The following is a 72,089-nucleotide window of genomic DNA, read 5'->3' as shown; positions in this document are numbered from 1 at the left end:
GGCATTAAAAACCTCAGCTACAAAACTGAGGAATGAAGCATATAAGAGTCAAGAAGTTCAGAGCTAAGGCTTGAAGTTCAATCTTAACTCTGCCCCTACGAGCTTATGTCTTTAAAGTATGAGCTTCTAGTCAAAAGCTGTTATAACTTGGGGCACTGCTTTTTTTAAAAACACCCATATGTTTGACTGATTGTAGCTACTTTGTAGTGTTCTTAGGACTGGCCCCATGGTTTAGATTCTTTTAATTGCAATCTAAATCACAGGAAATGAGGGCTTTCATCACCCTCTGGGACTTACTCAGCAGTAGGCGGCATTTATGTCTTGGAAGTAAGGCTATTAATTTGCTCCCAGTAATATACTGCTCCTATTTATGATATTCCTGTAAGCTGTTTTGAGTAGACCTTGGGGATTTTCTTCATGGAATAAAAGATGCACTCTTAACATGAGTTGCCTCATTTTTGAGACAAAATATTAGAGAAGGCAGTTTATAGCTTTCATGTGAGTTACCAGGTTGAGTTAAAGACAAGTCCCTGCCCAAAAACTAACATGACCTGCTAATGTGAAAATTACAACCTGCCTTGTCTTCACTAGGCTTTTATCTTGAGTTAAGAACTCACTTCTTCTCTCTCCCCCACCTCCCCCCTAACCCCTCGCAGTGAAGACAAGGTTTAAAAGTTTGGAGGGCTGGCTAGTTTATCTAAAGCTCTGGTTTATCTGAGCCACTTTTATCTGGAAATCCTACAAATCTGGCTTCATTGTCATATATAAAGTGTTTCCTGGTTTCAACCTGGTCAACAGACTCTGGGAAGAGTGTGGTTGATGGTGTATTTATGCAAAATGCTGTGTACACAAGTCCAAGATTCCATAATAACTAGGCTTGGCAGAATTAGAGTTTTATCTTTTCACAATTTTGACAGATAATATTGAACAAGCATTCTTAGACTTGTGTTGATTTAAATTTTCAGTTTGGGGAAATTATGCAGGGTTTAGGGGCTTGGGGTGGGTGTCAGACAATTTAGTGACAGACATTGAGATTCAAAAAGTTAAAGCTTTATAACTGTTAAAACACATCATCAACATCACATGTCAGAGTATTAAAACAGGCCAAACTAGGTTTTTCAAGTAGTATTTTTCTCTCTTTGCCTATGTGTAAAGTTAGATCACTACTGATGGAAGTATTTTTTTGTCAGTTTGTGTGTTTACAGAGAAATCCACTTTACTAATAAAAAACTAACCCTTCCAAGCCTAATTAATATGAACCAGATCCTGAAGCCTTTCCTCAGGAAAAATGAGTAAGTACTATAGAATTTTAAGGACCATATTTCTACCCCTCTGCTAACATGTATTGGTATGGCACAGCCAGCCAGGGATTTTGGAGTAGAAGGGAGGGAGCCGTGCATCTATGTCATGTTACTTCCTTCCCACTGATTCTGCAGAAGAACATCTGTATGGACTTCAGGGCCATCGGGTGGGAGGGTGGAGCAGCTGCTCTTTGTGACTTGGTCCCCTTCAGACAGTCATCAAATACGTAAAAGGTGTTATAAAGTGGGCAGTTATTCATGTCCACCAAGGATAGGACATGAAGAGTTGGCTTAATCTGCAGCAAGGGATATTAGGAAAAGCTTTCTAACCACGAGGATAGTTAAGCTCTGGAACAGGTTACCCAGGGAGGCTGTGGAAACTTAAAGAACAAGTTAGACAAACACCTGCCAGGGATGGTCTAGGTATACGTGGTCCTCGCTGAGAGCAAGGAGATGGCCTAGATGACCTCTTGAGTTCCCTTTTAGCCCTACATTTCTATGACCCTCTGAGTATCCAAATGAGCAGGAATGCTACTGTAATCTGCTTGGTCTTTCTTATAAAACCTTTCAGTGACTGATCCTGTAAAGCCACAGATGAAACTAGCCAAAGGCAGCCCCAGTGTTGCCAGTTTGTGATATCTGGAGTTTTTCTTCAAGCCCCATTTGTTATCAAGACAGCATGTATCTCAGCTTTTTTTTTAATGATTTAAAGTAACGTTCTAGCCCTCTTGGTGTGGAGAAAAGATGGAAAACATGAAATGCATGCAGTCTAAAGGCTCAGAAACCTATGGGGCCTGGCTCATGATTTCTGAACACTTTATATAAATAATATTGGTTACCTTCTACTCTATACAGGTTCTTGTACCACCCTCATCACTGTAGTATGAGTGCATTAAATGACATGACTCTCATCTGTCACATGAGGTTTAAGAACATTTAGATCCCCCCGAGATATGAACTCACATGGCTAAACTCACAGTCTGGAGGGCTGACCGTTGCCTTCTACTACATATCCAAGGAACTGTACTTTTCAGAACAGTGTTAATGCAGATCCTGCTGGGAACTCTTACTCTGGAGAAGTGCACTGGGTCAGTGACTTAATTAGTGACCCACTAATCAGTAAAAACTGGGATTGGGATTTGTTTTAACTGATAACTGAGATGCTATCTTTTAAACAAAATCTAAATGCTATTGATTCAGGTGGATTTAATTTATTATGGCACAACAGAACCCCTGCTGCTCTCGAAGAAGCCTGATGCAGCAGATGACAGAAAATCATTTAGCTAAAGAGAAAAATGTTTAATATTAGCCTGAGGGCTCAGGCATTTACTTTAATACGTGGTTTTTAAAGCCAGAGGTGATTGATAAAAGGGAAATGAAGCAATATTAGGACACAAATGAATCTGCGGTGAACAGGGGATGGGGTGGGGAATAGAGTTCACAAGGTGGTGCTGTCTCAGGCTTCCCCTGAAGGTCTTCACCCTTTTCTGGGGAGAAAATAGGAAAGTCAGTTGATTCTGAATGGTCTGTAATCAAACCAGACTTTTTTTTTTAAAGTTGCTTCAAGAGAATGGCTTTCTCCTCCTTGCTGGGCCTGCTGTAGCTCAGCAAGTCTCAAAGATCTAGAAAATCAATGCAAGGCAGTGTCTGTGAAAGGTCATAAATGGAAAAAAAGTGCAGTCTAATAATATTTTAAAGTACCATGGAAAGAGTATTTCATAAAATATTAAAAAATCAATTGAACTTTCAGGAAACTTCATGTTGATCTCAATAGTGAGGATACTGAGAGCAGCGAAAAGGTATTGATGGGGCTCTGTGTTCAGATTTGTACAGCAGTTGTCATCAGATCGAGCAGTTTTTGCTGCCCTGTAATGAACGGAGAAGAACATTGTCTTAGAAAAATGGGGTCTCCAGCTTTCTATCTGGTAAAAATTTATCTCTACTTTACAGTGCCAGGCACACAATAACCAAAATGCTGCAGTCTGCCTAAGAAGACTTCCTGCTGCCTTTCCTTGCCTTCAGTTTGAACGAATAGAAAACTGCACACTTTTAAATCCAGTTGCCTTCATAAAACTCTCTCTTGCTGCTCAAGAATAATACATTGGTTTACTTCTCAAATGTGAGCTCTGATTGCTGAAAAGCTGACTAGGGGATCAGAAATCACTTTAATTCCAAATTAAAAATCTTAAGGGCTGTTACATATATAGTATTTGTGGGCTATGTATCATGACAGTGTTCATAAACCATCCTAATTCCTTCTGTTTAGATTTTTTCTGTACTTATTTGCAATCAGTAGATGAGACACGGCAGAATAATTGTTTATCTTTGGAACTGATGAGTCTCATTTTTATTGCTGTCTTACTGATTCTTTCTGGATCCTTAGGACAGAAAAGCCCCTTGTTTCTGTCTTAATCTAGTCTGACTTTTATTCAAAGCATCAGCCTCCTCCTCAAAGATCTAATGTCACTTTCTTGTTCCAGCGGGGCTGACTCTTGCACATGGAATTCCTGTTGATTTCAGAGGGCGTTCCGTCTTTAAAGAGCTTATAGAATTCTGATTTGTCTCCCATGAAGACAAGCATGGGTAGTGAATTTATGCAAGGGAAGTCATACACTCAGGAGAGCTGTGAATATGTGAAAATAGATTATCACAAAGCATCTTTAATTAAGACTCTTAACATGAAGTTCATTCTGTCTTAATAGTATACAAATTCCTCAGTGAAAATAGACCTGCCATATTTGCCAGACTTCAAATTGATTGGTCAGAAACCCTCATGCTTCTGGGCATATGCCAACCACTATCTGCCTGGTTATGGAAGATGTCTTTCTAGTGGCAGGTTTTTATGCAATTCTTTCTTGACCTTCCTTAGAGGTACCTGGTACTGGTCACTGACAGAACATCTACTAGAAACCTTTTGTGTTTTTATATCCATTTTCATCTGCAAACAGGATATGAGAAGAAACAGCTGAAGTCCCTGAATTGTGGTTTATGTAAACTATTCTATTGTACTTCCTGAGGCCTGCCACTCTGTCTGACTCCTAATTATGCATACTACAGTTACCTCCCCCCCTAGGCGTAACCATGGAGTAAGCTTTTCCCTGCACTCCTTGTAGAATATCAGGTGTAATGGGGCACGATCCAAAGCCCACTGAAGTCAATGGTAATACTTCCATTGACTTCACTGGGCTTGGGATCATGCCCACTCTCTTCCCATAGTCAGTCACTGACCCTAGAAACTTAGTCTTCATAAAACCCTCATGATAGTCAGCTTCTACTTCTCTAGAACAACCAGTCTTTCCTCTAATACTCTATGGGCAAAATGTGGAGGCCCTTCCTTCAGTTTTTACTCAGTCCATATGTTAGAGATTCTCAAGTTGTTAATGAGGAAATTTTCAGAAACTATCCAGAACCCCTTCCAGGAAATGAAATAGAAGATACAAGCTCAATGGAGTTTGTCTGGATTAGGCCTGAGTGAAAACTGATAAATCTGAATACCCTGTAAAGCATTTTCCATCCTGATTTTACAGAGATAATTTTTACTTTTTTTTTTCTTGAATTAAAAGCTTTCTTTTTTTAAGAACTTGATTGATTTTTTCCTTGTTTTAAAATCCAAGGGATTGAGTCTGAACTCACCAGGGATTGGTGGGGGGAAAGGAGGGGGGGAAGGTTAATTTCTCCTTGTTTTAAGACCCAATGGGTTTGGGTCTTGGGTTCCCCAGGGAAGGTTTTGGTGGAACAGAAGTGTGCCAAACACTATATTTTTGGCTGGTGGCAGCATTACCAGATCTAAGCTAGGAGTTAAGCTTAGAAGGGTCCATGCAGGTCCCCACTTTTTGGACGCTAAAGTTCAAAGCGGGGGGAAAAACCTTGACAGGTGCCACAGGACTCTTTATCACTTTTTACAGATCCAGACTAACACGGCTCCCCCTCTGATACTTGACTGTCAGATGCTTGTATATACTCCAGCCTGCCAACCACACCCTGGCTCTCACTAGCATTCGTTATTACTACAGGGTGACCCCAACACGCTCCCAATCGCAGACTTCCCCTAGAAATGTTTGTCCTGCACTGTCCAGCCCTCTCCTAGACAGCCCAGAAATATTAAGTTTGTTATTTCTTTAAGGGAATAATTCACACCAGCTTCAATGAAGTTACCAAGACACTTTAAGTTAAACACACGGATTAGACCAAACAATAAAACAAGTTTATTGACTACAAAGATTTTAAATGAGTACAAGTAATGAGGCATAAAAGTCAAAATGGTTACAAGAAGAATAAAGATAACACTGTCTAGTGCCTACTTGCATGAAATTAGATTCAAAGCAAAGTTTCTCACCACATGGTTCCAACTGCATTACTGACCAAACTCTTTGGGTCAGGATCCCTTCGCCCAAAGTCCAACATCTATTTTCTTTTGTCCTTTTAGATGCGGTGACAGAGAGAATGGTGTCTTGGAGTGTGTGAGCCTCTATTTTATATTTTCAATCACTCTCTTGAAAAACATTTCCAGCTGAGAACCCGGAGGCAAAGAGTCTGTGTGGAAAGATGTTCCCTGCTGGGTTTTTTCACCTGTGAGCTTCCTTTTTTTTTCTTTCCTCCCCTTCCTGCTTGAAGACTGTTTACGGCTTATATGCAAATTAAGACAAGCATACATCCTTTGTTCAAGATCTGCCTGTTCAATGACTTCTATCTGGGGGCAGGTCTATGGGGCTTTTGCACATGGGCTAATAACATTATACAGGGAAATTCCATAACTTTACACAATGCTGCTACATAAATTTCACCATGATAACCAAGCTATGAGTTTTCAAATGATACCTAACAAAGCATATCTGGACAGAAGATTATTACAATAATGTGTGGGTGTGAACATGGCCGGGGGGGGGGCAGACGTATTCTGTCACAGTTTCCTTTTCATTTTGTACTGCTTTCTCTGACTAATAAACTAATATAGAACCACAAGCATAGTCAAATGACTGGCTATATCTTTTTTTACATTAACCATTTTGACTCTAAAAGCATTTTTTTTCCAGCCAGAACTATTTATTGGATTCTACCTGAATTTGCAAAAAGTTTTTGTGCCCCCCCAAATGTACTTTCTGCTGAATTTACTCTTTTCCCAACGCTAGTCTCCTGTATATCCCGTAAGGGAACTGACAGCAGGACTCCATCGTTTTGTGTTGAGAAAGTAACTTTCTGCATCTTGGCAGGAGTGATGAACAGCCCCTGAAGTTGTTATGCCATCTTTTTATGGCACACATTTCTCTTACATCACGGTACTCCAATATCCTAAAAGCTTAATCTCCTCCTTATAGACTGCTGCTTCCACACTTAACAGTGTAATCTCCCTGTTCACTTTTGAAAGGTGTTTGATAAACTCCACAAAGAGAACTAAGGTGTTTTATGAGTACCACAGACCTTATAGATGGGATTTTTAAAAGCTGCTCCCACTGCAGTCAATGGGAGTTTTACCATATACTTCAGTGGAAGCAGATACACGCGTGCCAAAAATAGTACCCAATAGCTTTACAAGAAAGCAGGGGATTAATCTGCATGTGTGGAAGAATGGTCTTGTGGTTTAAGACACTCTCTAGGAATGAGGACATATGTAAAAGCTAGGAACTGAATCAAGAAACTTTTTGTCTGACATCAGTCAAGTCATCTCATCTTGTGAACTGTAAAATGGGGATATTAATACAATCTAAAAAGGCAAGAGGTATGAAAAAGAAAGCGAGATCTTCAGGGCAGGGGCTGTCTCTTCCACTACGCTTAACAAGTGCCTGGCTCTGATCCTTGGTTGGCTCTTCTTGGCGTTACTATATGCCATTAATAAATAATGCTGTAAAATTTCTTGGTGTTTTGCTTTTGAAGTGTTCTTTGGGTAGGTGTTGCTGAAAAGCCTGTTTTTCAGAAAGCAGTCCTACCTATGAAGGCATTTTACAGAAACGTCACACTCAAGCCAGTTGTGCTTTTGGCATTTAAACTTCTCCCTTATCTCCATCATGCAGCACACTCTGCCGCAAGCTCATGTTTATCTCTTTGGTTCAAACTCGTGAGCCAATTCAGTTTTGTGATGACGTGCTGGAACATTAGGAGGTTCAAACAGTCCCTTGTTAAGACTGACATCATTGTATTGAGGCTGCAGGCAATTTTCTTGCCTCTGATGGAGCTCACTCTTCCCAGGATAAGACTAATCTTGCCTGCCATGTAATTTATCCCTAAAGCTTGTACACATCACTTCTGAAGAGCAATATGGAATCTTCGGAATGGATCAGACTGTTCCAAACAGCATGTGTTTTCATTTTTCTGGGAGGATAATGCTATCATAAGGTCTTTGTCACCCACCCACCCACCATCTCTAAACACAAGTGGAATTCTGTACTATACTAATAATGTACAGAGTGTATTTTTTGTAAGTACAGTAACTCGTCACTTAACGTTGGTAGCCTGCTGGGTTAATGTTGTTTTGTTGTTATGTTGCTGATCAAGTAAGTTGTGCAATGCTCCCTTATAACATTGTTTGGCAGCCACCTGCTTTGTTCACTGCTTGCAAGGAAGAGCAGCCCATTGCAGCTAGCTGGTGGGGGCTTGGAACTAGGGTGGACCGGCAGCCCCTCATCAGCTCCCTCCTCTCCTAAGTTCCCTGTGCAGCAGCTGCCCAGCAGGCTAGCAATTGCCAGCAGTTCAGCTGTTCCTCCCCACACTGCCATGTGCTGCTCCTGCCCTCTGCCTTGGAGCTGCTCCCGGGAACCTCCTGCTTGCTGTGCAGGAGAGGGAGGGAAGAAGGAGTCTAATGTTAGAGTGACCCCCTCCCCTCTACTCCTGCTCCCGGCTTGCCCCATCTCCATAGAGCAGTGGGGAGACACAACAGGGCTCAGGATGGAGCGAACTGGCTGCAGCTGCTGTCTCAACTTCCTAATCTTTTTAAAGGCAATGTAATTAGAGTGTGGTGTCAGCATACTTAAAGGGGCAATGCACATCTCTCTCTCTCTCTCCCACACAGGATGTGTGTCTCTGTCTCTGTCTTCCATGCTGTCTCCCCTCCCTCCATTTGTGCTGCCTTGTAGAGTATGTGGCTACATTAACAACAATGTGTTAACCCTTAAGGTCTCAGCTGAGTACTAGTTTGTCATTTAGCAGTAAGGCATTCCCTGGGAAATATCCAACCCTCTTCCATCCTCTGATTTCACCAATTCAACCAAGTTTCACAATCGTCATTGCTGAGTCCAGTATTAAATTGTTTGTTTTAAAACTTATACTGTGTGTGTGTGTGTGTGTGTGTGTGTATGTGTATGTATATATATGTATATATATGTGTATGTATATATATGTATATATATGTGTATGTATATATATGTATATATATATATAGTTTTTTACCTGGTGAAAAAGATTTCCCAGGAACCTAATCCCCCCATTTACATTAATTCTTATGGGGAAATTGGATTCACTTAACATCATTTCACTTAAAGTTGCATTTTTCAGGAACATAACTACAACGTTAAGAGAGGAGCTACTGTAACAATAAACACTTCCAGAAAATCCATTTAAAATAAATATTTGCCAGGTATTGCCGCCATCTTCTTTTGTTCTGGTTCTGAGAAAGCAAGTTTGTTTAAATGATATAATCAATAAATGGAAGCTCCAGTCCCTCTTCTTTTTCTTTGCAGTCTTATGTGCCTCTAGGAGGTAGGATTTATCATGGGCTAAGGGGGCAACTTTAGTCAGTTTTTTGTTAAAACATTGGCAGCACATCACCACAGTTCTTCTTTCTTTGGGGACAATGGGGTCTGTCAAATGTAAACAGACAGCACAATGGGAGGAAATTGATATTTTTTAAAAAAAATCAATTGTTCAGGTGATTGGGACCAGGGCTAAAAATGTTGACCATAAAAAAGTTAGAGGCACAGGTGCTGGTGTTCAGGGTACAATCCAGACCAGTAAGGGGTTGTCACCATTTGCCCTGCAGCCGTGGGTGCCTCACAATGCTTTGCTGTAGTAGCTCCTAGCCTGGGATGCTTACAGCCAGCCAACAAGCACGCTGGTCACACTCTGAGGTCTTGTCTACACTGGCAAGTTTCTGCGCAGTAAAGCAGCTTTTTGTGGTGTAACTCCTGAGGTGTACACACTGCCAAGCCACTATGTGCACAGAAACTGCACAGCTGTAATGCTGTAAAAAATCCCCCCTGATGAGAAGCGTACAGCTTTCTGTGCCGGGGCTACAGTGCTGCAGTGCCGATGTAGACACTCTGATCGATTAAAGCACTACAGTTGGCCTCCAGGAGGTGTTCCACAATGCCTGTTCTTGCCTCTCTGGTCATCGGGTTGAACTCTACTGCCCTGCCCTCAGATGACCAACCAGGAGCCCCACCCCTTAAATTCCTTGTGAATTTTGAAAGTCCTCTTCCTGTTTGCTCAGTGATGTGTGCAGTGGCCCCAGGACATCTTTCCAGGTGGCTATGCCTGCTCCATGCACCAGGCAATCCCCCACTTGGAGCAATGCAAAGCTGCTGGACCTCATCGTCATTTGGGGAGAGGAGGCTGTCCAGTCTCAGCTGCACTCCAGCTGTAGGAATTATGATATCTATGGACAGATTTCATGATACATGACAGAAAGGGGTCATGACCGGGACACACTGCAGTGCAGAGTAAAAGTGAAGGAGCTGCGGAACACCTACTACAAGGCGCGGGAGGCAAACTGCTGCTCCTGTGCTGCGCCCATGAGCTGCCAGTTCTACAAATTGCTAGACACAATACTCAGTGGTCACTTCCACTGTGAAGGCCACTGTGGATACTTTGGTGGCTCATGTACCAGTCAAGAGTGGATTGAGCCATGAGGATGAAATCTTAGACAAAGGCAGAGGATGACTTGGAGGTCAGAGATGCATGCAGTCAGGAGCTCTTCTTTACCCAGAAGGAGGCTAGCTAGTCACAGTGGTCAGAGCTTGGTAAAGCGCAAACAGGAGAGGAGGCTCCTGGTAAGTGGCTTTGATTTTGGGAATTGCTGACGCGAGTTGTTGTGGCCAGGAAGGTTGCAGAAAGCAGGCTTGTGTTTGTATGATGCACGTACCACCACACGCCTAGTCTGAGTGGCGGAACAGGGTGTTGATTGACTCCTTCACTTCACAGGAATCTGCCTCAGAGATCTCCATGAAAATCTCATGGAAACACTGGACAATCTGCTGTTGCAGGATCTTTGGCAGAGCTGCTTTGTTTCTTGTCCCATTAGGGTAACTTTCCTGCACCACTCTGCCATCCTGGGATGGCGGGAAGACCATTGCTGCACATAGGTGAGCTGCATAAGGGCCGGGGTGGAAGGTGCAGTCTTGGAGAAGACCATCCCTTGATTTCCTGCTCACCCTCAGCAGTAAGATATCTTCCATAATGAACACACCTGTGGAAAATGTGGGGACAGGAATGATTATAAGCCCCACTCCCCAGTGCTGGCTCTCCCCAAGAGTCACGGGCCCAGTGTACAGTACAGTTCTGGAACATTGATTTCCCCTGCCCCTGTGGTTACTCACCATTTTGGGGTTCTTGTGGCTCATGTGTGCTTGCCTGGGGTCAGCCAGTTAGTAACAGGTATGTGAATAGTGGCTGTGTTTTAAATCACTGAATCAGTGGTCTCTGTGTTGCAAACAATACTGCTTCTGTAAAATGTTGCATTTTGGCTTCACAGATATGAGCTTGGGAGCCCAGCCTCCCTCTTTGTTATTGCCGGCTGAAAGGCTGTGCAGAATTAGAAAGTGGCCATGAAAAGCTAAAGAGGGCTTTCTGCGTGATGTCATGATGCACTCTGAAAAACAAGAATTGAAGGAGTGGCGGGACAGCGAGAAGAGGGACCAAAAGGAGAACACCGCATGCCGAACGAAGTCATGGAGTGGGTCTTAAACATTAGGGAGTGCCAAGAGTACATGCTCCAGGTGCTGCTAGCACTGCAAACCAAGCAGCTCCATGCCCAACCTCACCTGCAGCCACCGCTGCAAAACTCTTTCTCACATGGCCCCCAGACACCGCCAACACACCCTTATCAACCTCCTAGCTCCAGTCTGTACCCACTGTATTCCACTCCTGCCCTGTCAAAGTCCAGCCCTGTGGACTCCCAGTATCCACTGTACTTAACACCCATCCCTCTGCAGTTTAGCCTTGCTGAAGAACAGTACTCATGGCACTGTACTCCAAAGGATAAGGTTGCATATGATACCTGGACGTACACAAATCTTTAACCATCCCAGGACCCCACCTTCTCCTGGGGCCCTCCCTTCACCCCATCCCAAACAGTGCTGATGTGTTTTTTTACATGTCTCTCTCCTCTGGTTGTTGTTTTTTAATAAAAGAATTATTTTGGTTTGAAAGCAATTTTTATTCTATTAATTGAAAACAAACAGCCCTGCAAAACAACAGGCAATTTTCTTAAACCTTTACAGTGCATCATCTGCACCAATCACAATCACATCCTAGCATTACAAGCACTGCACTCCCAAGCATGGCAACAAATATCAGCTTCAAATTGCTGCCTCAAGGTATCCCTGATTCTTATGACTATGTGCTGCATCCCTCTAATAGCCCTGGTCTCTGGCTGTTCAAATTCAGCCTCCAGGTGCTGAACCTCAGTGGTCCAGCCCGGAGTGAAGCTTTAGCCCTTCCCTTCACAAATATTATGGAGTGTAGAGAACATGGCTATAAGCATAGGAGTATTGTCATTGGCCAGGTCCAGCCTCCCATATAGGCAGCACCAGCGGGCCCTTAAACAGCCAAAAGCACACTCAACAGCCATTCTGCATTTGCTGAGCCTGTTGCTGAACTGCTCCTTGCTGCTGTCAAGGTTCCTCATGTATGGCTACATAAGCCACGGCATTAAGGAGTAGGCAGAGTCTCCCAAGATCACAAAAGGCATTTTGACTTCCCCTGCGGTGATCTTTTGGTCCAGGAAGAAAGTCCCTGCTTGTAGCTTCCTGAACAGGCCAGTGTTCTGAAAGATGCATGCGTCATGCCCCTTTCCCTATCAGCCTCTGGTAATGTTTGTGAAATGCCCACGGTGATCCACAAGTGCCTGGAGAACCATAGAGAAATACCCCTTCTGATTAATGTACTTGGTAGCTGGATAGTCTGGTGCCAGAACTGGAATATTCCTGCCATCTATCATCCTTCCACAGTTGGGGGAAGCCCATTTGTGCAAAGCCATCCACAATCTCATGGACGTTGCCCAAAGTCACAGTCTTTCAGAGCAGGATGTAATTAATGGTCCTGCACACTTCCGTCAACACAAGTCCAACAGTCAATTTTCCCACTCCGAACTGGTTGGCAACCAACTGGTAGCAGTCTGGAGTAGCCAGCTTCCACAGTGCAATTGCCACACACTTCTCCAATGACAGAGCAGCTCTCATTCTGACGTCCTTGTGCCACAGGGCTGGGGTGAGCTCATCACACAAACCCATGAATGTAGCTTTCCTCATCTGAAAGTTCTGCAGCCCCTGCTCGTTATCCCAGATTTGCATGACGATGTGATCCCACCACTCAGTGCTGGTTTCCTGAGCCCAAAAGCGGTGTTCCTCTGTGGTCAACACCTCCGTGAATGCAACAAGCAATCTCGTGTCATAGTTACTATGTGTGGCGAGATCAATTTTAAACTCCTTTTGCCTTTGTAGTTTAAGGAATAACTCCACTGCCACTCATAACGTGTTAGTGAGAGTGAGCAGCATATTGTTCAACAGTGTGGGAACCATACCTGCAGACGAAAGAGGCAGAGCATGCAGTACACAAACTGTTGAAAGATGGCACCAACTGGGATGCAAAGCAGTGCATCATGGGGCAGGACCCAGGATGCCCCATGATGCCGTCCACGCTCCCACACCTCTTAGCAGCAGAAGAGGAAGAGATGCTTTGTGGGATAGCTGCCCAGAGTGCACCACTCCGAATACAGATGCAGTGTGAACACGCTATTATGTAGGCAGCTGAGTGTGAACACACAACAGCGATTTTCCTTCAGTGCTTTCTGAGTGGTGCTGTAACTCTGCCAGTGTACACATACTCTGAGTGTCAGTTTGCTAAATAGCCCTGGTTCAGCAACTCTGACCCAGCAGCCTGTCACCAGCCTGTCTCTGGCTTCCATCAACCTTGGTTACAAGCAGCAAGTGACCCTAGCGCACTCTAGGGTCCTCAAACCATGCACTCTGCAATGTCCAGTCTTCTCCTGGACACTTCAAAGAAATGATAAGGTCCATTTGTTCCTCTAAAGACAAAAGCACATCCCAACTTATTAACTGAGTTAAATACACCCTTCCCTGCAAAGACTGCACGGAGTTGGTTTTCATTAATAGTAAAACAGATTTATTAACAAAATATGCATAAGATTAAGTGATGCCAAGTAAAAAGGAGTTCAGTTAGAAAGGTTTCAAGCAAATAAACAAAAACATGCAACCTAAAAGTCTAAAATTTAATTTAGCAAGGCTTTGTTCAAGATGGTTTATCACAAATCTTCTTTCTCCCCATCCATGGCTTACTTTCTCACAGTCCAAGGCCTTCCACAGAAGTACAAGGGGCTGGTTTCCCTTATTGTCCTAGCTGAAAGATCTTTGTCTGAGCAAGTTTCTCACCTATATTCGGAGATAGAGACTTCAACCCCCTTTGGTTGAATGCCCCATCTTTTTCAGCTTGCAAGAGTCCTGTTCCCTTGTCTGTTTGATGATGGATGCTCAAAGATGTCTCTGCTTATATTTTCTAGAATTTAATGACTCTATTTCAAGAGTACAGAGTTCTTTACATAGAAGACAGGTAGATAGCTGCCTCCTCTCCTGTCTGGGAGGGAAACTGTTTCTCCCTGTTTGGCCACAGACTTTAAAACATATCATTAAGTATCCGTATTTCCTCGTATAGTGGTAATTTCACAATATTAATGTCCAGCCCCTCTTCTCTTAGCTTTCAGAAAAGACCTCACTCTATACACTTGTATAATATGAATATTGTATACAATCAGTTGATTCAATTGATTTACCACTTGAGGTTCAGACCCCCTGTCTTTATAGACCAGGAAACCTTTGAAATGGATTCTTCTGAGAGTTACCCCTGAAAGTTAAGTATATTCAAACTGTGGGGAAGGCAATATGAAGTCTGGTGGTGAAGGAAGCTCCATGCTCTTTCTTTCTCACTTGTGTTTGCTGAAATGCAAATTGTTGTGTTCCCTGCCATCTCTTCTCTCTGCTGTCTTGATGGTCCTGTTTACTGCTTTATATGTAAATTGAGGTAAACACACATTCCTTTGTTTAGGACAGACCCATTGAACAACTCCAACGTACCAGGTTTCCACACAGATTAGTCATAATTCCAAGCATATATTATTAACTCAATACATCATGTACATAAATCACACAAATATTATTCACCAGTGAGTTATTAGCTTACAAATGATACCTCACAAGGCAAATTTTATACAAAGATTATTACAGGTGTGTATAAGGTTGAATACAGGGGTGCCTAGAGTCACAGTACATGAATCTCCCATCTCCCAGCACTTTACCATCCTTGCTGGCAACTAGCCCCTCTGCTTCTTTATTCAATAATACTGAATTGCTCCATTTTAACAGCCTTATAAGCATGAAATCCATCCAGACAACACAATGCAGCTGGCATCATATGCAGGCTATCCAGAGGAGCTTTCTTAGTCATAGTTGTTTGTGATATAATGTTGTGTCTTTGTGTACTTCAGTCTGTTCCCTTTCTTTTGTGAATGGTAATACAAGCTACATTAACACCACAATGACACTGCAACTGAAGTTTTTCTGCTGTCATCTATGCTGATCATGTGGTACATTAAATATTTAGTATAATTTCTAGACAGTCATTGACTTTGCTGTGCTATCATCTCATCTTAGAACATTAGATTGTAAAGGCAGAGCCTACTCTACTTGCCCTAAAATAATTTTGATACTGAAACTTTATATAATCTAGTATCCTTATCACCCACTGGGCACTTAAGATGCTGAAGTTTATACTGCCAGCATAGAGCCAGATTCTTAGTTACTTCCATACTTAAGGGCCTGATTCTGGAAAGCATCTCTAGTCAGCACAGCACTTAACCATGTGCTTACTTTTAAGGATGGACTTGCTATAGTGCTTTGCTGAATCAGGACCTAGAGGAGTGGAGTTGTGCAGGTATATCTGAGGGCATAATTTTGGTCCATTATATCATACCATAATGACATCAAAGGGAACATTATTCATTGTGTTGCACAGAATGAATTTTGCTCTTGTTATCCTGGACTACTGTCTACTAGACTGTTGTACATATGATTTCTTGTTTTAGGTCAAACATTACTTGACTTTTTAGCACTGGTATCTCTTTAAAAGAAGTGGCAGTGAAACACTTGAAGTAGCAGAATCATGGGTTTTTTTATTTCATTTCTTCAGTGAATGGTATCATTGGGGATATACTGTTGTATCTAAACAATTTCTTCAAATAAGAATGTAAGATGTCTGGAAAGAATCTTGCAGTTAAGGCACTGGACTGGGACTTAAAACATCTGGGTTAAATTTCTTATTCTACCATAGACTTCCAGTATTACCTAGGGCAACCAACAGACTCTCCTCATCTATATAATGGGAAGAATAATACTTCCTTTCTCCCATCCTTTTCTGTCTTGTCTATTTTGGCCTCACTCCTGCAAAGAATTAAGGACATGCTTAATTTTACACATCGAGTGATCCAATTAAATGTAATAGGCAACTCATGGTGAATACTTATCACATGCATATGTCTTTGTAAGCTTGTAATTTTAGACAGTAAGCTCTTTGAGTAAGACTCTCTCTTACTATATATACACAGTACCTAGCATAATAGAGCCCTGATCTTGGCTGGCTCAGTTCCATTCTACTGTGATACAAATCAGTGGTACCGTCACTCTTTATAGAACATGGTGTATGCTCTGATGAGTTCTTTGATGGCTGCTGAGTCTGATGCATGACTGACAGTCCCATCCACAGGTAGGACACATCCACACACTACCAGTGCTCTAAATCCAGCAGCAGATTCTTTCCTCTTCTCATGCCAGTCATCACAAAGCTTGATCCTGTCCTCCTTGCTCCATCTACAAGCTGACTTTACCAATGAGAGTGGCATTCTACACTCCTTTTCCAATCATCCACAGAGTTTCCAAAGGATACTAAAACATCTTTGCAATCATCCTGAAATCTGCACAGAGGTCTGCCTCTCTTTCTAGATCTTTCATGAGCTTCAGCATACATTATGCACTCCGGGATCCTGTAATCCGGCATTCGCTTGACATGTCCAAGCAACCTAAGTCTTTTCTTACTAATCAACATTCCCATGAATGACATACCAACATGATGTAACACTTCCACATTTGTTACTCCATCTTGCCATCTTATTTGAAGAATTTTACACAAGCATCTAATATGAAAACTGTTTAGTCTTTTGGTATGCTTGGCTGTCGCCCATGTTTCTGAGACATATAGAAGAGTGGATAAAACACGTCTCACACATAGGGATTTTCACTTTAGTTGACAATTTGTTACTGTTTCAGGGTCTGTCTTGCCAAAGACGGAAGTTCCTGGCTGCTTTGATGATTTTACTAGTAAGCTCAGCATCAAGATCTGCTTTGCTGGTAACAGTAGAGCCAAGGTAGCAAAATTGGTCAACAACATCTAGACAAATAGCATCTAAGATGATACAAATATTTTTAGGTATTATTGCTATTAATAAACAGAAGTGGGTGGGAAACAGGTTTCCTGACCCACAAGAGTTTTTGAGAGTCCTACACTTTTTTCCTGTTCCAAAACAGGAAAAAAGTCACAATCTCAAACATTTTGAAAAACTGATAATCCAAAAAAATTAGATCAGGTCAATCAAAGTGTTTTTTGTTTTGATAATTTTGAAATGTTTCATTTCAGTTTCAACCTTCTTAAAATGTTTTTATTATAAATTAACACATTTCAAAACAATCTTTTAATCAAGTTATTTTATTCAAAAAGATGTCAAATCTAGGCTTGGGGCAATTTCAATTTTTTTTTGCATTTTTTTTCTAAGTGGGAGATTTTTCAAAACAATTTTTTTCTCACAAACAGTTTTAGTTTCAACAAATCAACTTCTCACTGAAAAATGTTTAGTCAGAAAATGCCTGACTAGCTCTAATTGTCAATGAACTCTGTCACTGAACAACAGCAAAACTTTTTTCTATCACAATTGAAAGAAAAAAACATGTTTATTTACTAACATTTTAACAGTCACTCTCTAGATAGGGCTCTTTGCGTCATTACAACTGTAGGCCGAAGCACTGATATCATGAGGTTTTCCTTCGTTCAGGAGAAACCTATAAAATACTGATTGCTAGATTTTTCTTTCACAAGTATTCATATAAAAAGTCTTCATTATGCTGCTAAAATTGATTTCGTAAATAAAAATGTGTTTGCTTAGTGGATCTACTGCTTTCAAAGGAATTATGTATATTATATTTTGCTGCACTATCTGATATCCTGGAAGTTTAATCTTGTAACTGGAATAGTTCTCTCTCTCTCTCTCTCTCTCTCTGTGAGTGTGTGTGTGTAAATATACAGACCTCTAGTAAATTGTATTCTTTATACTATATTTAGCAATATTTTAAATACTGTATCACTTCACTGGATCTAGTTTGAGTGCAGTAAAGGAGTTTAACCACAATTCATAAAATCCACATACAAGACGGAATTATGAATTTTAATCAGTCAATCATTCTGAAGCTAGGACTGATGGTGGAACTGCATAAACTTTTTCCACTTTAAACTTTTAAATATCAGCCTTTCTAACCGCTTCAGTTATAAGTCACTTAAGTAAGGTCAACAAGTCAACAATACAACTAGTAGCTACTACTGACTGGATTTTTATATCTTAAGTTTCTGAATCCGATACCTGGTTACTAGCATTAGCCTTCAGTGGAACCTGCAGTGACCGAAAGCACTCTTGTATTCAGACTCTACCACTATTGTGATAATCTTTGTACATAATATGCCTTGTGAGGTATCATTTGAAAACTAACGACATTATGTGTAAACAACATTATGTTATGAATTCCCCCTGTATGATGATGATAGCACATATTTAAACCCACACAGTCCTGACTAGGCAAAAGTTGTTAAACAGGTCTATCCTAAACAAAGGAATGTGTGTGTACCTCAATTTAAATATAAATAGTAAATAGGGTCCTTGAGACAGCAAGAGGGGGAAATGGCAGGAGACAAGACAAATCTGCATATAGGGGAGAAGAAGGAACATGGAGCCACCTTCACGTCCAGACTCCATGTTGCCAACTTTACTGTTTGAATAAACTTTGCTTTGAGGGGCAATCTTCAGAGGAATCCACTTCAAAGGGTGACTGGACTATATTATCTGAAAAACCCAGGAGGGAGCTGGACAGTGTGGGACACACATTTTTAGGAAAATTCAGGACTGGGAGTGTGTTGGCATCACCCTGCAAGTAGTAAACAAGGCTGGTAGAAGCAAGAGTGTGACTGGAGTGTTGGTGACAGGCTGCTGGGGTCAGAGGTGCTGAGCCCGGGCTGCTGTTATACACAGACACTCAGGGTGTGACCTGCCTGCCGGTAGACTGTTTGTGAGCGGCCCAGGTTGGAAACTACAACCGTAAACTATTGGTTTATAGTGCAGGTGGTGACGTAACCCCTCGCTGGTTTGGATTGTACCCCGGAATGTGACACCTGCATAATTCTGTTCCTAGAAGTGATTTCTCTAAATCAAGCTTGTCCCACTGTTTGGTGTGGAATCTTTTTTGATTTTTGATATTTTTAAGGCAAAAATTCAAATTGAAGAACTTCAAGCAAAAATAGAAATTGTGATTTGGAAATGCTAATGTAGTACCTCAGGCTCCCATTTTTTTCTATAGGCTGGGCTCCCAGGACAGACTATATCTCCCATGATGCACCACAGCCTTCCCTCTTAGAGGGAGGAGGCAGTGCAGCCCAGGAGTCTCTGACCATGGTGCACCATATGTAGCCCAGCTGTTCAGTTTTTGTCAAATAATTTAATTTTTTAATGGAAAACACTTTTTTGTGACTATTTTAATGTAATGAAAATTTCAGTTTTTTGTAAGGGGGAGAAACAACTTTAAAGGAAAATTTTCAACACAAACACACACACACACACACACACACTCTGATAGGGAAATGTGGAGCTATGCTGCTAAACTGGGTTCTGACACTAACTTTGGTTGTAGTTGCCTCATCCTGCCTGGAAACATGTCTGTCTTTTAGCCTGAGATCCAAGATGCAGGGCCAAACTGAGATTATTGTAATGCAATCAATCGTGACAGTGTATGACGCTCTGCTGATTAAATCAGCACTGATGATTATTATTATACTGCCTTATGAGATAATGAATAAGCCACAGGAAACTGGTCTCCGAGTGTCTGCACATGGCTGTTCTTCGTTGTGCAGTGGAGTGAGAAGCCACCTTCACTGCAGTTTTCTACCAGGATCAGTCTTGTTGAGGAAACAAAACAAGATCACTCTTTATCACTGGATTAGCAACACCTTTGTAGGATATTTGAGGAGTGAAGATCATTCTGCTCTGATTTTCAGCATGCCCCATATTTCATGACATTATTTATCAATAAAAAGGTCAGTGCTTTCATGAGCATAGTCAACATTCTGATGAATGGGCTTGATATGTGAAATCCCTGAAGGCCATTCTTTGAGCTGTCAGATGAAACAATAGCAATCTCTAAAGGGAAAAAAGAGCCAATCCTGTTGAAGAAAATAAATAGAGGGAAAAATCCTTTCTCCAGTCTGAAGGATGCCAGGTAAACCAGGAACATTAATTAAAAACAAATCAATTTACCTTATGGCAATCATGAATGTTTCCCTGATATTGCTAATTATTATGGATGGTTTTGATTTATAATAAAAGATTTTTCCATATAATCCATCTCCTCTTTCCTGTTCCACATAATGATGTTAGAAGATAATAAACTGATCTGACTGCTGTTTTCTTAATAGGTGATTATGGAAAACTATATGGATTAGTGGGAGTCTTGCCTAGGTAAGGACTGTGGCTTTGGCCCCTTAGACTTCAGTAAATGGTGCAGGAGAAGTGGGCAGCTAATTCTAAAGGCTTGTATTTTGTTTAAACTTAAGTATTTTTGAGACCTGTCTTTGTCCTAAATGAAAAGATGAAGATTTAGCAAAACCCTGAAATCAAATAAACCAAAATAAAACCTCACTACTTGTGCAAAATGCTCTTTTGAAGATACTTCTTGCCTTAGCTCAGTAAGATAAGAAGCACTTCCCACCTAGCGTAAAACAAATGCATTTGGAAGTACACCTTTACCCCGATATAACGCGACCCGATATAACACAAATTCGGATATAACGCATTAAAGCAGTGCTCCGGGGGGCGGGGGGGAGGCTGTGTGCTCCGGCAGATCAAATCAAGTTTGATATAATGCTGTTTGACCTATAACACAGTAAGATTTTTTGGCTCCCGAGGACAGTGTTATATCAAGGTAGAGGTGTATAGGATCAAAATATTCCTCCTATGAAAAATTAATGGGAAAAGAGAAATCCTTGAGAACGTCCTCATGGAAACAAGACAGACAATGTGGGAGGAAAAGTATTATTTCCAATTTACAGACGGGAAATGGAGGCTCAAAGATTTTTATTAGAGACTAGTGATTTTGGAGACCTCAATATTTAGTCGCCCAGACGGAGACTCTTTAAAGGATCCTAATAATTCAAAGGATGGGTGCTCACCACTTTATGAGAATCAGGCCCCTTTTGAGGTGACTTGAGTTTAGCACCTGAAAATTGAGGCATCCAGACTCACTAATCAATTTTGAAAAATCTTGGCTTTAAATGTCTTGCCCAAGGTCACACAGGAAGCATTGATAGAGCTGAAATTGAACCCAATCCAGTGCCATAATCACAAACCATCTTTCCCATCTCATCCCAAAAAATGTGAATTGGTGGCACTGGGCTGCTTATTGACTTTGCTAGGAAAATAATTCAGGTTTCTGGTCCGGATTTAAAATTCAGTTTTGTTTCAGATAACACTGTTAGCAGACGATATGATATACTGCATGCAACTTGAAGTATTAATTGTATTGATACTTCAGTAACATGTTTACAGTAATACCTTTACAGTTGTTCAAGAACAGTCCAATGAGAGGACGGATGACCCAGTCTTTAGGACACTAGCCTAGGACATTGAAGACCTGGGTTCAAGTGTCTGTTTTGCCACAGGCTTTCTGGGTGACCTTGGATAAGTCACTTAGCCTCTCTGTTCCCCATCTGCTTTTAAAATATGGGGCTGACAGTTCTTCTTGACTCCAGAGGGGTGTTTTGGGTGTTTTAAATATATTCAAGATTGTGAGGTGCTGCTTAGATATTGCAGTAATGGAGTTCATATAAATACCTAATATAGATAGAAGATTGGATACATTTCAGTGTAGCACTAGTCAGGCAATGGTTATTGGTAGTAACAGAGCAGAAAAGACGGGGAATCCTTGTCATTCTTCTTCTATAGATAGCAGGGTGCCCCCCAAATTTTTTTCACATGGTATGCACAACTGAACCACTCTTGCTTTTTAACTTTGGCCTGGCCTACCCCTCTGTTGTCATAGACAAATTTCAGTGAGTGGTGGTGCGACGTGGCCTGTTCAAATGGAGAGGGCGCTGTGGCAAGCTGTCCTGTTGCCCCCTCGGGTTGCCTGGCCCCAACAATGTATATATTGTGCACACTGCTGTGGGCACCATTGATAGACAGCATCTAAACAGTTTCAGCTAGTGTTACTGACATTGTGTTGGCAAGGTCATGTCACTTTAAATGAGCAAAACAGAAAGAAAAGAGAAAATGTACTTCCCTCCCCGCTTAAATGAATACAAGAAGTTCTGTAATGCATAGGCACATCTGGCATTGATTTCACATTCACTGTTGTGTACTGTCAATTTGAAGTTTACGTTACTGTGCTCTCCATGGAGAGCAATGACAATAGAATAGGAGCCCCAAGTGCCTAGACACTGCAAAACAATCAAACCACAGGAAACACCAGTTATGCTTTCCCTTTTTTCTTTTTCATTTACAGACCTGTGTGCTAATTCACGGATATGAAACTGTCAGCTCAGCTGGTGTTGCAGCAGCGACACGAGATCTCTTACACAGACAAAGCTTCCCCAAAAGAACAAAAAACAAACTTGGGTTTTTAACTGGCACTAGGAAATTCACAGCCTGCTGGAACCTGAACCTAGCTGTAGCTATTAAAAATGCATAGGGCTAACATATACTCTTCGGGCATAGCCCCACACTGGGCAGGGAGAAGGAGTGTGGCCTGCACAGTCCAAGCCTCCTTGACTTGCCTGTTGCATGTGAGGGAGTTGATTGATGCTGTAGAGTTGACAGTAATTATGCTGGTGCAACTTCATTGAAATCAATGGGGCTGAGTGGAAATAGGCAGGAATAGAAAGCTTTGTGGGAATAAGGGGACTTGGGAAATGGAGAAGGGAGCATAAATTGTGGGGGATTTTTAGGGGTGGAGGGCTAAGAAAGAGGCTTATTTGGGAATGGATAGCAAAGGGACAGGAATGTTGATGATGAATGGGAGCAGGGAGACTGAGAAGACTAGACTTGAGGCACCTGGTGGAGATGCTGTGTGGGGTGTAGTAGGAACTGGGCTCTGTAGGTACAGCTGGAAGAAGATAGGGATAGGGATAACAGACTGAAATGGAGGAAGCAGAGCCTGAAAGCAGAGCAAAGAAACTGGAGTGGCAGAGGGAAGAGACTGAACAAGGAAAAAGGCTGGAGGGGAGAAAGGCACAACAGGAGAGTAGGGGGAAAGTAGGCGAGACTGGGAGAACCTGGAGTAAAGAAGGAGAGAACACAGTGAAATGGGAAAGAGGAGGATTGAGGGTGAGGTTCAAAAATGGCTTTCAAATGAAACCTAAAACTTGAGACAACCTTAGAAAATGGACTTAATGTTCCAATTAACCAAGCTGCATGGGGGCAGGCAGCATCATTTAAATTAGCCTGGTAAAAGCAATCGGTCTCAGTCACCTGGCTGGTTCCATGTTCACAAGTGACTCCCCAGGTGTCTCCTCCTGGGCTGTTCAAAATCCAGTCAGCCACAATATTGCGTTAGCCCAAAGGGCTCCAGGTAAGATAACAATAAGGAAGTTTTTAAAATGTGCAAATGAAGGGTTTTTTTTCTGTTAAAAACAAAATAGTCGGAAATTGAAAACCACTTCATAGATGGAGGATAGGGAGGGAAAGGGAGAAAATGGATTTAGCTAAGCCCCTTAACTGTGAAGGAACTAGATCACATGAGTTCTGGGACTGATTCTCCACGGCCAACTACTCTGTGTAGTGATTTACATTGAGGCAAAGGGAGTGTAAAATACTAGTAATCCCATTTCCTGCTGGTGTCAATCCCTGTCGCTTGATTGACTTTACCCTTTACCACAGCAGGAGTTTCGACCTTACACTCATGTCGGACAACCACTTGGCACCGTTGTCAATGACTACATGACATACCCTGCAGTTGAGAATCAGGAGCGTTGTCCCGGGGCCTTCTAAAGGGAATTTCACTGTAGACTTCAGTGGGAAAAGATCAGGTCACTCATCCTCCCCTCTGTTTTGCTTTCCTTATGTTAGGGTTATATTCTGACTTCCTGGAGTCACGGCAGCAAGCTCTTAATGACTTCTAGAGCATGAAGTGAAATCTCCCTGTGTGGTGAGAGGAGATGGAGGCTGTTTTACCTCAGTCTGGTGTACTGGTCTACCAGACTTGAGCTAAGACAGAAGCCAGGCAGTCAGATGCCCCCTACCTCTCAATACACACAGGGACACCAACCCACCACTCTGAAAACAAAAGCATTGGTTCACTGACTTTAGGATTTTTTAACCTATTTCATCAATTTTTTAAAAATTTTCTCTCCTTCAAGTATTGTGTATGTAAGCAGAGTCAGGATAAGCTCTGCCCTGACATCTGGTGGAAAGAATTTCAGAGAGTGTATTTGCATAGGCACACCTACCCTATCCCAGACTGCCGAGCTGTGGGACTGCTTGGTGACAAATGACTCACCCTCAGTTGGGTGGTACTTGCTAGACAAGGGACATGGGTTCCAAAACCCAGTGAATGGAGAGAGCTTGGGGACAGGTATCTGTGCCTGGTGGTGCAGTCTCCTTGTGACGCCAGAAGCACCAGTTCCACCCCCTCCTCTCTCCACTGGAATGTCAGAGTTGATTTTTTTTATTCCCTCAAGAATCTAAATACAGGTTACTGAGCTGAACTCACTTTGGGCTAATGGTGCACTAGCACTGGGGCTCCCCCACTAAGAGCTGAGATCACTAAGAGTTGAAATCACTGAAGAGCTGAAATTACTGACCTGAGAGCACTGAGTACTGTGCTAACTAGTGGGGGAGCCTGAAGTTATACTGTGGAACAGAGCAGCTGGTGGAGTGGAGCAGTTGTGGGGACGGCTGGAGCGGATCACGGGACAGCTGGTGGCAGCGGAGCGGCTGGCAGAGCGGAGTAGCTGTGGGACAGGTGGAGCGGCCCACAGAGCGAGCGGAGCCGAGCAGTTTGCAGGGAGAACTGGAGCAGCTCATGGAGCAGAGCAGCTGGTGGAGTGGAGCAGTTTCTGAGGACGGCTGGAGGAGCAGCGTGGAGCGCCTGGTAAAGCGGAGCAGTTCGTGGAGAAGGCGGAAGCAGAACCCACGGAGAGGCAGGGCAGTTGGCCCCGGATCACGTAAGGTGCCCCTTTCTACCCAGGCTAGGGGGAGGGACCTCTACAGATAAACTCTCGAACTCTGGGTTGGCATTGACCAGAGACTTTTGGGTTGTTGGACTTTGGGGTGATTGGACTTAAAACCCTAAGGGGAAAAAGGACAGTGCCAAACGTACTTGGAGGTGGGTTTTTGTTTATGGTTTGTGTTATAACCCTGTTTGTGGTGTTTCTCCAATGGGATGCCGCATTGATTCCTTCCTTTATTAAAAAGATTTTGCTACACGCAGACTCCGTGCTTGCGAGAGGGGAAGTATTGCCTCCTAGAGGCGCCCCGGGGGGTGTGGTATGTGAGTGTCCCAGGTCACTGGGTGGGGGCTCGAGCCGGTTATGCATTGTGTTACTGAAATGGAACCCCTGGATACTGAACCCGGCCCTTGTTGCTGCCAACTCAGAGGGGCAGAAGGGTTACATGTAGCCTATGAGCAAATCTGGAGTTTTTGGGGGAAGAGACCTTCCTCGTCTCCCCCATCACCATCCCCTCCCCCCAAAAAGCGCTTTGCAACAGAAAATAAAACTAGTTTAAAACAAAGGCTTGAAAGCCTTTTTTAAAAAAGTTTGTCATGCACTTATTGAACATACCATTCTGCCACTCAGTGCTACAATTAGGGGTTTGTCTGCCTGTGAAAAATGTGTACACTCTATTCTAGGATAAAGGTGATTTTATTCCAGAATAAGTACTCTGCTTTAGAAACAGACTAATTATTCTGAAATAAAAATGGCTTGTGTGGTGTATTGAAAACTGTGTTAAAACTTTAAGCTGTTACTTTAAATTTTCAGAAGTTTTCCTGGTCCTGCTTGCAGGGGAGGGGTTCTGTAGAGAAGTGTGTGACCAGGATCTAGCAGCAGTCATTCTGCAAGAGCCAGCCTAGAACAAGGTGGGGTGAGTTGTACCTCATTGCCTTAGAGAGCAGCCTGTTTTCTCTCTCTCTGTTGTTGGTTCTCCTGTTTTAAGGTTCTGGATTTCAAGAAATAAAGTAATGTTAATTTGCAGCCTTCCAGAAAGACTATCTTATGTTTTCGTCTGTTTGTATGCTATTAGCCTAATTTGTGAGCACAGAGGGTAAGGAACTAGGTCTGAGTAAACAGACACAGTTATGCAGGGCCTCAAAGGGCGGAATCTGGCACAGAGTTGAAGAGGCAGCAATTGGACGGTCTCAAGGTGGAGAGCTATTGTGGAATAACTTATTCTGCAGTAACTATTCTGGTCAATTTCCCTGTGTAGGCAAGCCCTAAATAGTACCTTTTTCACAGTCAGAGAAACCAAAATAGTTAGCATTTACTACTAGGAAAATATAGGAGTATATTTGCAGAGTGGTGAATAGATGTACTTATAAAGCTCTTATTATTCAGTGGGAATCATGCATGTGCTTCTTTGAAAACTTCTCCCTGAGAGCTTGAATCCGTCCATTGATCCCTCTTTGCCACTGTAGTAAGGACCTGTATAACTCTGGCCCAACCTATGCATCAGAACTAATTTCTTATCTGATACCCCTGCCACTCTGCTCTGAGGCCACCAACATAAACTCACAGCAGTATCTGAAAACCAAGCTGGGTTCTGACTGGTTCATGTGTCACTAACACTAATATAGATTCTGCAGGCCTCATCCTGTCCCTAGCTGAACCTTGCAACCTCTTGTCTTCATGGGAGTTGTAAGTAGAGCTGAGTGAAACTTTTTGACCAAAACTCTTTAAGATCCACATTGCAGTGTCAGAAGAATATACTGCTGGCCATCTCCAGTCCTGAATGGAAAAAATAATGAAATAAAATGAAATGCTGCTTTTCAGCCCGAGAAAGAAAGTTAAGCCATTTACATTAACAATCACATTATAGCCACCTGTACTACAGCCTCTCTTTCAGCTTTTCAAGTAGGGGAAATTGCATATTGTTTAGTGCACGTACTTGTAAGTAATTTTCAGTGTTACAGTGAACGCACCTGTGAGTCAACTATTTTCTCACCCTGCTTATCTAACAGATGCATTATTGATTGAGAGCATGAATTCTTCTAGCACATCATTCAGCTTTGAGGGGACATGGTATTGCACTGTACATTGAAACATCCTGGCAAAATAAAGCACATTGAATAGCACAAGAGCTTGAAACTTTCTATGAATTTTTTTTGCCATTTCATTTGATAGTAGTTCATACCAGCAAATACACATCGGGACAATTTCTGCTCACTTCCACATTGGTTCACTCTAGGTTAAGTGGAATTGCTCCTGATTTATACTTGTCAAAATGATGACGAGATCAGAATTAAGCCCGTTGTTTCAGAGAGCATGCATCTCTGAGGAAGTGGATGGTTGGTCCTTGGGGACTGGTAATGAGAAACCAAACCTTCCTGCTTTAGTTCACTGGTTTGAATTACATAGATAATGACTAAAAGTCATTGCTGTTTGATAGCTGTTCAGTAGCTGCTATGAAATGAGCGGATGCTTTCAGTTCAGTTTCCTGCTCTGAATCAAGCTGAAGAGTCCAGACTGCTGGTGGAGCAACATTGCATTGTGAGTAGGCAGCAGCCACACTTGACATATTTGTTGAAAGATGGTGTTGGGGAGTCAGTTTCTAAAGCATCATCTGTGGAACTTCCAAAGAATTAATGCATTCTGTTCAGATTCCTACAGGGGCAGGTCCATTTGAGGGGAAAACAGCCTAGATACATGTCTGTAAAAATAGTAGGAGCTTTTTAAGTCAGTATTGTGACTGTGGAGTCCCTATTCTTTTGTCACTAACATGACATGTAAATTGGACTTTGTCACTCAGATTCTCATGGGAGTCAAGTGCATGGCCCCAAGCGAAGTGGGATTTGAATCAAGTAAGATGGGAGTGAGCTGCACAAAGACAGACAATAAACAAAATACCGAGACTCCCTGTAAATACGTAAATCCTCACAGTCCAGTAATAGTCAAAGCTGATGCTAGGCAGCTCTAATTTGCGTAGCACACAGTGTCTGTATGTCTGTGAAACCCAGCCAAGTGCAGGGCATCTCCTAAGCCTGCCAACCCCTCCATGCACAGAACGCTTGCTGAAGTCAATGAGAGTTCTGCACATGAGGGCCATGCAGGAATCGGCCCCATATGAATCAGGGTTGCAGTGTCGGGTTCTTACTGTTGCATTCTTCTTTATTTTTTTCATTTAATATTTTATGATTTAGAAGGGAAGAACAATAGGAGACTTGGGTATTTATTGATTCTGCAGCCAAAGGCTAAATAAATATGTATTTATTTAATTATTTAATTATTTATGTATTTAATAAATTAATGTTTGCATTATCTGATGACCTGCAACAAGATAGCAGTAGACCCCCCTTTGGGATGTGATTTAATCAAAAGTTGTAAATCAAATTTAGAAAACAATGATGGAACTCTTTGTATTTTAGCTAACCTATAGACGTTAAAATCAATTCATTCCTTTTTATTTTGGAAAGTTATTTATTTATTTATTTTGTGAATAGACAAGTGAGATTGCTTGGGTATGTCTGATTCTGTGTATGGTTACAGAGCTGACTTGCTAAGTTTAAAGGGAATATATAATACTGATTACAGGGTGCGAATCAATCCTGTGCGGAGACCCCAGGATCATGAAAATCCCAATGAAGATCTCTTAGGGGAGAGGGGCTTCAGTGGGATTTAAATGGTGCATTGGCCTTGAACTACTCTTCAGCCAGTTTAAATCAGAGCAGCTCCACTGGCTTCACCAACTTACATTAACTGAGGATCTGTCCCTTTTAATATTTCCACTCCTTTTTCCATGCACAATGACTTTCCACCTTTTCCTGAGCTTAAGCTGTTGGGTTTTTTGGACCACTTTAGCTGTTTATGTGTCACTGAAACACAATCTCCCTCATGCAATTTACCCTAGAAGTAGCTTGACAATATCCTTTTCCCCCGGCTGAGCCACTTGTTCCGGCTAGGTAGAAGACTGTGTGTGGTGATGTCACAAAAGGGAGAGGGCCTCCCTAGGCTTTCTCGTAAATCTTCACTGAGCATGCTGGGAAATAGTTTTTCAGCCACAAGATTTTTATTTCCTGTCCGCCCTACCGATCAGGCAATGCTCATGCTCCCCAATGAACACCCCCTATGTCCAGGCCAAGTTTAGGACTTCCAGTAACAGCTAATTTCCACTCTTGCTGTTTCCTGTTCAAATATGGGGATTATAATGTCTTTTCCCCTGCCCCACAATCTCACATAATTGGAGTTGGGTGAATAATATCCATTGAATTCTTCATTTCATTTTCCCTCAACTATTTAATAAAAGTATTAATGAATACATTTGCAAGCTTTTTGACCAGCTGTAAAAGATCAGTGAATGGAAAATAGTTATCAAATAACTTACTCAAATAATTACAAAATCTATTGAATTAATTATTATTTTCTTTGGCCAGCTGTATACCCAGCAGAAATTTTCACGCATGCACAAAACGCCTTTGGGTAGGTATCCAGCCTGAAAAATATTGCCCCCCAAAACCGACGGTTTGAGACGGTTATCAGCATGTGAAAACGAGGTATTATAATGGAAATTTCAGAAATGCAGTCAGCATGAAGACTTGCTGTGGTTCCTTATGTTCTTTGTCATAAACTATTGCATATTGTACAGCTGAATATATGGGGTCAAGTAAGCCCTTTGCTATGTCTGGTTGGTGTTGGGATATGCTTTTCCTGACTTCACCGCCTTCTCCTGGGAGAATATATTCTGAAAATGGGCATGGGTTCCACGTACTGTGGGACTGGGACCATCATATGGGAGGTCGGCTAGTTGAGAGGTGACACCTAAGGAATCTGTCTGCCTGGCTTTCCATTACTGGTTTCTTGGTGCAGTAGTTGTATTGCTAGATACTCCCCTCCCTACCCAGTAGTTCTCTTCTACTAGTAAATATTTGGGAAGAACATTCTTCTACTTCAGAGGCCAATATTAAAATACACTCTGCAAAAGGCATGCATTGGATATAGAAATAGGAATGTGTGATGAACCTCTTCCCCATTTTGTTATCTGGAGAAAAAATTGTACCCTTAAGGTTGAAGCTAGCATTAAAAGAAAGAAAAGTATAGACGTAAAATAATTCATACTGTGACATTTATGTACTATGGAAACTCATATCTAGCCAAAATTTATACACAAAACCAAACTCCAATGAAAATATCTGAAGTCATTACCTTAGAACATAATATACAATAAGAATCTGCATCAAGCAAGTATTAAAAACAAAACAAACCCAGACATGCTCAATATCAATTCTGTTACAGGAGAGAAGAAATACCAGAATACTATCAATATATTGCAATGTATGCCATACAGGATAAAAAATGTGTACGCAGCCAATATATTTATTAGTGCATATTATATAAATGTCAGCCATAAGGTCCTACAGTGGAGGACTTCTTTGAAATTAAACAAAATCACTTATTACTCATTGGGTAAAGATAATTTTTAATGGGTTAGAATACTCCAGCCTCTTTATTGGCTGGGGTCCTAAAAAAGCCTGAATTGCAGCCATGGGAAGATTTCCCCAGTTCAGACCCTGTGGAAGAATGTGGTGAGATTGCCTCCTGAGGACCTGCCAGGGGTCATGCTGGAGGTGGGAAGAGTGTGTTGGTTCCATGCTTCCAGCTACTGGAACAGCCCAGGACCATGAGGGCACAAAGGTGGCTTACAACCACCTTAGCTCTTCCTCCTGCGAGTTGTGTGCTGTGCCCCTTAGAGATGCAGCATAGATTCAATCCTTGTATTTCTGTTCTGTTTCCATTTCTAGGCCCCAATTCAGGAAAACAGTGAAATAGGTGCTTAATTTATCTCTATGCACTTTGTTTGATGCAGGATTAGGCAACCTACGGCACGGGTGCAAAAGGTGGCACACGAGCTGATTTTCAGTGGCACTCACACTGTCCAGGTCCTGGCCACCAGGCCGGGGGGTTCTGCATTTTAATTTAATTTTAAATGAAGCTTCTTAAACATTTTAAAAGCCTTATTTACTTTACATATGACAATAGTTTAGTTATATATTATAGACTTATAGAGAGAGACCTTCTAAAAACATTAAAATGTATGACTGGCACGCGAAACCTTAAATTAGAGTGAATAAATGAAGATTCGGCACACCACTTCTGAAAGGTTGCCGACCCCTGGTTTCATGTGTATTGAAGTTCCATTGACTTCAAGCTTAGCCTGATTGTGTCTGTATATTAATACGTTGTTTAGGCAGCAATCAAGTGTTCACTCCAGGCTTCAGTTTCTGAGGCTCACTGAACTCCTTTCCTCCCTCTTCATTTACAGGAGAACAAAGGTATTTTCCACCATCAAAGTTCATCAAAAATTATTCTGAAAGATCACCACTGAGCACTTTCTGGAACCTTGCTTTGTTTTAATGACTGCTTATTGCAGATTGATCAATAGCTTTGTAAAATACTGTTATGTGTCTCTGAAATAAATTATATTCAGGTTACTGACATTGCAGCACAATCTACCAGCTCACTAGCTGGCTGTGAGGTGCAGCGTGAGGGCAAGAGTCTTCTCCTATCTATGAGAGTATTTGGGAAAGATATTGTAGGACTAACTTATGTCAACAATATATGGTTGGCTTTGTAACATTGGAGCTAATATTTTAAGCTGGGTGAATAACAGACAAGTTTTGTTCAGTAGCAGTTATGAAAAATAAAAAAAATAGGTTTTGCTTTGGGTTGAATTAAAAATGAAAAGTTAGCCAAAAAATTGAAAAGTTGGAAAAAGTCATTTTGATTTTAAGCCTTTTTACATTTTTAACAAAATTAAAGATAAATTTGAAATGAAATTGTTTCATATAGAAGAATTGAAACATTTCATTTAAAAAGTCAAAACAAAACATTTAACTTTTTCAGATTTTTTTTTTGGCTCAAGACCACTTGGTTAAATCAACATGAATTCACAAAATATTTTGGTGATACTGAATATGCATTTTTTGCCAAAAATGTTTTGGTTGAAAATTTCCTCCAAACTCTGCTAATTTCAGATAGCCACTTGTGGTGCTCTTTTTGAAGATATTTCTGATATCCAGGCCTTCTGCTTCAAGAGCCACTGAACAGTTTTGGGAAAGGTGCTCAAGGCACACACTAGGTAGTCAGGTGCTAAAACAAGACAAATGAATCTTGACTCCACCAAATAAATGAGCGCTAATGAAATAGTAGGATGATAGCACTATAGTTATCTGCTTTGATATTTGGGGGCTATATTAAGTGCAATGAGAGATCTGTAACATTTAATAAATGCTCAGAAGACAGGTTTCCTGGAGACAAATTCTGTTGAATGCATGATTGCCTAGTTCAGTATACTCATCTGGAAGTGTCTAGTTCACACTGGGCAAACTCAGAGCTCCTATCATCTCATTACCATAACCATTCCCATGCCAGCAACTTGACCCCTATTATTACAGGATGAAATTCACCCTATAAACCTGAGTACTTGAGCTCTATGTTAATGAGGGGCAGAGGATGTGAGGAGACAAAATTGACTCTTAACTCGGAGCCAGGGTGTGGTGCTGCTGTTGAGCTATCACCCTGGCTATATCTCCAACCCATAGGCTGGCATAACACTCACAGCCCCACCTGTACTTACTGTGTAGGGCTGAAGGAACTGCCTATAGGTGAATCTTTGGCTACTTGCCTTCTCCACCCAACCCTGGGAGCCAGAGATTTTCACTGCTTTCCCTGGATAGGAATTGAGGGATTTTTGTTCTGTGGTCAGAAGGAAGAAGAGCAGATACTAAGATGTGCTAAGATACTACATTGATGATGGCTGTATCAGAACGTATAGAGCACAGAACAAGATCGGATTCAATACAGGGCAGAATGAAGAATCCTCATCAATGCTCCTCCATATCTACCTGGTCTGCAAATAATGGAATTCTGAGCCCTTCAATGAAACCGAGAGGTTAATGTTGTGAACACTGGAACTCAACTCCTGTTCCACATATCCATTGCAAATGGATGGCAAGTTTGAGGAGAGAAACTGTTCATTGGGGCTGACCAGATAATTGCATTTGAAACTGTTTTTGTAATGAAAAATAGAGTTTTCTACAGTGTCTGTTTTTGGTGGAAAAGTTTTCAGGTTTTTGGTTTTTCAATATAAAGCCAAATTTTTCAGTGGGGTTGGGGGGAATCCTTTTTTCTGACAAGCTCCACTATTCCTACCCTTTAATAGGTATGGCAGAAAAGTAATAATTCCCCCCAGCATCCCACTCTAAAGGCAAAATTTCTGATGCAGGATGAAATAGTGGGGAGGATCAGAATGGGACCTTACATTTCTTATCACATACACAGTTCTGATCTGTGAGATGCTGCTTTAATTTTAAATAAATCATGATTTTTATAACATATTGCATAACAAGACTTATTCATGAATCTGCGGGGAAAATTTTGTGCAAGCAAATGACAGACATAGATTTTTAAGCATTTTTAAAATAAAGTTCTACAGTTTATATTTAAAATTGTTCTTGGCACTGTAAAATATTTCTGAAGACCATGAAAAGGCTTATAATAAGGGAATCAAACAGATTGGCTGATATTTTTCCAATCTGAATTGGGCATCATTTTTCTATTGGAATCCTGTCATCTTATATGTACAAACAACAGGCGGTGAGAGATAACAAGTTCTTCCGTTAGAAATAATATCTTTCTTCTCTTCCCTATCATTTCATAGATATTCTCCAGCAGCTACTTAAGAATGCAAGATAAAGTAATGTAAGAATTAGCACACCAAAACAGATAAATGGTCCATCTAATCTGACAGGCTGTTTTTGACACTGGCTGATGCCAGATGTTTTTTCAGTGGAAGGTATAAAACCCTCATAATGCACCTGATTGTGCACTATTATACAAAGAGATGAAATCGCTGCCTGTCCCCAGCTGGTGATCATCTTATGTCTGAAATTATGAGGACTGTTGGCCCATTTAATTTTTATCTTAGTTAATGTAATTATAAGGCATATTCTTAGTCACAAATGTCTAATTGTTTTTGAAACCTACTAAGCTAATTTTGCCTCTTAGATCCCAGTATCTTCTTTCATGTTCTTCTGCCGTTCCATAATCATAGATTTGCTGCTTGTGTTCCAAAGGGCTGCAGCAGCTACCTGCTCTGGGCCCATTTTCTAAGAAGTGACTGATGTTTTGTGCTGTGCTGTGTATATGCAATATGGCCAGTCCTGAGTGCTCAAAAACCATGATTCAGGGCCCCCCAAAATATCACAAGATTGGCCTAAAAACCAGAATATTCTTTAAAATAGTTCTCCCTTTGCTTTCTGGTTTGAGCCTTTACGCGGGAGGGAAGGTGCTTATTTCATGTATCAAGTGTTCCTCTGCAATCATAAGGGCTAAGGACTTATTTTTTTTAAAAAAAAGGAAAGCTCAGATTCTGATGTAACATCTTGACTCTAGCAGCTGGAATTTTAAGAACCATACCAAATATCCTGAAGTGAGTGGAAGTTTTGAAAATGCCAGTGGTACATAAATGGTGGAACTAGGCACCTAAAGAGGCAGGTGCTTAAATACCTTTGAGAATCTGGGCCTTAGTCCCAAGTTCTGATCTCAGTTAACATCGGATGTAAAGTTTTATTTCAAAGTTACTTTGGGAGAGAATCTCAGGTAAATAAGCAGAGCTCTGACTGACTTTAATGGAGCTGATATTCAGCTGATATTCACTAGGTGAGGATCTGGCCCTTTGAGTCTACATGTGATGAGACAAGAGTGCCACATTGGTTCGGGTCCTGTGCTCTTCATTCAGGCAAAGGCCACTATGGCCATTGTAGAAGGGTGGGACCGGGGCTCAACCCGCCCTGAGGGCGGAGGGGAGCCACGCCGGCTCGCCACACTCTGTCGGCCTGGGCCTGCACTTCTACACGTGGTACCAGAAGTGGGGACTCACTGCCCAGGATGTGGGCAGAAGCCCTTGACCCCTGCGAGAAAGGGGAGGGGGGAGACCGCTCTCCCGCTGGAGATATGGACCTAACCAAGTTCCTCATGGCTTTGATGGAGACCCAAGAGTGACAGCACGCGGCCCAGCTGCAACAGCAGCAACAACAAGAGGCCGCCTGACTACAGCAGCAGAAACAGCTGATCGAGCAACTGGGGGTCCAGCAGCACCAGCTGATGCAGGACTTGGCGACTCGGACTCAAGAGTTTCAGTGGCAGTGTCTACAATGGTTAGAAGGCACGCTCCCCTGTGGCCCCGACCCCCAGTCGGGGGGGCCGGATGGGACCCCGCGACCCCCTCCGCCTGTCCGGCTGACCAAGATGGGGCCCCTTGACGACCCTGAAGCGTTCTTGGTGACCTTCGAGCAGGTGGCCCAGGTTGCCAGGTGGGCCCTGGATCAGTGGGCCACCATGCTGGCCCCGTACCTGACGGGAATGGCACAGACCTCATACCGAGGCCTCTCCACCAAAGACGCCACGGACTATCCCCGAGTAAAGGCGGCGATCCTGGACGCGTTAGACGTCACTCCAGAGACCTTCCGGCAGCAATTTCGGGGCCTGACCTACGGCATGGGTGCCCGGCCCCGGCTGATAGCTCAGGAGCTGAGGGACTTGTGCAAGTGGTGGCTCCAACCCGACTGGCGAGGCCCCGAGGAACTACTCGAGCAGATTGTTCTGGAGCAGTTTGTCCACATCCTCCCATCCCAGGGAAAGGCGTGGGTCCTCCGACACCGTCCCCCGATGGTGGCGGCCGCCGTCACCCTTATGGAAAACTTCCTGGCAGCCGAAACCTCGGCCGGGCCGATGCCGCGAAGTCACCCGGCCCGGTCCGACCGCCCCCACCCAGAAAAAGGAGGGAGCTGCCGCGACGAAGCCCGAACCGCACCCCTGGGGTCAGGAACCCCACCTGCAGCGGCCCGAGGGCCTGGCTCATCAAAACCCTGTGGGCCCTGGGGCCCGACCAGAACGCCTGCAGCGGAGCCCCCCTGCGAGCCAGAGGAATGAATCGGCCCAGCCCAGGCGGCCCGAGATCGGTCCCTGCTTTTCCTGCGGCAAACGTGGACACCTCCAACGGGACTGCCCGGCAATGGAGTGCGACTTCGGGCAGGTCTGCGCCAGAGAAAATCAGGCCTGACCGCTGCAGCTGCCCAAGGTCACCCTGCCCGTGATCGTCGGCGACTGCCAGACGCGGGCCCTGGTTGACTCGGGCTGCGGACAGACCTTAATCCACCAAAGCCTCAGCATCCCTGAAGACCCTCGACTCGGGACGATCCAATTGCAGTGCATCCATGGAGATGTGCGGCCGTATGCCAGCGCCCGAGTCCCCCTTTCAGTGGGTGGCGTCACACGGACTCTTGTGGTCGGCCTGGCCCTGCGACTCGCCTACCCTGTGATCTTGGGGCGGGACTGGCCTGAATTTGTGGACGTTCTGCTGTCCCACCCGCAGGAGAGCCCAGAGGTTACTCCTGCCTGCAAGGGAGACCGGGTCGCAGAAGGCACTACAGAAGGGACTGATGGGATGGAGCCTGACCACCAGGTCTATGTGGTAGACGAACCCCGACCGCTGGGAACAGAAAGGCCTGAGCTTAACACAGATTTCTGCCGGGATCAGAGGGAGGACCCCACCCTGAACCAGGCGTATGACCAGCTTGCAGTGGTCGACGGCGCCCCGATCGACCCTGGCCACGTGCAAAGCTGGCCCCACTTTGAATTACGGCGAGATCGTCTCTACCGGGTGGACCAGGATCCCTGTACGGGGGAGGTCCGGACGCAACTGTTAGTACCGCGTTGCCATCGACCCGCAGTAATGAGGCTAGCCCACAATGTCCCCGCGGCCAGGCATGTAGGCCAGGAGAAGACCCTTGCCCGGATTTTGTCCCGCTTTTTCTGGCCGGGGGTGCTGTCATAAACAGATAGCTAAGGGTTAATGACTCTTTCACCTGAAGCACCTGACCAGAGGACCAATCAGAAAACCGGATTTTTTCAACTCTGGGTGGAGGGAAGTTTGTGTCTGAGTCTTTTGTCTGTCTGCCTGCTTTCTCTGAGCTTTGGAGAAGTAGTTTCTACTTTCTAGTCTTCTGTTTCTAAGTGTAAGGACAAAGAGATCAGATAGTAAGTTATATGGTTTCTTTTCTTTGGTATTTGCATGAATATAAGTGCTGGAGTGCTTTGATTTGTATTCTTTTTGAATAAGGCTGGTTATTCAATATTCTTTTAAGCAATCGACCCTGTATTTTATCACCTTAATACAGAGAGACCATTTGTATGTATTTTTCCTTTCTTTTTTATATAAAGCTTTCTTTTAAGACCTGTTGAAGTTTTCTTTACTGGGAAATTTCAGGGAAATTGAGTCTGTACTCACCAGGGAATTGGTGGGAGGAAGAAATCGGGGAGATCTGTGTGTTGGATTTGCTAGCCTGATTTTGCATTCCCTCTGGGGGAATAGGAAAGTGCTTTTGGTTTCCAGGACTGGGAACGGAGAGGGGGAGTCACTCTGTTTGGATTCACAGAGCTTGTGTCTGTGTATCTCTCCAGGAGCACCTGGAGGGGGGAAGGGAAAAAGGATTATTTCCCTTTGTTGTGAGACTCAAGGGATTTGGGTCTTGGGGTCCCCAGGGAAGGTTTTTCAGGGGGACCAGAGTGCCCCAAAACACTCTAATTTTTTGGGTGGTGGCAGCAGGTACCAGGTCCAAGCTGGTAACTAAGCTTGGAGGTTTTCATGCTAACCCCCATATTTTGGACGCTAAGGTCCAAATCTGGGACTAAGGTTATGACAGGTGCACCAAGAGGTGCGGAGATACTGTGCCACCTGTCCAGAGTGCCAACTGGTTGCCCTCTCACGGACGGCCCCAGCCCCCTGATCCCCATGGCCATCATGGAGACTCCGTTTGAGCAGGTGGCCATGGACTTAGTGGGGCCCCTCCTGAGAAGCCGGGCTGGGTTCCTCTATATTCTGGTCATTGTGGACTATGCCACCCGCTTCCCCAAGGCCATTCCGCTCCAGAGCATCACTGCCAGAACCATCGCTGATGAGTTGATCAAGGTCTTTCCCCGGGTCGGCCTGCCCCAGGAGCTACTTACTGATCAGGGGACCAACTTCACCTCCCGGTTGCTGCGACAGGTCTGCACGCTCCTTGGGATCAAGCAACTGCGTACCTCGGTCTACCACCCGCAAACTGACGGCCTCGTGGAGCGGTTCAATAGTACGCTAAAGGACATGATGTGCAAATTCTCCCCTGAGGACCTGCGCTGGTGGGACCAGTTGATCCCACCCCTGCTCCTGGCAATCCGCGAAGTGCCCCAGGCCTCCACCAAATTCTCCCCCTTCGAGTTGTTATATGGCCGCTGCCCCAGGGGGCTCCTGGACCTCATGCGGGAGACCTGGGAACAAGCCCCTTCTCCGATGCAGGGACTTTTACAATATGTCTTCCAGCTTCAAGATCGCCTCAACCAAGCCGGGGCACTTGCTCGCGTGAACTTGAAAGCGGCCCAGGAGGCCCAAGCCCAGACCTATAACCGGGAGGCGCAGGTTCACGAGTTCCAACCCGGAGACCTGGTGCTGTTGCTCTTGCCCTCCACGGAGTCCAAGCTACTGGCCCGCTGGCAGGGCCCTATGAGGTGATTCGGAAAGTCGGGCTGGTCACCTATGAGGTCAACCAGCCCGATCGCCGTAAAAAGACCCAGAGGTACCACGTTAACCTCCTGAAACCTTGGCGGGAGCGAGAGGGGCTCCTGATCAACCCCTGCGCCCCCGAACCAGAGCTGGGGCCCTGGGCCAGCCCGCCCGAAGACCCCACGACGCCTCAGCTCGGGGAAACCCTAACCGAGGAGCAGTGGAAGCAAACAGGCTGTCTCCTGCAGGCGTTCTGTAAAACCTTCACCGCCCAGCCAGGCTGCACAACCCTCGAACATCATACCATCCAGACAGAGCTGGGGGTGGTGATCCGGGAGGCGACAAGGCCCCTACCCCATCGGATGTGACACATCATAGAGGAGGAAGTACGGGCGATGCTGGAATTGAGTGTCATCGAACTGTCACAGAGTGAGTGGCGTAGCCCCGTGGTCTTGGTCCCCAAACCAGATGGTACCCAGCGTTTCTGCATCGACTTTCGTCGTGTCAACTCCGTATCGAAATTTGATGCGTACCCGATGCCGCGGGTGGACGAGCTGCTGGACCGCTTGGGCGAGGCCCGCTTCCTCACCACCCTCGATCTCAGCAAGGGGTATTGGCAAATCCCGCTCGACCCCGCCTCCCGGGAAAAAACTGCGTTTGCCGCACCCTCGGGCCTCTATCACTTCACCTGGATGCCCTTCGGCTTCCATGGGGCCCCAGCAACGTTCCAGCAACTTATGGACCGCCTCCTTCGCCCGCGCCACGAGTACGCCGCCACATACCTCGACGATGTGGTTATTTACAGCGAGTGCTGGGACAACCACCTAGAATGGGTAGCCGCGGTCCTGTGGTCCCTGCGAGATGCTGAATTGACCGCTAACCCGAAGAAGTGCCGGATTGGTTGGCAGGAGACCACCTATCTCGGATACACTATCGGCGGGGGACAGGTGCAGCCGCTTGTGGGAAAGGTCCAAGCCCTAGCCACCTGCCCACCCCCGACCACCAAACGACAGGTACAGCGGTTCCTCGGGCTGGCAGGCTACTATCGGAGGTTCATCCCTAGCTTTGCGTCCATTGCAGCCCCGCTAACGGGCCTCCTCACTAAAGACAGCCCGTGATGGGTAGAGTGGACCCCTGCTTGCGACCGTGCCTTCCAGGCCCTCAAAGACTGCCTCTGCCGGGAACATGTCCTATACAGTCCGGACTTCTCCCGAGGGTTCGTCCTCCAGACAGATGCCTCCGAGGTAGGGTTAGGCGCGGTTCTGTTTCAGGAGGTGGAGGGCGAAGAACACCCAGTTGTCTACCTGAGCCGGAAATTGTTTCCACAGGAACGGCACTACGCCGTGATCAAGAACGAAGCCCTGGCCGTGAAGTGGGCTTGTGATGCCCTCCGGTGTTACCTCCTGAGGGGCACTTTTCTACTGGTCACAGACCACGCCGCGCTTCGCTGGCTGGCGCAGATGAAAAATAACAATATGCTGCTTACGCGGTGGTATCTAGCGCTGCAGCAATATGCTTTTACCGTCCGCCACTGGGCCGGTAAAGAGCATCTTAATGCTGACTTCTTGTCCCACCTTGTGGAAATGGAGGGGCCTGACCCCGATGGACAGGGGTCAGCTTTGAGGGTGTGTGTGTGTAGCGAGAAGGCCTCACTCCCCACCGCGCCTGAGAGGAACAGGCCAGAACAGGCGCGGCAATGGGCGGAGCCACCACCGCCTGTTCCCGCCCCCCAGAAGTCAAGGGGCGGGACAGGAAGTCCAGGGCCACTGCCACCTGTCCCTGCCCCACGGAAGTCAAGGGGCGGGACAGGAAGTATAAAAGCCCGGCCCCAGCGCTCAGTTGGGAGGAGGCTGCCGGAGAAGACAGACGCTGGTGCCCAAGCTCCTGCCGGGCCAAGCCTACCCTGTGCTCGGTACCCAGAGGAGCGCTGGCCTGACCTACTCTGGGCCCAGTACCCAAAGGAGATGCCTGAGCTTCCCGACGCCCGGCCTTTAGAGGAGCTGTCTGAGCTTCCCCATGCCTGGTACCCCGAGGAGGGGCCGAGACCTCCCGACGCCCAGTACCCGGAGGAGTGGACTGGACCCCCCGACGCCCGGTATCCGGAGGATCCCATGGTCTGGGACCCACTGGACGATGCCGGCGGATGGCAGGTACCCAGTGAGGGGGAGGTTGGAAGTGGCCCGGGGGCAGCCGACTCCAGTCAGGCTGCTGACTCACTGGAGCCAATGTCAGTGTGTTTCAGTCAGGATCTCCCACTGACCATCAGCGGTGTTAACCGCTACTAGGGCCCCAGGCTGGAAAGCAATGGAGTGGGAGGGCCTGCGTTCCCCCTGCCACCCTTCCACGGGTGGCAGACTCCCCCTCCCCTGGCCTGAGGAGGCCATTCATGGTGGTTGTTTGCTCAGCCCCTCCTGAAGGGCCTGAGCCCTGAGTCGCTTGCTGCCCCGCCCTGAGCCAGGGCCTGGGCTTTATGCACCTAAACTGTTTATTGCCCCGCCCTCCCCAGGGCCTGGACTTCTAGACTGTTGTTTGTTTGCTCAGCCCTGCAGCAGATAGCGTGAGCCACCCATTAACTGTGTTTGCTTGCTCAGCCCTGCAACAGAGGGCTTGAGCCACCTATTAACTGTGTTTGTTTGCTCAGCCCTGCAACAGAGCGTCTGAGCCCCCAAGTGACGGTCCGCCGCCGCACAGCCCTGAAGCAAGGATGGGCCCGGGCTGACAGAGTGTGGTGAGCCGGAGTGGCTCCCCCTGGCCCTCAGGGAGGGTTGAGCCCTGGTCCCACCCTTCTACAGCCATCAACAGTTATCTAACTGATATATAGTAGAGGAAGAACTCTTGTAGAAGGCTGTGTATAGGACCTCTCTGAAACCCATTAAGAATAGGTTTAGTCATGAAGAATGAAGGGTCAGAGCATTGTGGAAGATTTAGAGAACCAAGGGTCTATTGATTCTTACCACTGAGTTGCTCTAATGAAACTGATTTTTAATCCTATTATAAAGACATCTATTGATTTTTAAATAGTAGTTTCCAGTCATAATGAACCCATCAATATAGCGATATATTGACTTAAGCTCCAATAAATTGGTTTTCATTAAGAAGGCATTTGTCTCTACTTAAATCTGTGATATTTTCAGTAGATGTCAGCTTGGAACAATATTGTAAACTGCAAGGTATACAACTTAATTGAAAGCAATATATTTTCACTGAAGAATCCATACATAATGTAATTAAATGCAAGTTAGAGTACACAGTAAATTGTGCAATTCTAGTTGTTTTTGTTCCCATTTTTGAGTATATCTCTTGTCACATTCTCAAAATTCTGGGAAGTCATTGGCTGATCTGAATTATGGCTCCTCATTGTTTTACAAAGCACATCTAAGAGTCATGAAATCCAAAGGTTTTTCACTTGCAGTGGAAGATCAATGCTTCATTTCTCTGACATTAAAAAAGTTTACTTTTTTAGCTTTCCTCTGTAAGTAAAGTTTTTGAAACTTGCATGGCAGCAGTGCAGTATAATTTAGACACATGAAAGTATCATGGATGACTAATTCTAAACTGTGCACTTTTGTCATTAACAGATGAAAAATATCTACCAAAGGGAATTTTTCCTACATGCTACTGAACAGCATTATGTACCTGGCCCTCTGAGGTCCCCTGGAGGCCCTGCAGTCCTAATAGACCCCGCCCTAGGTTGAAGCAGCAAAGGTGGGTCCTCTAGGCCTGCCTAGAAAGGCTGCATGGAAGCAGCCAGTCAGAGCCCAGCCGGCCCAGATAAAAGAAGCTGCAAGGCTTTAGCAAGGCAGTTCCTGGCTGGCCAAGAGAGCTGAGGAAGGGTGCTTTGGGTGAAGCAGTTCAAGTAGCTGCATTTACTGGGCCTGGGAGAGAGAGGTCCTGACAACTTTAATAACCCACAGGTAACAGGTGAAAGGAAAGGGACCAAGTGGGAAGAAGCCCAGGGAAAACAGCAACTAACTAAAGGAAGCAGTATGTGATTGCTCTTTATAGGATTCCTGGGTTGTGACCTGGAGTAGTTGGTGGGCCTGGGTTCCCCCACTGGTGAAGTGGCCTAAGCCCGGAGCAGGGGACAAGGCTCCTTTAGAGGCCTGAGAGAAGGACTGGAGTGAAAGGGTCCAGAGATAGTGCTGAAGATCTGGGTGGGGAGAGGCAGTTTGGTGAACTCTTCACGGCCTGGAAGGGGTACATCTGTTCTGACTGTGCCACTGCAGACCTGCCAAGCAAGGCTGACAACCTACAGACAGTGTTTGGGGCAGGAAAAGGCCAGCATTACCAGGTGCAGCAGAATGAGGTGCTCAAGAGATGAATGTCCCCCATCATCATCACATTATATCTCTTTGGCAATCTCTGTCTAGTATGGATTGCTTATGCTTATCCTCGGACCAGTCTCAGGCCTCAAATAAGACTATCACTAGAGCTGATTGGAAATTGGGTTTTTCCCCCATGAAAAACTGACAAACATGAGATGTTTTTTTCTTTTTTGTTTTCTTTTTTGTTTTCTGCAAAAAGCTTCAATTTTTAATTGAAATACCAAAACCCAAATATCTTCAGCTGAAAACTGGCAAAATTTGAATATTCAGCGTTTTTTTTTTTTGTCTGGGGAAAAAAGTTCATTTTTAGGTTTTCAATTCTCTTATGAGCAGCAAAGAATCCTGTGGCACCTTATAGACTAACAGACGTTTTGGAGCATGAGCTTTCGTGGGTGAATACCCACTTCGTCAGATGCATGTAGTGGAAATTTCCAGGGGCAGGTATATATATGCAAGCAAGCTAGAGATAATGAGGTTAGTTCCATCAGGGAGGATGAGGCCCTGTTCTAGCAGTTGAGGTGTGAAAACCAAGAGAGGAGAAACTGGTTCTGTAGTTGGCAAGCCATTCACAGCCTTTGTTTAATCCTCAGCTGATGGTGTCAAATTTGCAGATGAACTGAAGCTCAGCAGTTTCTCTTTGAAGTCTGGTCCTGAAGTTTTTTTGCTGCAGGATGGCCACCTTAAGGTCTGCTATAGTGTGGCCAGGGAGGTTGAAGTGTTCTCCTACAGGTTTTTGTATATTGCATTCCTAATATCTGATTTGTGTCCATTTATCCTTTTCCGTAGAGACTGTCCAGTTTGGCCGATGTACATAGCAGGGGGGCATTGCTGGCATATGATGGCATATATTACATTGGTGGACGTGCAGGTGAATGAACCAGTGATGGTGTGGCTGATCTGGTTAGGTCCTGTGATGGTGTCACTGGTGTAGATATGTGAACAGAGTTGGCATCGAGGTTTGTTGCACGGATTGGTTCCCGAGCTAGAGTTACTATGGTGCGGTGTGCAGTTACTGGTGAGAATATGTTTCAGGTTGGCAAGTTGTCTGTGGGCGAGGACTGGCTTGCTACCCAAGGCCTGTGAATGTCTGGGGTCATTGTCCAGGATGGGTTGTAGATCCCTGATGATGCGTTGGAGGGGTTTTAGCTGGGGACTGTATGTGATGACCAGTGGAGCCCTGTTGGTTTCTTTCTTGGGTTTGTCTTGCAGTAGGAGGCTTCTGGGTACATGTCTGGCTCTGTTGATCTGTTTCCTTATTTCCTCGTATGGGTATTGTAGTTTTGAGAATGCTTGGTGGAGATTTTGTAGGTGTTGGTCTCTGAGAGATTAGAGCAGATGTGGTTGTACCTCAGTGCTTGACTGTAGACAGTGGATCGTGTGATGCCACAACACAACTGGCTGCTGAGCTCTGTGCCTTTATCCTCACACACAACTATTTCAAATTTGATGACAATATATATCTCCAGATCAGTGTCACCGCTGTGGGCCTGTAGGAGAACACTTCAACCTCCCTGGCCACACTATAGCAGACCTTAAGGTGGCCATCCTGCAACAAAAAAACTTCAGGACCAGACTTCAAAGAGAAACTGCTGAGCTTCAGTTCATCTGTAAATTTGACACCATCAGCTCAGGATTAAACAAAGACTGTGAATGGCTTGCCAACTACAGAACCAGTTTCTCCTCCCTTGGTTTTCACACCTCAACTGCTAGAACAGGGCCTCATCCTCCCTGATTGAACTAACCTCATTATCTCTAGCTTGCTTGCATATATATACCTGCCCCTGGAAATTTCCACTACATGCATCTGACGAAGTGGGCATTCACCCACGAAAGCTCATGCTCCAAAACATCTGTTAGTCTATAAGGTGCCACAGGATTCTTTGCTGCTTTTACAGATCCAGACTAACACGGCTACCCCTCTGATACTTGACACCAATTCTCTTATGAAAAATCAAAATTCTGTAAACCGTCTCTTTCGGTGAAAGTGTTTAGTCAAAACCCAATTTCCCATCAAAACCTTATTCAATGGAAAATGTTCAAGCAGTCATAACTATTACTGATGGGCTAATCAGTTTCTCCTTTCACTTAAAATAAAACTTGTATCCCTACTACTGTTGGATGCAGAGGCCCTCTAAAGGGAACTCCTTAATATGAAGTTTGTCTGCTTGTTTAGTTCCTCTCTCCCTGCCCCATGTTTTCCACTGTCTATATCAGATGTCACAATTTTTTCATTCTAGCCAGAGTGCACTAGCCCAATAGCTGGTTTTTGTATAATTATGCTTGAGGAGATACACTCATTCTAAACCCCAATTTGCAGTGACTTGTTACGTTTCAGCCCAATTGTTTTGGAAAGTTTTGTGGACATTCTGAGTCCAGAGGTGGATTTGTTTGGTGAGGATGGATAAAGTAAAATATGAAGGCAATTCCTTAGTGTGTTCTGAAGCAAAGAAATCAAACAAATTCAGGTAGATTTCTTTGAAGATATACTTGAAATATTTCCCCATCCCGTTGTCTGATTCCTAAATACAAGCAAGGAAATTAACTGTAAAACATTCCATTTTGCAGTGTTAAGGCTGGAATTTTAAATGCACATTCTTGTGTAATGAAATCATGGGCTTGATTCTCCATTGCTTTGCAGCTAGGGTAGTCACAGTATAGCTTTGCAAAGTGCAGACAGAGTAATGGTATCATCAAGTGGTTAAAGCAGGTAGAAACAGGAAGGAAAATTGTCATCCATGGAGGACAGGAAGTGCTGTTTCTCCCCCTCCCCCCAGTCAGGGAATCATGAAATAGCTGGGTTAGAAGGGACCTCAGGAAGTCATTTAGTCTAACCCCTTGCTCAAAGCACAGCTAATCCCCAGACAGATTTTTGCCCCAGATCCCTAAATGGCCCCTTCAAGGATTGAACTTACAACACTGAATTTAGTAGGCCAGTGCTCAAACCACTGAGCTATCCCTACCCCTCTCCTTCAGTGGAAAAGGATGAGCTGAGTGTTATCTCACAGCCTCTTATTTTTCATATTGATATTTTTACATCATCTTTGCATTGGATCTGATCCTCTGTAAATCAGTCTACCATCATTACACAACAATGGCTATTCTGGGTCAGACCAATGGTCCATTTAGCCCAGTATACTTTCTTCTGGCAGGGATCAGTGCCACATGCTTCAGATGGAATGAACAGAACAGGTCAATTTCAAGTGATCCATCCCCTGTTGTCCAGACACATCTTTAGTCAGTTGGAGGTTTAGGGATACCTGGAGCATGGGGTTTCATCCCTGACCATCTTGGCTAATAGCCAATGATGGTCAATAATCCTAATGGGGCTATTGATTTACAGCTGCAGAGGATATGTCCAACAAAATGGAGAATGAGACCTGTATTTTTTTTTCTCTCTACTATCATGCATGTCCACTAAGCAGACTTAGAACAATAGACTATAAGAGTTGGAAGGAACCTCAGGAGGTAATCTAGTCCAACCCCCTGCTCAGACCAGGACCAATCCCAACTAAATCCTCCCAGCCAGGGCTTTGTCAAGCCTGACCTTAAAAACCTCCAAGGAAGGAGATTCCACCACCTCCCTAGGTAACCCAAATTCAGTGCTTCACCACCCTCCTAGTGAGACAGGTTTTCCTAATATCCAACCTAAACTTCCCACACTGCAACTTGAGACCATTACTCCTTGTTCTGTCATCTGGTACCACTGAGAACAGTCTAGATCCATCCTCTTTGGAACCCCCTTTCAGGTAGTTGAAAGCAGCTATCAAATCCCCCCTCATTTTTCTCTTCTGCAGACTAAAATCCCAGTTCCCTCATAAGTCATGTGCTCCAACCCCCTAATCATTTTTGTTGCCCTCTGCTGGACTCTTTCCAATTTTTCCATGTCCTTCTTGTTGTGTGGGGCCCAAAACTGGACACAGTGCTCCAGATGAGGCCTCACCAATGCCGAATAGAGGGGAATGATCACGTCCCAATCTCGACCTTCACTGAGGTCAGATTTCAGTGGGAACATCCAGTACAGCAACTGAACTTGGTATAGAAGACTGAATGTTTTCTGGGACATGAGTTTAACTGAAAGTTAGTAGTGCTGACCTTCTTTCCTGTGATTCATTCTACATTGCAATGCCTTGTTCTCTTTTATGAAGATGTCAAAATGGAGTACATCCTGAGATTTCCCAAAGCAGCACTTTCAAATCTCTGACTCAAACTTCCTCATTTTTCATCTGAGATGAAATGGCTTAAATTCTCTTGTCCACTGTGAATAACATTTCCGAAACCTGTCAAATTTCATGTGAAGATCTGAGCTTCTAGTAACTGCAGATTTAAATTCAGAGAGATTGAACTCAGCCATGCCTCTGAAATTGAAGGAGATCTGCCTCAAGCAGACTTGTACTTGGTGGGGTTGGAAAAGAAAATAGCAAAATGTCGGGGGTAGTTCTGTCCTAGCTTCCATGGTTTCTGGGGATGGGCTAGATGCTTGAATGAATTTTTCCATCTCTATTTTTTTTTCTGCTCAGCATTTGGCAAATGCATTTTATTAGCCATCAGTAGGATGACTCAGGATTGTAAGCACTAAACAATGTAGTAAGTGTTGGCAGGAGCAGCCCTCTGGCCCTGCTCCTGCCGACACTTACTTGTGTGCTTATCTGCGAGCATGAGTGCAAAGGTTTCCAGGTTTGGGCCCTTGGACTGTGAGCTCTGGACAGGCCTGGCAGCCCATCTCTGCTCTGTATTCATCATTGTCTTTCAGATACAATACATGGCCTAACTCCTTTTTAGAACAATCTATACTAACCATTCGTCTTTCTGATCTTGGTAGTATATATGGGATATTAGATACTCTGGGTTACGGAACTACCTAATTGGCTAGTTCTTTTTTCCATGCTCTCTTGTTTCCCTGTACTCTTATATTTAACACTAGCTCAAATAATCTGGTAGCATTTATCATCTCTATTCCCTTGGAAATGTATTATACCTCACTTTTATCCCCTCTTAATCTCCTCTTTTACAGAAACCTAGTTTGTCTAACCTTTTATGAATAATTAAAATCCTTGAATCTGTCACTGATTTCTCTCTTTGTTGTAGCTTTTACTAATACCTATAGTGATTGCTTTAGTATTCTTCTCTCACAAAGTTTAGCAAAACTATACTATTTTCTCATTATGGCTACAATAGTGCCTGAAAGAGAAACATAAAAGTGAGATTGATTACAAAAATATCTGTTTATGTATCTCCGTAAATTGTTGTTTAGTCCTCAGTGGAAGATTCCCCTCCCACAACCTGGAACAATTAATGGAAGAAATCCTACCTCAGGCACCCCTGTATTAGAGCTACAGCTGGCCAAAATTTTGTAACAAAATTTTCCTGTTCTTTAGCTTTTGAAGCTATGAAATTGGAGCAACTTTTTTCAAATGTTATGGAAAATATTTTTGCTATATAGTCTATTTAAAAAAAATTAGGCAAAAATTCATATTTGTAACGTTTGAAAATCCTGCCATGGAAGAAGTCTCTTTTGGGAAGTCATGGGTTCTGTTCCTGCTTCTACCACTGACTGGCTTTAATTCTTTGCACTTACATCGTACTTTACCAACACAATGTTTATCTAATCTCCATTTTACATGTTGAGAAAGTGAGGGCAGGTGACAATACCCAAAGTTACACAGTACACTACAATCAGATTTAGAACCCAGGTCTTCTGGCTCCTTAGCCAAAGTCGAACCCACTTTGTGTTTGTTGGAATCAAAACTTCTACTATTTAAGCTAGAGTACAGTGCTGAGTAGAGGTAAATAGCAAGGATGGAAGCCCAGGTGCTATAGGCTGCAGCCTGTTGCTAGGAATTAATACAGGTGTACACATGGTAACCCTTGCATTGTGTAAGTGCAGCATTTCTTTTGAGACAACTGGTCAGTGATGAGCCCAGGTACAGTAAAACACTCCACGTGAGAGAAGAAATCAAATGACAAAATTTGGATCTGAACCGTGAACATCCCAAAATTTGGGCCTTGGCTTTGGTTTTATCCCATTATAAAGAGGGGCTTCTTGAAAATTAGGATTCTGATTTGGAAAATGTTGAAATTGTGTGGTCCAGTGGCACAGGACTGGGAGTCAGGACCTAGTGTCTGTCCAATCTGTCACTTATTTCCTGTTTGTCTGGAACAGACCCCGGTTGTCAGTGGGCAGGATTGAACCTGGGACCTCTGGAGTTTAGTGCATGAGCCTCTACAGCATGAGCTAAAAGCCATATACCTCTTAGCTAAGGCTGTAGAACAGACTCATTAATCTCTAAGTCGGCTTGGTGCCACCAGATGGGACAGAACATGACACCAAGGAGGTGTGTGGATTACACATGCGAATGTGCTCCATGCACCTGAAGATTTTTCCTAATGGCGACCATTGGTCCATGCCTGCATCATCGTCCTTTTGCTCCAAACAGTGTGTGAGGGGTATGGAGACTGACAGTCTCTTCTGTTTCTTTCTACTACCCATGGCCTGAGACAGAACCTCCACAGGGTCTACCACTTTTGCTGTTTACCTCTATCTTCACCTGTAAATATTTCTAAATAGTTTAGATGATTTTAGTTAACTTTTATAGTGCTTATAATTTCAGTTAGGACTTTAAGCACTTGTGGGGGTCTCATCCTACATGTTATTCCCCCTCCATCCCATAAAGGATAACAATTATGTTCAAGATCCTGGGCTTCAAGAACTTTTCTGCTCCTGGGCCTTCCCAGTCAGTGACAACCACTTCCAGTGACTCTACTGCTTGGGGGAGACTCATGGCCCCTCAAAGTGCTCCATTTGCTGATGCTTACCAAATCAAACCCATCAAGCACATCAGTACAGAGTGTGAAGATTCCTCATAAATCGAACAACGACGCCCTACTCCAATCCTGGCTCAGTAGAACCTCCTGTACATTGGCAGAGGCATCAAGAAGCATCCTCCAAGCACAGTGACCTGCTCCAGCACTGATAGATGTAGAGTTAAGGGCTCCTCCAAATAGGAGTTTGAGAAGGATTGGAAACACTTTCACAAATGTGAGATAAATCTCCCTCCAGGTCCTCATCCAAGGAGAGGACCTCCTCTCTGACACCCTGCAAATCAGATGAGACTCCATGCCACAGTATGGGGGGTGGGTGCAAGGGGGTGGGAGGTGAGGCGCTCACAAGGAGCATGGTATCAATCTTCCTTCTTTGAAGAGCAAGAGTGTTCTGAAATTGGCATTGCCTCGCAGGGCAAGAGAAACAGCAAAAGCCACTCTATCGACGGTACCATTGTGCCTTGATAAGGATTTGTCTATGCCCAAGACTCTTAGGACCACTCCACTGTCACAGAAAGAAAGTAGTCCTCCCACTCTCTTGTGCCTGGGAGTACATACACTACCCCTGAGGATATCATAATCCTCCTGGATCCAGAATCGTGCAATACTGTCAGATACAATCCTGACAAGAGAGATGCTCACATGACCAGTTCAGGAGTTTAAAGAAAGGAGATCACTCACTGAGACCCTGGAGCACCCCAGAGCATAACAAGAGACATGGTACTGACTGCGCCACTCATGGAACTAGAGTCCACCTTGTCTTCCTCTGGTGAATTCGACATTAATGGGAGAGCATCATCACTCCTGTTGAGACAAGGACCTATCCCAGATAGAGGAACTAGGGTCTCTTGGGCTCCATACTGATCACAAAGATTGTGCACCTTGGAACCAGTGATATCCTGCTCTGTGGAGACCACTTCAACTCCAATTTGACCCATCTGACTGGCTGTATTGGGCATGGGACACATACATGCAGTATCCCAAGTTTATTCAGTCCAATTGAGATTCTAAACTACCCACCCCTTTAAGGGAGGACCCTGAACCTCCTCAGGAGGTAATGGAGGAAGAGCCTGATCCAGAAGAACCACCAGCTCTGAGTCTATTGCCGTCCTCACCAGTCGAGTAGGTAGCACCAGCCTCATCTTCCCCACCTGATTACAGGCAATTTCAAGATCTGTTAAAGAGGATCACTGGTGGCTGCCTATATTGTTTGTTTCTACCAAGCCTGGCATATGTTATCAACAGACAAATGGGTTCTTGACATAATTCACACTGGCTACACCATGGATTTCCTTTCTCTTCCCCCTGCAAAGGCCCCTTACCCTCTATGAACAAGTCTCACAAGAGGATGCTCAGTCAAGAAATAGACTCCCTGCTTCATCAGGGAGTCATAGAGCAGGATCTCCTCAACATTGTGAAAAAGGGATTTTACTTAAGATATTTCCTCATCCCCCTCAAAAAGGAGGATAAAGAGGCATATAAGATCTCAGACTGATGTTCAGAATGGTCATCCTGGCATCAATAATTCCCTCAGTGAACTAAGAATGGTTCACAGGTCTTGATATGAAGGATGTGTATTGCTACATAGCTGTCCACTCTGCACACTTAAGAGTCCTGAGTTTCACAGTAGGTCTGAACCTCTATCAGTCAATAACAGGTTTGAATACATGGTAGGAAGCACTTGCAGGCCTTGCAGACTGCCTGCATATTCAAAGAGGTTTATGTGCATCAGGGACTCCCCTGATGTACATAAATCTCTTTGAATACAAACCTGACATGTTCAAGTGATGTCAGTCAACAACAGTGTTCTCCTCCATCAAACAGGAAAAGCAAGGGCTATCTCTCTCTGTGTGGACGCTATCAACCTTTGGAATTGGTATGTTCACCCCTTCATCACCCTTTGGCAGTGCACCTACCAGAGATATACAACATGCTAGCAGACAGCCTCAGTGGAACTGTTCCAGTGACCACAAGGGGGGGGAGCTGCATGATTCAGTGATACAGATCATTTTTCAACAGTGGCGTCCCCCATTTTTTCATCTCAAGAAAACAAAAAATGCCCAATCTACTGCTCCAGGAGGGCATAAAGTCTGGGCTCCAGGGAGATGCACTTCAAATTCCATGGATGGGATAGTTTAACTTATGCCTTTCCACCCATCCCACTCTTACCTCTGGTTCTGAGGGAGAGCAAGCAAGATAGATTATTGATGATCCTAATTACTCCAGATGGCTCTGACAATTCAGATTTTCTAACATTCTTCAGATGTCAGCATGCCCATGCATTTGGATCCGGCTCTTCCCAGACCTATTGACCCAGGACAAAGGCAAGGTCAGGAATCCCAGTCTGGTTTCCCTTCGTGTGGCCGCCTAGTTTTTGGGTGCATGTGAAACTGAGAAGATATGTTTGCAAGCAGTTCATCCTTAATACAGGAAAGAGTCTAAAAGGAAGTTCTACACAGCGAAACTGAAAAGGTTTTCAATCTGGTGCCAGCATCTCCAGATAACCCCAAAGAATTCTGGCATCCCTGACATCTTGGGCTATTGTCTTTTCTTAAAGACCTCAGATCTGTCCCTGAGGTCCATATGAGTGCATGCAGCGGCTATTAGCACTTGTCACCCTCTGAATGAGAACCACTTCATCTCCACCCAGCCTATCTTAGTATGTTTTTTAAAAGGTCTCATTAATACCTTTCCTCCCATTATGAAACCTGCCCCTTCATGAGATCTCAATCTAGTTCTCTGAGCATGAACTAGAGCCCCATTCTAACCCATAGTCTCATGCTCCTTAGTCCATCTGTCAGTGAAGGTTGCCTTTTTGTTGCTTTCACCTCAGAGTGGGAGAACGGGAGGCCCTGGTGGATGATCCACTGTACACAGTCTTTCATACAGATGATTCTTTCAGATAACATGCTAAATGTACCCTCAAAGTAATCTCTGATCTCCGACTGAATCAGACCGTATACTTACCAATATACTTACCAAAGGCGCATGTCACTAATGAAGACAGGAGACATTATTCTTTGCATGTCGTCAGGCTTTGGAATTCTACTTCCAAAGAATACCTAGACTCTTTGTACCTTTCTCGGAATGTATGAGAGGGGAAGCTACCTCTACCAATTCATGTGGATTTGGGGCTGCTATGTTACGAGTTATCAGCTACCCTCTCCTCCACAAGGTAGGATGACCCACTCTACTAGAGCCCAGGCAACTTCAGTTGCTTCTCATTGAAGTCTGTAAAGCAGCGATATGTTGATCAGTTCAGACCTTTGTGAGGCTTTACATACTGGTGCAAGCTTCTGCAGCAGGCACAGCTGTCAGCGCAGTTCTCCAGTCTTCAGCACTACAGAGGTCCTCTCACTCTCCTCCTCCATGAGTACTGCTTGTACAGTAATTGAAGTTCTTCAAGATGTGCAATCCCTGTCTATATTCCACTACACGACCTCTTTCCCCTTTGTTGTAGAGCCTTATTCTGGGGCAATTTGTGGTAAAAAAGGGAACCAGAGAGAGGTTCAGTCTGCATCACCCCTTATGAACTCAGTTTGGAGTGCCAGGAAGAGAAGGGCATGAACCGATGGGCACACAAATCTTCTGGTCTTAGGCACCTGGTGCACATATGTACTCGCCACAGTGGAATACAGATAGGGACCACACATCTCAAAGAATTCCAATTATGGTACAAGGTAAGTCACTTCTCTTTATATTGCTGACAAGTGGTGTTTATGTATACAAATATGCCAAGTACTTGGGAATTTTGAGGTCTGATCTTATCTCTAGTCCACACCAATCGAGTTTAGAAGGAGCAAAGTTTATACTGGCAGCTTGCAGAAGCAAAGAAAGCACAAATAACATTTAAAATGGGGGATGGGAGAGAAACTAGTTTCTCTGAACTGACTCCCTAGCTAATGCTTAATTCAGTAGACCTCAGTGGGCTCTAAGAGATGCTCAGAACCTTTGAAAAACAAGCCACTTATTGTTTAGGTGCCCAAATATGAATTTAGGACCCTAAATTTAGGCTCCAATTTTTGTACATCTCAGTCCTGGCTTTGAGGTAAAGATACCATCGTTTAAACCCCATAATTTACTCATAATGGGTTAGCAACAGCCTTGTGCTTAATATGGAGAAAAGATAGACTAGGGTCTGTGTTCCATCAGCTTCTTCTAAACACCATGTTTTCCCACCTGCTAAACTGATTGTCCTGCATTCTGAGACTTTGTGTTAATATAGGGAATTTTCAAAAGCACCGAGTTTACTTTTTATCGAGGTGAATTGCTCCCCCACTTGCTAACAATTGTGACTGAAAGAGCCCCAGGAGGTAGACTTAAGCAGGCAGTTGTAGGCAGCCAGAGCTCTGCATCCTGCTGCCACTTATTTTATTTTTAGTCACCTGCAATAAGCACTAAGTGTTATTGCAAGGTTCCTACCAAGGCAGTGCATTCAATAAGATTCTTTTCACCTTGCAGATAAGGTCTGACTGAAGAAGACCGAGATAATGTGCTCTAGAATATGACTGCATAGAGATGCATTTGCTGCTTCCATTGACAGGTACCATACCCAATAGCCATTACTGTACTGAAAACCATTCTGAATTTTGTACTATGCTGCATATAGCTTACCAAAGCTGAGAATATCACCCTGATGTAGAAATTTGTTCACTTGGGCAGATTCAGATGCTCTCCCAGACTTAGTCTATTTTAAACCTAAGGGAAGATCCTAATCCAACTGCAAGTGGTTGTCAGGGTAGATGCAAGAATTCAGTGAGTAGAATGGTTTGTGTCTATGCAGGAGCTCAGACTGGATGATCAAAGAGGAACCTTTTTAGCACTGGAAAAAAACTATGAATTCGTTTTAGAATCAGAGATTGTAATCTCTTTGGGGCAAAGATCATCTTTTTTGATTGGTGTCTATACGGTATCTAGCACTGTGGGTACCTGGTCCATGAATGGGCTCCTAGAAACTACTGCAATGTGAATAAATAACTGTCAAGCCCAACAAGAATTTGAAGGATTATGCCTCTTAATTGGAAATAAATAAATAAATAAATAATGCCCCTGCCCCCAAGTCCTCTACACGAAAAGAAAATCCTTTTGATGCACGGAAACCTATTGATATACTTGTGTATTGTCTTTCAATGGAGTGGTGCCAAATGCTAATTGAGGGCCTGATCCCCAGCTTGTCACCCACTGCATTGTGTTTTTGTTTTTTCTGTTTTTGATGTGAGCTTCTTGGGGGACAAATGATCTCTTGTATGCTTTTGCCACTCAACAAATAGCAGCAATTAGTATCAGCAAAGATTATCTGAAATCCAAATGAGGACAAGTGAAGTGGCCTCACAGTCAGTTTTGTGGACTTAGGGCCTGTTCCAAACCCACTGAAGACAGTGGCAAGTCTCTCCATGGTTTTCAATGGGATTTGATCAGAATCGTATTCTTGGACAAGGGAAAATTGGGACAACAAGGTATCATCAGAAGTTTTGCTGCTTAATTCTGCACCATTTTGCTTTATAGCCTTCCTTCCATGGTTGCTTTTGTCATTTTTCTGACAAAATGGCTATTTTGAATCAATAGTGAGGAAAATGACCTTGTATATTTTTCAGTATGAAAGTCAAAAGCTGCACAAAGGTAGTTGTATTTTTTTCTTCAGCTGCTGATCTGGTTTTTCTTGATAAACTCACATCATTTGCTTTCAAAAAGGCCTATTTTTAGGTTCATAATAAAACATGAAAACCTTGAATTTCAAGTAGTTTTGTATTTTGTTCTTATTACTCTGCACATCTGTAAAAGGACTGAATTGGATGCTAAACTGCCCAGTTCCCCGTTAGGCATGGCCCCTCTAATTCTAGAGCTGAGGCATATCCCCTGCATGAGATGAGAAAATTTCACTGTTATTGCCTTTGATTAAAAACTATATGCATTTTGTGGATAAATTAGAGGCCTTCGGTTTTCAGTGCTGTCAATCTTGCACCTTTCACGAGCCCTAGGTATAAAATAAAGATGAGAGTGATCTCTTACGCACATGGCATAATTGCTCATGCAATAGCCTTGTGAATAACACAACTGATTGGAGAAGTGATTGCCTTTGACTGTCAGATTCTTTTTTCTGATGAAATTGCAGACTTCAGAGAGCTGCTGAAAGAATTAAAACCTAAGCATAGCACTGCATCTTAGTTTATTTTTCTCAGTGCATTATTGTCAGTTTACACAAGGCTGGGAACACTCAAGCCATGTCATGTATGGGCCCCAAAGAGAGGATTAGCGGAGATACGGGGAGCGGGAAATGAATCCTAAATGATGTGTATTGGAATGGCAGCAGGCATGTTGCAGTCAAAACAGTTGAATAACAGCTGTTTGTTAGTGAGAAATGCAGCCTTACTTTTTAGACAGTGTCACAGGATGACTGGCCCCTTTATATGGAGATGGGCCCAGCCCCACCTGTGGTTTCCTGAAGAACATCTGGTTCTTATAGGGTATATCTCCACAGCATTTTGAAGGGAGCAGGAATGAGTCTCCCAGCCTGGGTTGACAGACCTGGGCTAACATAGCTCACACTAACACTCTAAAAATGGCTGTGTAGACATTGCTTTGAAGTTGTGACTCAGGCTGGAGCTCAGGCTCTGAAGCCTGGGGCAGTGGGTAGGCTTCAGAGTCTGAGCTGCAGCTTCAAAACCCTGTCTACATGACTAGTTTTACTGCACTAGCATGACCTGCACCAGTATGAGTCTGTTGACCCAGGCTGAGAGGTTCACTCCAAAATGCTATGTAGACATACCCATGAAGGCTGGCAGGTGCTCAGTTGAGGAGACCCTGAAGGAGCTAAGAGAGGAGAGAACTGTAACACATATTGGACAGAGGACCTACTTTATTTTGGTATTTTGTCTATGTTTTTGGTTTAACCAACAAATTATACCCTCAGGCAAGGGCCTGACAGAGTCTAATGTGTCTGGTGAGCTAGCCCACCGACTTACAGAGAAAAAATGAATAATCAAACAGGAAAATTGAGCACCAGAAAGGATTACAACTGGAATACGGTAGTCTTCAATTTTTGTCCTGAACTCTTTTACGTTACTGTGCACTACTTAACAACTTCTGCATTCACCCAGAGGTGGCTGAACTTCACTGGTATGTGAAGTGATCCTTATAATATATACCTAGTATATACACATATGTGTAGTAGGCTGTTTTCTTAGTTAGAATGTCAAAATATATCAGTTCACTAAGGGTTGCTGGATATAGAGACAAATTTTCTATTGGAAGTTTCCAAAAGATTATTGGTCACTTTTATTGGCTACACCCATTCAGATAATAGTTTACAACAGTTCACTTCTTCTGTGAGCCAGTCACATTGGCTCTGAGGGCCCAGTGGAGAAATAACATTTATCTGAGATCATCAGTTCTATTTAATGGATTCTGGCCAACAGAAATCCTGAAGGTGAGTGAACCACTAATACCAGCATTGAGAGTCATATGCATGCAAAGGGTGAATTGTTGTCAACTAGTCTATTCATATGTGTCTCATATTCATACACACAAAATAGAGATCACTTCACCCAAAAGGCAGGAGAGCTTCCTAGGATAAATTACATGACTAAATCATTACAAAAAGAAGTTTGTTTGATTTGAATGTGTGGCAAGTTTCAACTTGTTTTATCTATACATGGCTTGATCCTAGATTTAAAGATTAGTATGTATCATCTGACAGTACTGGCAGCTAAAGTCAAAACATGCGCAGTAAAAAGAAGAAACTCTTACCAAAATTAGCAATTTGTATATTTGCAGTGGGTAGAAAAGACACTAATAATGGCCAGCAACCTTCAATAGGCTTTGCAGGTTTTATTTATCACATCTGGGAGGATCTGCAGAAATAGAATATCTATACAACTTCTGTTCGACAGTGATAGCCTTTGGTGAGCAAAGCCCAGCATCTTATCTTGCAGAGACAAATGTGTTGACGAGTGGTGAGCCAGTCAGCTATTGGATCAATAGACTAAGTTTGGGTCACCCTGGATAAGGCTGCATGTACTGATAGGTGCAACAACAGAAGGGGATGAGGAAATACTTCTTATGCCCCCAGTTTTTACTATTCAGCTGATTATCTCCCTCATAAGAGCTGCAGAACTAATGCATTCCCATTCCTGGTGTCCTTCAAACCTGAATTGTGGAGCAGTGGTTGCACCATCATTTTAACAGCACTGTTCTGCAACTACATTCTGGTGAGTTTTCAGGATGAATGGCATAATTGTTCCATGCATATAGCTATATTAAGTTGCTCCCTAAGAACCTTGAAATCATCACCTCTGTCTTTCTCAGGTGTTTTCACAGTTTGTCTATATAAGTATGTCACAGAAGTGATCATCAGACTGGCCCTGGACCCTAAGATATTTGAAACTCTAATAAATGGCAGAAACGACTCTGATCTCACTCACAGCTCCAAATCTCCCCCTTCTTCTCAGTTCTCATGTTACACAAAGTATAATCTTGTGTCTGTGTCCCCAGCATAACTCAAAACCCCGAGCTTTGGCAGTTCAATTTTCAGGGCTAGAGGATGGCTCATTCTGTTTGCTGGAGCCCTTGGACTAAAGGCAGGTTAAGACCTCCCTTTACTGCCTTACCATATTGCACTGGACTGCTTCCTATGCATGGGGAGAGCTGCTGCACAGCTGCTGCATGCAGGTGGTTGGGAAGGGGTGAGGCATGTGCAGAGTCTGCATTCCACCCCCAGTGTCTCTGCTGTACTTAGGCTGGTATGTTGGTGAACTTATGGTGGTGACGGGTGGCAGCGCACTCCATCCTGGAGCAGTGGGGAGACTGAGAGGATTGTGGCTCCATACGTCACAACCTCCCTCCTGAGTTCCCCCAGAGGCAGATCCCCTTGCTGTGGGCTAGACTGCAAGCTGGGGATCAGGCCCTCGGTTAACATTTGGCACCACTCCACTGCCAGACAATACACAAGTATATCAATAGGTTTCCGTGCATCAAAAGGATTTTCTTTTCATGTGGAAACCAACTCAATTTAAACTCTTCTTGGGCCTGACGTGCACTAATTTTCTATTCCCTCACATTAATGTCTGTCAGGTGCCCTTTTGAATCTATAATGATTCTCAAACAGTGTGCTATAGCAAGCCTGCACATGGTACCTGACCATATCCTGGCAGGCTGCGCTGGAAAAGAAAGCGCCAATGATACTTATTCAGATAGCTTCAGGTAGAAATTACTTAGATAAGAGATTTAAAAGCCAGACAAGTTGGTCTTGATTGTTATAAATGTAATACAATAATGCTCCTTTCTTCAGGGCTAGATAGTAGTCTGGACTGCATGTCTGCACAGAGGCATAAGCGGGAGTAAAAATCATTAGGCCCCTGTGTGGGAGCCCCTGATCCTTAGAGCTGGGTGTCAAAGGGTAAGGCATACTGTACAGTCATTCGCTGGGGAAGGGAGTGGGAGGAGCTTGGGCTCAGCTCCTTCCCTACAGATGCCAGTCAACAGAGCTGAGCCATGCTGAGGTTGCAGCTGGTAAGGTTCCATCGAAAATGACTACCCTCTGCAACATGGGGGCAGCAGGGAGGCAACTGTGGCTCACTGAACCACAGTTCCTCCTCTGGAATGGTCCTGGATTAATGCAACTATGGCTACGTCTACACTACGAGGCAGGGCTGTGATTCCCCCTGCTGGGGTAGTCATACTCATGCTAATGCTCATTGAGCTAGGTGTCATAAACAGATAGCTAAGGGTTAACGTCTCTTTCACCTGGAAAGAAGTAATCTGAAACACCTGACCAGAGGACCAATCAGGAAACCAGATTTTTTCAGGTCTGGGTGGAGGGAAGTTTGTGTCTGAGTCTTTTTCTTGAATCTCCCTCTCGGCTATGGGAAGGATTTCTCTATTTCCTGCTTTCTAATCTTCTGTTTCCAAGTTGTGAGTACAAAGATCATAATACAATAGGGGTTATTGTTTTTTTCTTTTGTATTTACATGGTATAGTTGCTGGAATGTGTTAAATTGTATTCTTTTGAATAAGGCTGTTTATTCATATTTCTTTTAAGCAATTGACCCTGTATTTGTCACCTTAATACAGAGAGACCATTTTTTGTGTATTTTTCTTTCTTTTTACATAAAGCTTTCTTTTTAAGACCTGTTGGAGTTTTTCTTTAATGGGGAACTCCAGGGAATTGAGTCCGTGCTCACCAGGGAATTGGTGGGAGGAAGAAGTCAGGGGGAAATCTGTGTGTGTTAAATTTACTAGCCTGACTTTGCATTCCCTCTGGGTGAGGGGGGAAGAGAGATTAGCTCTCGGTACTTCTGTTTTCCAAGGCTGGAAACGGGGAGGGTGGAATCCCTCTGTTTAGATTCACGGAGTTTGCTTCTGTGCATCTCTCCAGGAACACCTGGAGGGGGAAGGGAAAAGGTTTATTTCCCTTTGTTGTGAGACTCAAGGGATTTGGGTCTTGGGGTCCCCAGGGAAGGTTTGGGGAGACCAGAGTGCCCCAAAACACTCTAATTTTTTTGGGTGGTGGCAGCTTTACCAGGTCCAAGCTGGTAACTAAGCTTGGAGGTTTTCATGCTAACCCCCATATTTTGGACGCTAAGGTCCAAATCTGGGACTAGGTTTATGACACTAGGACACGTGTGGAGAACAGTCTAGCTGTGGAAGTGCTGGTGGTGGCAGGGGAGGCATGGCTGAATTACGCTGCATACATACCAGTTCCTATTTGGCATGGCTCAGCCTTGCCTCATCTGCCACTCCCAGCACTTCCATGGCTACACTGCTCTTTATACTGACCCTCGCTCAATGAGAGCCAGTGTGAGTGTGCACACCCAAGCAGGAGAATCACATCTCTGGCTCGTAGTACAGACGTAGCTGAAGTGTTAACTCTTCAGAAAGACTGTGTCCCAAAGACAGAGCCTAACCCTTATCAACTCATGAACATTTAATGGAAAAATAAAGCCATTTAGAACAACTAAATGCAGTTCTCTGTTTGACTAGTATAAAACAAATTCACTCCTAACTTCATCCTTCCTTACTTTCTCTGACGCCTTTGCATATGATGCATATATATATTTTTTAAAAACAAGTTTATTTGCTCACTCTAATTCTGAGACTCTCTGTGTAGCATTTGGGATTTTTGGTCCAGTTGAATGAATTTGTAAATCTATGAAGTACTTCCTTCTCTGAATGATACATTATCATCCTCCTACATCCCTGTCAGCTTCGGCAGGTAAGGATAGGTTGCCAACCGTAGTCTGGCTAAAAGCCGTGGTTTTGAATGATGAAGCCTGTGAAGTCTGAACTCTTCTTTTTTTAAAATACCCCAGCAGATTTTGAAATTGTGTTCTGTCTGACTTAAGCACTCAATATTATCTTCCTGGTATATGGCTGCTGAAACTTCAAGAAGTGACTGTACATTCATTTTCCTTCAATCATGGGGTAGATTGACCCCTTTTTAAGCTTACTGAAATAAGATACTTTCAAAAGCATTTTTCAGCTCTTCAAGTGCTAAGGTTGTTTTCCTCTGTAAAGCTCTCTGGCTTACACTGGAAGCCAGAAACTCCTCAAGCTTTGCTTCAGCTGCAGTAATTCATCACAAAGGTATCACCTAGGGAAGTACTGGTAGGGGTTGCTCAGGAAATAAAGCAGTATTATTGTCCAAGTGTTAGGAAGGGTGCTGAAGGTGTGTGTGTGTGTATTTTTTTCTTCCACTTTTTCGATCCCTTTCTCATTACAAATGTTGGCTGTATTCCTGTCCTGGACAGCGAGTGTGGAAACCCGCATGTAGGACTGTAAAACACTAAGGTGACCATGGCTGTATACTAAAACTCCATTTATCCAAACAGAATGGGAAATATGGAATGTGTTTGGATAAAGGGAGTAGATTTCAAAGGAAATGATGCACATCCAGGAACGTAAACCAATCTGAAAACAGCATTTTCATGCATTTGGTTAGATATGCATCATCATGTAGGGATAGAGTTAAACATCAGAAAAGGAGCAAAATGTCAAATATAAAAACCAATTAATAAACTGAGATTTTCAAAGCAGTCTAGGGGATACTTCTAATAGAAGATATATATCTAGCTCCCCCATTATAGCTGGGCTGTAACTTTTTTTCCAATAAGTGTTCTGTGAAAAAGTCTCTCTTTCCACTAAAAGTTTTGGTTCTTGAGAACTTTCATCAGGAAAGGTTTCTTCAGTCCAGGATGGAATTTCTAGAGAAAGATCCACCCCAGGATAGCCAATAGCCCAGTGGCTAGAGGACTCACCTGAGTAAGAACCAACTCCCTGTTCTCCATTGGGCTGTTGGGTATTCTGGGGTGGGTTTCTCTTGTGGTTTTTATGAAATTTCAAAAAGATTCAGTTTTGTTCCAATGCAGAACAAAAGTACATTTTTTTTTAGCAAGGCAGAGTTTGTTTGCCAGCCAGTCCTATATCCCCTAGGCGGCTTTGAAAACCTCATCAAAAATACCTAATACAAATAAAACCCTAACCCTGACTAATGATGAGGTTGTAGGGGAATGCTTATCAGAAGCTTTGCTCTACAAAACTGGCCTGGAAATTTTATGACTCTACCATGAGTATACACTACATCGTGATTATAGATGGGTGAAAATACCATGAGTACAACCCTTCTAGCTCTATTTTGGCACTTCTGCTTCTAGTTCTTGCTGGAACTAGGATGTGTAAAGCCCTGCAAAACTAAAGAAAAATATAACTTTATTTTTAAACTGGAGAAGAGTTTCAGTTTTGGTTTTTTGATTTGGTTCAGTCCTTCCTAATCTTAGCTCCTTCCAAAGCAATATTGTCTGACCTGAAAGTGGAAACATTTACCCAGTTCAAATACTCTCTGGCGCAGGATCCCCATGACCTTGGAAACCCTGCACAATACACTTGCTCTTGTTTGGCATAGCTAATATGTTTCAGTCAAACTATTCCATGTTAAAGCAGCAAAGAATCCTGTGGCACCTTATAGACTAACAGACGTTTTGGAGCATGAGCTTTCGTCATGCATCTGAAGAAGTGGGTATTCACCCACGAAAGCTCATGCTCCAAAATGTCTGTTAGTCTATAAGGTGCCACAGGATTCTTTGCTGCTTTTACAGATCCAGACTAACATGGCTACTCCTCTGATACTATTCCATGTTAGTTTCTTGTTTCTTTTCCTGTTATTGCTTTGCATTGTCTAACTCACCGGCAGGGACTGAAAAGTGTTCCATCACTTCCACAAAGGTGTTTTATCTCATTGAAAGAAACCAGCAGGTTGCTCATGTAAAGTCTCATTAGCCTTTGATTGTGAGACATCTTTATGAAGGAATGGCTCATTATCATACAGTTGGAAAGGCACCCTGCTTCCAGGCTAATTGTCATGAATAGTAACGTACAGAACATTGATTTCCTCAAGATTTATAAAAAAATACAATTCATCTATCGGGGGGGGGAGGAAGTGTTCCCCATAACTGTAGTTTCTAAATGCCTCACCCTTTTAATGTATCCTAACAATACCCTGTGAGGTAGGCAGTGCTATTACCTTTGTATTACAGATTGGGAATGGAGGCAGGAAGACTATGGCCCAGGTGCCTAAATAGTTTTGAGGATCTATCTGCCTCTTTCATCACCCAAGTCTACCATTTAGGCAGCAATGACACACTCAAAATCACCACTCAGCTGCTGCCTTACCCTGGAGGTGCCTTGGGGACATTCCACTACTTAGCATTCACAAAGCTAACCACTGACATGCCCCACAGCTAATGAGCTGTTCAATGTCCTAGCGCAAGGCAAAGACCTGGAGGTTCTGAAGCAGGCTTCTCAAGCTAGGTGGGACCTGATCCTGTAGGCGTCTTTAGTGCACACCTAAGTCCTGATACTCATCAGACCCTGCAGCAGGAGGTCAAAGTTCAGGCTACTGGGGGTGAGGGTGGAGCAGCACAGCACCTGCGCTAAAGACAGCTGGAGGCAGAGGGGAACGCAGGGTGAGTGTGAGACAGGTATTGAGTTTGAGCAGGAGACAGAAATGATGTTATCTTCCAGGGCATGTAGGCACCTAAGCCAGGTCAGTTGCTTAACTCCTGGAGAGGCTTCATGGCTGAGGATCCCAAGTGGAGGGAGATGCCTATCTCTGGTCCATCAACCAGGGGCATCAGGTCATCCGCTTAGGCACCTAAGTCCCTCTCCTCTCCCTGCTATTTCACTCCTAGCTAGCTTAGACAGTTGCCTGTTCAGCTTGCTAGGTTCTGAGGATCCCTTTCCTAGGCACCTAACTCTCCCCAGGCATTGTATGGGGAGTATGGGCACCTAACATGAGGATAAGGATTCTACTAGGTGACAGGCTGCCTTGGGGTGAGGCATTGCAATGCTGAGCGGAACAATGCCTCAGTGTCTTTGAGGGGATGGGCCTACGTGATTTGCCCACACTTAAACAGGAAGTCTGTAGTGGACCAGGAAATGGAATGTGGGTCTTCTGAGTTGCAGGCTAGGGCTCCAACCACTGGATCATCTTTCCCCTCTCAGGTACCGAAAGACCAACAGCCACAAAGGTCAGCTCTTACAATCCTTCCTTCAGTAATACAATTCTCTCCTTGGATCCCAGAGTGATGAGCACATTATGAAAAATCTAGTTAGATGGAAACATTTTGGCAAATCTTCTTTTGACCTTACAGGTTGTTGTCTGAGTAAAGATTGCAGCATTTGGGGCCAAATGCAGCTAAGCACAGTAATAGCAATTCTCATAGACACTTTCCCAGATACACTTCTTGGTGCATGTAAGTTAAATGGCCTGCCTGGGGCTAATAACAATAAAAATAACCCCATTCAATATTATTTTCGGGGTGATTACCATAAGAGGATGTATTTTCCTAGATGAGTAGTTATTTTGTATATAATATGTGAATATATTTGTATTCTAATTGTAATTCTTGTATATTTCTTACAGCTTGGGATTGTTACTGTACACATTTAAGTAACTAAATGCATATTCATGGAATAATAGTAAAATATATAACCATTTTGACATGATTTAGGATGCTGGGAATAACATTTACCTTTCAGTTTTTCAGCATCTGCACATGCATTGACATGTTCTTCCTTTTCTCATTATCAGAGATTTTCAATCTACTATCTGGCCTAAAAATGAAGTGTGTATTTCACGCAATTTCTTCTGTTGTCTACAAAGAACCTGAATGAAAATTGTAGTACCCCTCTATTCAGAGTCAAATGCATCTGCGTCGGCATCAAGAAGAAAAGTCTGATGTCCAAGGTTTTTCTAGCTGATCAGGAACAATCTTGATGACAGATACAGACTCCGCATGCAACACAATCAGTTCCTTGGATTTCAGTGAGTTTCCCCTTATATACATTACTAGTCTTTCCCAGAAGGCCCAGTTGAATCTCTTGAGGAATTAACACATCTTCGTCTCATTGAGTTATGCCTCTGTTCCTCATTAATTACAATCAGAAAAATCCTGAGTTAAAGTGAACTGGCTAATGGATAAAGTGATTTTCATAGACCTCTACACTCATTTTTTTAAAGCTATTTAAGTATTGCTGTGCTCATCATTGCAACACCTCACTGATTTAGGAACCTACCAATCAATGGAATTTAGACTAAGTGCCTAAATCCGTTTTGAAAATTAGATTTAGTTTCCTTAATCAATTGTGTTGTTGTGCTGAGTGCAGTAACTTCTAACTAGCTTTAAATCTCTTAGAGGGGACAAGGAGATCCCTCCCTCTGTTGCTTCTAGGTCCATAAAATACTGTGAACCATAAATCATTTCCCCTGGCTTCCTACTGGGTAATAACTGGACTATTATAAACTCTCACCTGTAGTTGGCAGTACAGACTTACAATGTCTTCTCAGCTTCTTCTCCTTTTTAGGCTGCCTGCCTAGGTTGGCCAGCTATCCCAGAAAAATGTGAACAATCTGATTCTCAAGATCTGATCCAGTCTTCTGAGCTCTTGTAAACCATTTCCTAAAATGGGGACATAGAGAATTAGTCTTACTAAAATGAAAATGGGACAGTGAAACTGGTACAGCTGCAGAGTATTTACTAAATCTGGTGTTAGATCTGTAAAGATAAAGCATTGTTGAAACCAACACCTGCACAGTGCAATTGTAAAGTGTGAGCCTTTGTTGTGAATGATGTATCTTGACGTACCGCTGGTGACTTGATGAGGTATGAAGCATTGGTTTACTGTGTCAACAGTTGCATTGATTTTACTGAGTGAAGAGGATCCAAATCTACAGTTGAAGCCTCATCTTCAACCATCAGCATCCACCACAGAGGTCCTTCAGATTTTGGGAAGACCCGGATGGATGGTCCTGCAGGGATGAACAACAGTTGCTACCAATAAAACAAAAGCTGTTTTAATCATTCTTCTTAGATGGCTGGCTATAGCTAAGGTGGTTCTTTTGCACTGTAGCTCAGCAATGGTGACTTAGCTGGGTGAAATTTTCAGAAAACTTTTCTATGTGGCAAAAAATAAAATAAAATAAAAATGCAGACTTGGGTTGACCAAAATATTTTGCAAATTTGTGTCAAACTTGTGGAATTAGTTCAGCTGAAAAAAATCAATGTGTTTTGTTTTGTTATTTTGAAACAAAACATTTTGATGTGAAATCACTTTTCATTTTGAATTTTCTAAATATAAATTTTCTAAAAATAAAATTAACAAAAACTCAAAGGGAAACATTTATTTCATATCAAACAATGTTTTATTTGATCCCCACTGAAATATTTTTTGTTTTTATCAGTTTGCCAAAAAATTCAATTTTTGTTTTTTTTTGGGTTTACACAAACTGAATTTTTTGGATTTTGTTTGTTTGCATTGATTTGGCCAGTGAATCAAAAAATCTGTTATTCACGCTGCTCTAATGGTGACCTCTAGCTAGATGCATGGGCATCTTAACAGCATCAAAGTGAATGGACCGAGCATGGGATTGAGAGCAAGGGATTCTTGTAGTCTGAACTTTAGGCCAGTTGGCTCTGTGGTGTGATCACATTTTTATAAGAGAAGCAAAAAACTGGTTTGGGTCCTTCCCAAAATGGCAAGGACAAATCTGGGACAGTGTGATGGATGAAAAGTAAACAAGTTTGAGTGCCTAATTTACATCAGGAATTCATACAGCTTCACTCAGAGCATTAGCTGATAAAAAGGCTGTGATAAATATACCCATAGATTGTATCCATTAAATCCAGAGAAATACGTATTGACTCATTCATTTAAATGTGAAGTCTGCCTTAGTCTGCTATAACCATTACTCAAGTTGTAACTATTGGTGTCCATCAAAAATGGAGAATAACTTCTTTAAATTATAAAATGCTTGCTATGCTCACATTAATAGTGATTCTTAGATTTTGGAATTTGATGAGTACTGGATGTTGTTTTTGAATTGTTGCTAGATGGTGGCATGAGAATCTTATTGGCTTGAATGAAGGTCTAAGTTGTAAATGTTTCAGCCAAACCACAATGAAAAGTAACTAAAATGTATTCTGATACGTAGAACAAAATTAGTTACAAGTTTTCAAATAACCCACTTTATTGTTGGCTCGAAGAGAGTTTCAAACAACTTTCCATTTAAACATATTGTTGTTTCTCAAATAACAATGGAAGTGATTTAGTGTGTGTATATATATGGCAAATTTTTGTTACAGCTAGAGTGCCACAAATTTATCTAATAACTTTATCATGCTATATGTGGAATATCCAGGAGCAGATTGATTCCCTTAAGTTTTATTTGTTGCTTGAATTTAGTCAACAAATCTACTTTTGAATACTTTACTCTGTGGAATTGAAAATTCAGGCTGTGTTGGTTAGCTGTGATTAGTCAATGAAATCATGTGGTATTGCTTCTGCTACATGTCGAGGTGAGTGCTCAAGCTTTTCTGGTACACTTGCTCCGAAGAGTGAAGTACATAATTTCTGCAAATAGGTGCATATGCTACTTTGAAATTCACTTTCTGCAAATACCTTTACAAGTAACAGGGGTCTGCAAGAGGGGCAGGGTCTACCCATACAGAGCCGGTTGCAAGATCAGGGCCTTAGATTGTCAACTGTAATTGAGGGACAGATTCCACCCACCGTATTCACGTTGAGCAGTACCTTACGCCACAAACAGTCCCACTGAAAGAAATGGAACTCTTTGAAGAGTAAAATACTACTAAATGTGAGCCAAGGTGACAGAATGTGGCCCTTAAACTGTGAACTAATAGGTAGTAAGGAACTATTAATTGTAAGGTGGCAAGATTGGACTCAATGTGAGTACTGGTGGCAAAATTTTACCCTTTGACTATAAACTCATCGGGGTAGAAAATGTCTTGAAATATGTTAGTGCAGCACCCAGCAAAGTGGGGCCCTGATCCAGGTTGAAGGTCATGCCATTACTGTAATATAATTACCAGTATTTATACCAATGATATATACATAATGTGATAGAGAACCTACTTCTTGCTGTCAGTGTCCTGACTTGTTTTCCAAAATTGCTTTCATCTGATTTTTCAGATGTTAAAACAGAACGTACTGTAGAGTCAGAGTCATTAACACCATCATATTTACAAGTTGCGCTAGTTAAACTTATTTCCCATTCTGAGAATAGGGGATACCACAACTTCTGTGGTAATTATAGAAGAGTAATGTGCAAGGAGAGTTTGACTTTTATTCAAAAGAACAAGGGCAGAGTATAGGATCTCTTGGGTCATCATCAGGCATTTGCATTACAGAACCTCATGATATTAAAGCATGTTTAGGAATATCATACATTTTTACATCAACATGAATCTGTTATGATATCTGACCTAGTACAATAATTTTAAACAAGGTAGAAATCCCTACTGTTTCATCAAGATGATAAAGATGAGTTAATCTCCCTTTAATAGAGGCAAAATATCAGAAGCCATGAAATCTTTAAATTCTTATAAAAACCCAGGCAGAGATGGTTTTCCCATAGAACTTTCTAAAATATTTCAGGCTCAGCTGATTCTGGTTCTTCAAAAGGTATTTAAAGATGATGAGAAGAATAAGTCTTTTTGTTATAATCCAAAATATCTGCAGAGTCCCTTGCTCCTAAAGAGTTGAAGTTCCTTTGCATGTTTCCAATTATCTGCCCATTTCCCTAATTAATGCAGATAATCTCTTGTCACTTAGGACTTCAAAGATTTCACTGCAGTGTCCCAGATGGACACCTGGAAGTTCATGGCAACAGTGGGAATAGTATTCTGCACTTTCTACCCCAAAAAGGGCAGTTCCTCCCACTAAAGAACTTACAGATTTGGTATTCAGCAATAAAAAGTCCTTTGAGTTTAGTGCAATAGTAAGCACACTGATTGGGCAAGTGTTTTCCAACTCTGGGAAGTTGAAGGAGAGGAATAGATGGGAAATGGGTAGCTGGCTACTTCCAAATCCATCTCCCACCCTGTGCAAATACGAATCTGTTGCTGTGGTTAAAGTGGCAGGCAGCTCTTGGGAAGATGCCCATCTGACCTTCTTGCATCTTTGGTGGCCCCTGACACAGCTTGTGTGTATCTGGCTGCAGACTCAGGCACCAGTTTGCCAGCTTAAGGGGATATGGGAATGACCGCTAAAATGGGAAACGAGTACCAGAACAAAAATGGGTAGAAATTGGGTGAAGATGTGCAAAACAACCAAACAAAAGAAAGAGGTGGGGGTGGGGGGAAAGAATAAGAGATAGAAAAGGGCAGGGGAGAGAGAGAAAGGAGAGGTGTCAGCAACTTCTCTGAAACTTGTCATAAAGGAACCTGAGAAGACCCACTGCTGCCAATCCATCCCAATAAGGAAGAGGGGAGAAAACGGGATCCACTGAACCAGCCAGTTCATTCCATAGTGTCCAAAAAGGAGGAAGTAGTACTTCCAACTATTATTCATCCATCTCAAGTGGGTTCTGTGTGGGCTAGATCCTCAGTGGGGGTTGAGGCACCTAATGCATTGTGTTCTGCACCATGATGGATGCTGACAGCCCTACCCTCCCTCTAGGACCAGACCTCTTCCCACTGAGATCAATGAGAGTTGAGTTCCATTCAATGGAGGTTGTGTGCTTAACTCTTAGATCACTTAGTTCAATTAGTTCACTAGGGGGACAGGGACTAAAATTCATAAAGGATGTTGTTAATAACAAATAGTTCAGCAGCTCTAAGATCTGAGACCATCCAAAGACAGATTTCCTATAGAGAAATGTCTAGTCCTAAAGAAAGTCACCAGGTCTTGTTTAGCAGAGAAGTTAATACCAACCAAGGGGGAAGTTTTCAATCCTCCCCATGCTGTTACTGAAAATAGGTGATGCAGTTATGTGATGAAATAAGGCTGTGAATAGCTCTGTCAGCAACCTTTGTGATATGCAGAAGTTAGCTGCACTTCATCAGAGCCATCATTAGCTGACTAGTACTCACAGATTTTCTTTATGTGCAGCATTCACAAAGTAATAAAGGTTCTTGTCCTTGGTCCTGACAGAACTAAGACAGTGAGAAAGGCCTGGCTAGCTCTTCATGCATAAAATATATTTACTCATTATCAGTAATAATAAATCTTGGGAGAAAGAAAGACAGGAATCTCCTCCTAGCCACCATATCATCATTTCCCCAAAATCAATAGTACATTATATAGAAAAGTATCAGATGGTGGACAGTTATTAAACTCAATTCTAATTTCTCCACATGTGTGTTTACTTCTCTGCCCTGTACTGCCTTACTCAGGACTTGTGAATAGGGAACCTTGAAAAATGTGTGCTGGGATTTCCAAAGGAGTCTACAGGAGTTAGGTGCCCAACTCCCATTCAGGGGCGGCTCTAGGCCTCAGCATGCCAAGCACGTGCTTGGGGCGGCATGCTGTAGGGGGCGCTCTTCCGGTCGCCGGGAGGGTGGCAGGCAGTTGTGGTGACCTCCCACAGGCGTGCCACGGCACTCCTGCGGGAGGTCCACAAAAGCCGCAGGACAAGTGGACTGCGGAACCAGTGGACCCTCCATAGGCACGCCTGTGGGAGGTCCACCGGAGCCGCCTGCCGCCCTCCTGGTGACCGGCAGAACACCGCCCGCGGCATGCTGCCATGCTTGGGGCTGCGAAATGTCTAGAGCCGCCTCTGCTCCCATTGACATTCAATGGAAGTTGTGTGCTTAACTCTTAGACCACTTAGATCATCCCTGTCTTGGGTTTGCATTTTTTTCTGAGGAGCATCTAAGTAGGGCCTGTTCCTCAGCTAGTGTTAATTGATGTAGCGCCACTGAAATAAATGCTGATTTGCCCCAACTTATGATCTCTAAATATCTAGGATGCTTGGGCAAAGCATTTCCAAAGCTCTTGAATATATAAAATTGGTCTGAAATGATCATTCAGACAGCTTTCTTGAATGATTTAAGGCTCTTCTGCTTCTAATCTTTGCTGGAAATACTACAAGTGTTTCCAAGTGGGCGTGCACGCATATGTGTGAGTCAGTGTGTTAGTTTTCCAAACTAGTTCACCTATGTCTATATTATTTTCCTCCTTTAAAAAAAATTGAGACTGCTAGCCATTCGGTACAATCCAATGTATCCCAAAAGCCAAAAAATGTTGTTTAGAGGAATCCAAGTCTGGAGGAGTGAACTTCAAAGGAAGGCTGAATTCTACCATTGTCAGGGAAGTCACCCTCATACTTTGAACTTCTACTTCAGCTCAATCTGAGGGTATATCATTTTCATGTGAAGGGATTTAAATTTGTAGTTCTCTGTGCCTTGTAAATTCTATTCCTGAACAAAATGTGTACAAGGAAAAAGAGAGCAGGGTAGGAGATAGAGTCTTCCAAGGCATCAGAAAGGGAAAATTTTAAAAGTCTGGAAAGAACTGAAGGAGAAAAAGAGGAATCACAAAAGGGGAGGAAAGAATAGTCCTATGTGGTGCTGAGCAGTATCAGTGGTTAGATGGGAAGCAATGATGCTCAGCACTTTCCAGAGCTGCCAAGTGCCTTCAAGGATCAGACCCAATATCTGAGAGGATGAAAAATAGGGAAAGATGCACCAATGCAGCATAAAAAGAGGGTTAGTTCAATGGCAGAAAAGTAAACTGAACCATTGCTCTTAAACTGTCTGTTGGTATTTAAAATGGACAAAATACTGATCCATTTTTAAGAAGGGCCCTTTGTAGGTTTAAAAGAAAGACAGAAAATGACATATGAAAACAAAATGTCACAATACTCTTCAGCGCATATAAACTGAAGTAGCGTCATTAAAGTCAGCGGAGAGACACTGATTTACATTGGCGAAGGATTTGGACTTGAGCATCTTGTTGTCTAATGTCTGGACCCATAGATTTTTAGGCAGACTCCTCATTGATTTAAACTGGGATGATTGCTTATGA

Source organism: Gopherus flavomarginatus, chromosome 1, assembly GCF_025201925.1.
Source record: "Gopherus flavomarginatus isolate rGopFla2 chromosome 1, rGopFla2.mat.asm, whole genome shotgun sequence".
Lineage (NCBI taxonomy): Eukaryota > Metazoa > Chordata > Testudines > Testudinidae > Gopherus > Gopherus flavomarginatus.
The sequence above is the reverse complement of the archived record's forward strand: the minus strand, read 5'-3'. Positions refer to the sequence as shown.